This window comes from Pholis gunnellus (genome assembly GCF_910591455.1).
Source record: "Pholis gunnellus genome assembly, chromosome: 8".
NCBI classification, from domain to species: domain Eukaryota; kingdom Metazoa; phylum Chordata; class Actinopteri; order Perciformes; family Pholidae; genus Pholis; species Pholis gunnellus.
Genome location: NC_136534.1, coordinates 26,068,872 through 26,134,653, shown reverse-complemented (window position 1 = coordinate 26,134,653; position 65,782 = coordinate 26,068,872). Strand labels below are relative to the sequence as shown.

The 65,782-nt window shown below is 44.2% G+C and overlaps 6 protein-coding genes across 7 annotated transcripts in view; 4 read left to right on the top strand and 2 right to left on the bottom strand.

The window, feature by feature from the left end:
• Positions 1-3,365, top strand: part of bbs9 (Bardet-Biedl syndrome 9) — a gene marked incomplete at both ends in the record, with an annotated part of 138,445 nt that extends 135,080 nt beyond the window's left edge. Inside the window, one exon of the mRNA XM_079165514.1 lies at positions 2,998-3,365. Coding sequence (XP_079021640.1) covers positions 2,998-3,365 — 368 coding nt within the window. The remainder of the gene's footprint in view (positions 1-2,997) is intronic.
• Positions 3,366-14,758: 11,393 nt separating this feature from the next.
• Positions 14,759-41,545, top strand: bmper (BMP binding endothelial regulator; the record flags this gene model as incomplete). Its single annotated transcript, XM_079165516.1, has 16 exons — positions 14,759-14,864; positions 19,226-19,311; positions 28,149-28,248; positions 30,481-30,563; positions 31,192-31,282; positions 31,552-31,634; positions 32,431-32,530; positions 33,245-33,354; positions 33,503-33,637; positions 33,761-33,865; positions 36,930-36,975; positions 37,945-38,108; positions 38,195-38,396; positions 39,550-39,892; positions 40,921-41,051; positions 41,364-41,545. 16 exons carry the CDS (start codon positions 14,759-14,761, stop codon positions 41,543-41,545), a joined length of 2,067 nt encoding a protein of 688 aa, XP_079021642.1.
• Positions 41,546-43,251: 1,706 nt separating this feature from the next.
• Positions 43,252-47,313, bottom strand: eaf1 (ELL associated factor 1). Its single transcript, XM_079165521.1, is given in 7 exon segments — positions 43,252-45,254; positions 45,432-45,540; positions 45,542-45,657; positions 45,734-45,900; positions 46,182-46,318; positions 46,535-46,629; positions 47,070-47,313. Coding segments are annotated over 7 exon segments (777 nt in total). The 5' UTR covers positions 47,173-47,313; the 3' UTR covers positions 43,252-45,204.
• Positions 46,812-50,330, top strand: mettl6 (methyltransferase 6, methylcytidine). 2 transcript variants are annotated; one of them, XM_079165520.1, is made up of 6 exons: positions 46,812-47,154; positions 48,095-48,308; positions 48,696-48,830; positions 49,040-49,210; positions 49,412-49,553; positions 49,941-50,330. In XM_079165520.1, exons 2-6 carry the CDS (start codon positions 48,186-48,188, stop codon positions 50,093-50,095), a joined length of 726 nt encoding a protein of 241 aa, XP_079021646.1. In that variant the 5' UTR covers positions 46,812-47,154; positions 48,095-48,185; the 3' UTR covers positions 50,096-50,330. The 2 variants fall into 2 exon arrangements, with proteins under 2 accessions (XP_079021646.1, XP_079021645.1); XM_079165519.1 differs by lacking the exon at positions 46,812-47,154 and having other exon boundaries at positions 47,835-48,308.
• A 2,697-nt stretch (positions 50,331-53,027) lies between these two features.
• On the bottom strand, positions 53,028-55,977 carry LOC306700493 (uncharacterized protein). The gene is made up of 3 exons (XM_079165522.1): positions 55,743-55,977; positions 53,374-53,712; positions 53,028-53,217 (listed from the first exon to the last, which is right to left on the bottom strand). Exons 1-3 carry the CDS (start codon positions 55,813-55,815, stop codon positions 53,213-53,215), a joined length of 417 nt encoding a protein of 138 aa, XP_079021648.1. The 5' UTR covers positions 55,816-55,977; the 3' UTR covers positions 53,028-53,212.
• A 2,346-nt stretch (positions 55,978-58,323) lies between these two features.
• Positions 58,324-61,296, top strand: LOC306699385 (uncharacterized protein). Its single transcript, XM_079163984.1, has 2 exons — positions 58,324-58,574; positions 59,913-61,296. Exons 1-2 carry the CDS (start codon positions 58,382-58,384, stop codon positions 61,214-61,216), a joined length of 1,497 nt encoding a protein of 498 aa, XP_079020110.1. The 5' UTR covers positions 58,324-58,381; the 3' UTR covers positions 61,217-61,296.
• The last annotated feature ends 4,486 nt before the right edge of the window (positions 61,297-65,782 follow it).

The window sequence follows — 65,782 nt, the reverse complement described above, 5'->3', positions numbered from 1 at the left end:
TCCACCAGGGGGCGACTCCTCTGGTTGTATAGAAGTCTATGAGAAAATGACTCTACTTCTCTCTTGATTTATTACCTCAGTAAACATTGTAAACATGAGTTTATGGTCTCAATCTCTAGTTTCAAGTCTTCTTCAATACAGCATGATGTTCATTTAGTAAATGATGGTCCATTTAGAGTCAAACAGACCATAAAGCAGGGGATGCTTTAGGGGCGGAGCTACACAGTGATTGACAGGTCTCTACCAGAGACGTATACGCGTCTCTACGTCCTCCTCAATCCAGATGTGGTCACTTCCTGTTCACTGGTTGCATTAAAACAAGATGGCGACAAGATGGAAAAACGCAGAACCAATGGGTGACGTCACAGCGACTACGTCCACTTCTTATATGCAGTCTGTTAGCCTTTTGTTGTAACTGTTGTTTGTCGTGAATACGTCTCACATAGAACGTGAATATTACGTGGCGTAAAAGCGGCTTCATTTGAATTTTTTCGGGTATAAAGGCATCAACCAATCACGTCGTGTGGAACGGACATATTCAAAATGTCCACTATAGTGTGTCTCAGTGGTCCCAACCAAGACAACAAACTTTATTGCTCCTTTCAGCGCAGACACTACTTCTGTTCTTACCTTTCACAATAAAAGCCCGAGACAAAAAAATTGCATTTCGCTAAAAGGAAACTCAATAAAATCTCTTACAGCAGCTTTAATCTATAGCAGCTGACCTCAGACAGGTAGCTAGATTCAAACCTTACATCTCAATTGCTGCAACTGTCACAAATTTGCAATCGCTGCTGATTTAAATAGTTTTATTGGGAAAATATCCACAGCCGAGTATTTCACACGTTTGGTGTTTATTTGTCACGCCCTCGGTGTGTAACGGCCTTTATGGTTTATTTTACAGAATCAAATAAAACCAACCAATTAAGCACTCGCAATTACACACACACACACACACACACACACACACATGCACCATCAACTGCTATTTACTGGCTCAGCTGCTGAGGGGTGGTGTGTGGGTGTGTGTGTGTGTGTGTGTGTGTGTGTGTGTGTGTGTGTGTGTGGTCAGACAGACAGTGAGCGTCCAGACTGTCGCTACAGGATTAACCCCCCACACACACACACACACACACACACACGCGGTCACTACCAGGATAGGATCTTCACTTTCATACACTCACACACACTTTCTGTTCTGTGTCTTTGCTGCGTAGCTGCAGACTCGCCCTCGGGCCGCGGTTCTTTCATGTCTGACTGTTAAAGTTCTGAGGCTGCACTGAGACAGCGTTGGCATGTCAACGTGTGACTTTAGCACTTTTTACGCAGCAGGTTTTGCGGAGGCCTGCGTGTGTTTCTGTGTTTGCTTGCAGACGGATTTGTTCTCTCGTGCAGATCGTTGTGTTTTGAATGAACGGCTGGTTTTTGAGGTCGTGAAGTCATTCTGAGGTATCTGGTGGAGGTGAGCAGACACATTTAATGAGCCTCACATTTACCTCCACAGTATAAGATGATAATCGTCCTCCGTGTTTGTTTTCACTTTCTCTCATGAGTGGAATCATAATTAGACTGAATCACCAGAAACCCTTTGATATTGTTCTTTAGAAGATTAAACTGAACTTTAACCAAATTCTTTTGAAAACGTGTTGTTTTTAGTCCCAGTAAAGACGTGACGGACTCACAGATACAGACAATAATTCAAAATGTCACACGATCAGCTGTGAGCGACATGTCTGAACTTTTAAAGAATTTTATAATCGGCAGCACTTTTCAGTGAGTTTCAAACTGTCGTCTGCCTGCCACACACACACACACACACACACACACACACACACACACACACACACACACACACACACACACACACACACACACACACACACACACTCGATCTCTCTTAAAGCCCTAGACGATGAGCCGTCTGATTAGAGCTCCTCTCTGGAGTCTGTGAACACACACACACACACACACACACACACACACACACACACACACACACACACACACACACACACACACACACACACACACACACACACACACTTCTACAGAGCAGCAGTCTGTAGTCTCCACCAACATGCAAAGACAGATACGTCCACACACGTAAACACATGCAGACACTTTTAGAGGCCGCTGTTGAGCTACAGTCTCCACACACACACACACACACACACACACACACACACAGGGAGATACCAGGCTGTAGTCTCCAGACTCTCGACCCTCTCTGTTCTCATGGAGATAAGAAGTGTGTCTCATTGTTGGCAGACAACGGTCCCGTTATCTTCTTATCAGAGAGCCAGTCCAATCTGGAGGAGGCGGGGCTGCAGAGTGTGTGTGTGTGTGTGTGTGTGTGTTTGACAGGGATTGGGGGGGGGGGGTACTTTGGTTAAGTGGGGGCCCTTTGTCATGCAACAGGTGCTCTTGTCGCTCAATTTGTCTCGGTGCTAAAGAGCTCTGAGGGGCTGCTGTGTGTTTGCATCAGCTGACTGTTCTAACGGTTCATCTCCGTCCTCGCTCGGCCGACGCGCTGACTCACAGAGTGACGACCCGTCTGAGGTCGTGCTTTGTCACAACAACGCGGGGCTCATTAACACTTCGTCCTCTCGTGTCCTGATCCGTTCCATCAAACCGCTGTTTCACCGTTACAGAGCTGTGAGACAACATCTACCCAAACACGCGTTAACCACGGCAGCTGTCCGTAGAGTGTCTCCGCTAGGTGTGTCTGCAACGACCTGAAGTGTTCAATGGAATCAGTACGACCCACAGTTGACCCCCGTCTAGACTGCAAGTACATCAGACATGTTTTGTCCCTCGCACCTCAGTGTCTTCTCAATCGAAGCGGCCGGCTCTGTGCAGGCGAGCATCTCGGCTCAGACACAGAAAGCGAGTTCATTAAACTGTGACTTGTGCTCCTTTAAACGGTGTTGATGATGTAATCGTTGAAAGAAGATATTCGGTCGTATGTGTGTATTAATGATCTATTCTCTCGTTCAGATAAAGAGAAGAAGGAGGCGTCCGGGGAGTCGTCAGAGGCCAGCGTGAAGGAAGAAGTGGGAGGCGCCGAGGAGCCCGCCAAGGAGGCGAAAAAGGAGAAGAAGGAGCCATCCAAGGAGAAGAAGGAGTCGAAGAAGGATTCGAGCAAAGAGCCCAAGGAGGAGGCGAAGAAGGAGCCCAAGAAGGAGTCGTCGTCGTCCTCCTCCTCCTCCAAGGAGAAGAAGGAGTCGTCAAAGGAGAAGAGGGAGAAGGACAAAGACAAGGAAGGGAAGGAGGCCAGCAAGGAGTCAGGGGACAAGAAAGTGTCCAGGAAGTCGTCTGCAAAAGTGAAAGAGAAGAAGAAGGAGCCGGAGGCCGAGGAGGGCTGACGAGGAGCAGCTCCAATACGATCACATGACACACACACACACACACACACACACACACACACACACACACACACACACACACACACACACACACACGCGACATCGTATCCATATAAATATACACACATGTATTTACAGTGTAAACAAGGTATACACTCCAGATAAACGTACATGTAAATACACTCAAGGTCTCACATGTCGGGAGCAAAAAGCAATTTCCTCTCAGATGCAGATTTACATCGTCTAGTAATCCTCACACACACACACACACACACACACACACACACACACACACACACACACACTCCTGTGTCTCTGGGCTGCTGCCACTAGTTTCAGTGTGTGTGTGTGTGTGTGTGTGTGTGTGTGTGTGTGTGTGTGTGTGTGCGAGCTGGGCAGCTGTGGTGAGGTCTGAGAGCGAGGATGAAGGGTGAGCTCCTCCTCCTCCTCAGACATTTCGCTGACTCTCTCCTTCCTCCTCCTCCTCCTCCTCTTTGTCCTCTTCGTCTAGCCTCAGCAGCAGTTCAACCCGCAGCCCTGCGCCTCCCTAATCCCAGAAGCCAGCCCCCCCCCCCCCCCCCCCCCCCCCCATCGCCCACACACACTTCTAGGCGTGACGTCAGCCCCCCCCCCCCTCGCATGGCACCGGGCCTCGCCAGCGTCGCCTCCCCCGCCTCGCCACGAAGAATGAACCGCGTCCAGCCGCCCGGCTTCTTCCGGGTAAATCCAGGCCACATCCTACAGCCACCATCACCTCCTCCTCCTCCTCCTCCTCCTCCTCCTCCTCCTCCTCCTCCTCCTCCTCCTCCTCCTCCTCTGACCGGGTTGTATTTTTATATTTTGAATCTGGGACGCTCAAGGACACGAGGCGGCTGCTGGACACAGACTGGATGCAGCCGGGGTCGAACCCTGAGGCTGTTTTTGTGCGATGGAAACCAAACAGGGCGTTTTCTGAACGAGCCAGCGGGGAAAGTTTAACACCCGCAGCTTCTTCTTCTCGCTCATCTTCCCGAACATCGCGGAAGATTTGAAATCCATCGCGAGGCACACGATCGAGTCTTTCATCAGCAGAATAAAGCGGGTGCAGAGTTTCAGAGCAAACCGCTCAGATGTTCAAAGAACTGTTCGCTGAAATGACAGCAAAGACATTTCTGTTGCTTTCAGTGAAAACCATCAAACGTTCGGTCAGATTTCTAGTCATTGTTGATCTCTGATCCAAATCTAAACGCTGTCATTTAGATCAAGTTGTGTTTTGGCTTCTTAAAACGGTTTTGGGGGGAAAAACAAATCGATGTTTCCTCAGAGAAACATCAAACAGTTCAAACATTCCTCAGATCTTTATTCGAGGGATTCATCGCTGAGATTTCTGCTTCTTCTCCAAAACGATTCAGGTGAATTACATTTTCATTTGTGGCGCTCAAAGCGTTTCACAAGTTTAACGTCGGCGAGTCTTTCCACAAACAGCTTCCGTCCTGGAAACAGACGATGTTTCACGTCCTTCAAACGGGATATCTGAGGAACGCCTGAAGACACCGGTTACATTCAGGTGGTCAGAGGTCTGTGAGGGACGTTTTAGGCCGTAACACAAGAACGAATTAATAATCTGAGGAAAGCCTGGACTAATTAAATCAAAACCATCTGCAGGTTTTGAGGGAAGTGAGACAAATAGAAAGACTTCTTGTTCTTCATTCGTAGATTTACTGTGAAGTTTGAAACGTGTGATCAGATTCATAGTTCTTGTGCAGCAGAGTGATAGAAAAACTAAACGTTTTCTTCAGAGATCCTGTGGACTCTGTGACGTACAAGATAGAGAGTTTAGAAATGTGTTTTTAAATGTAGAAAAGTGAGGCTTTTGACACACACACACACACACACACACACACACACACACACACACACACACACACACACACACTCGCATCGTTTAGGAGCTCTGAGCTGTATTTCTGAGACTTGAAGCTTATCGTCTTCAGCCACGACGCTGTGCCAGTTTAACGTCTTCTGTCCTCCGGGAAACTAATATTCAGCCAAATGCTCGTGTTTTTATCTCGTGTTTTATTTTCAACATTTGGACTTTTAGCGCAGATTAAAAAAAACGTTGCCGAGGAGGCAGAGAAAGATAGAGAAGCCCGTGAAGGGACACAAAGTACCACGTTACTGAATGATTGTGATATAAAGTAGCTTTTTGCACCGTTGTATCAGGTGAACCAGACCACGAGATTCATTATTAAATATTTAGTAATAAAAGTGATCTACTGGAAGGAACCAAAGATGTCAATGAGTGTTTATTGTAACAGTGTGTGTGTTTTAGTTTCTTTGTGTGTCTGTGTGCTTTTATTCTCAGTGATTATTATTATAACTTCCTGCTGATATCCACCACGAGGCGCCGTCTGCTGCTTCCACGGGGAACGTTTCTCGACGTAACAGAACTTTTTAAACGTTTCCCTCACAGCTGGTCTGTGCGATCGTGTTTCCTCTGAGCGGACGCTGAAGCTGTGAGTATCACGAGTGTTTGGATGACGTGTGCCGTTAGAAGCTTTAAAAAGTCTGAGAGCCCGGATAAAACACATCGATACGATAAAAACAAACTGAGAAATAAATAAAATCAAATAATTTAGTGAAATCAACAAATAAAATTAAAGCAGTAAAGCGACGACATCACAAGAAAGTCTGTAAAAATAGGTTTTAAGAAGTGACGAGCGTTAATGTCACGTGTTGCTGCACTTTAGTAGGAAAACACACAAAAAAACAAGTAACTTTTTTGGAAGATATAAGAATCGTTTTGTAGTTTAACACCTTAAATAGACATTTTCTCATATATCTCTCATAGACTTCTACACAACCAGAGGAGTCGCCCCCTGGTGGACATTAGAGAGAATGCAGCTTTAACTCATGAAGCTTTGACTTCACTCTACAGAAGCAGAGTTTATCGCCTAATCTGAGCCTCTCGGTGGCAAAAACAAGTGCTGTTAGTGGAGGCGAATGACGACAGTGAGTTTTAGAGAACACACGCACTGAATGAGATGCAGTTTGGTGTTTAAACTCGCGTGGCTTTGCGTCACGGTAGACGTCGTCACGTTACAGTAGAGACGATATGAGCGGATTCAGGGAGCAGATTTGATAAAAACCCGCTCCGTCTCTGCAGAGTTCATGAAGAGGAGCAGGGTTCTCATGCAGTGTGTGCTGCTCTCATGTCAACACGTCGTCCCCACGTTGCATAAAAACCTCCAAGTTGTGGCTTATTTCCGAATTTCCGACTTTCCGCCGCGTCTCGAACACGCCGCGATTCTTACGTTTCTCCCCCTGAGAGTCGCGTGGACGAAGTGTAGAAAACGAACCCAACACTTGTCGGGTTGACGAACACGACTCGGTCTGACGCCGTTTGAAGTGATTGTTTTTGTATTTTCTCTCTTTCGGGCGGCTGCAGCTCGGGTATCGCTGCGTGTTTAATCTGGCAGCAGCTCTCGTGTGAGCGTGTTCATGTCGGAGCGCCGCAGATAAAGTTACAAAAACTCAGTTTCTCTGTTTGTCTTTCTCCGTCACTCAAGCATTTCCATCTCAGCTCCTGTTTCATCCCCCTCTCCGTTATACTTCATGTCTATTTATCTGTTATCGTTCCCGTCGTCTCTCTATTCAAGTTACTTTTCTCTCCCGCCATCTTCCTGTTGACACCTCTTCCCTCCATCTTCTTGTTGGTCTCTTCCTTCTCTTTGAACTCTTTCTCGTCTCTTTTAATTCGCTTCAAATCTCCCTCATTCCCTTTTTCTATAACTCCTCAATCTCTTTCTTCTGATCTCTCCATCCCTCCGTCCATCAACACTAAACTATCGGCCTCTCTTTGTTGTTTTCTGTCATATTTTAATGCTCCGCCCGTCTCCACCCACGGGAACGTTTCCTTCCTGGAACTGTGGACTTTTTTAAAGAACTTTACCCGCTTTGTCCTCCGGAGAAACATTTTGGTTCCAACTTTAATTTCTTTGACCATATTTCCCTTCGTGAAAAAAAAACGAATCCAAGCCTTAGTGGTGTTGAGTTTAGTTTTGAAATACTTGTTTAGAATAATAAACGTCTCTGATTGATCAAAACGCAGACTTTGAGTGTTACACAACCTCCATCTCTGCACTTCCTGTTCCTTCAGCTCGAGGTCTGCGTGTCTTTGGTTAGACGCCTGAAAGATTTCAACGGTTTGTTCTACGACATAAAATACGAGAAAGGCTGTGAACTTCTCTTCGATCAAATCCAACTTTAGCTCGATTTATTAGAAGTTCCTCCGATATGTTCTTCGTGATCGATTGATGAATTTGCGTCAGTGAGCTTTGGGTTTTTCTTTGACCCGTCCACCTAAACTCCCATCGGCCCTCTATGTCTTTATACTTCCTGCTTCATGATTACGTTGGACGATACGAACGCTGGTTGAGAGCCGCCTGGTGCTGCCGGGAGACAACGAACAAAACAAAAGGAATGCGTCTCATCTCTTTGGCTGAATTCAAACTGTTAATCGAGGCCTTTTTTACAGACGTCAGCTGGTTTCTTGTAGCTTATAGAAGTATATGATGTTTGTAAAAGACGGGATTAACGGAGGCCGGTGCTCTGCTCTCTTCTCTCTTCCATCCTCCGGTTTCTTTGTCATTCCTCTCCTCTTCCTTTCGTCTCCTGCTTTTCTTCCTCTCACCACTCTTCCATCCAGAGCGTCGCCGTCTCCTTCCTTCCAGGTTTGTATTTGTGACTTTTTAAACTGTTTCTTCAGTAACTTCTTCTCTGGTTCTCGCCTCGGCCCCGTAAACGCGCTCTGAAGTGAGGAACCGCCAAAACACGGCTGCACACACCCAACTGGTAAAAACATCAAGCGGCGCGATGCTCGACAACAAACAAAGTGCAGCCGCAGCGGTTTGGAGACGGAGGGTAATAAAAGCTTCAGACGAGCAGCCGGCTCAGTGCGGGTTTTTACTCCGGAGCTTATTTCTGTCTGCCGGGCTTTAAGGCGTAAACAAACTGGATCAGATAATTGCTGAATCATTTGACTCTTTCTGCAGATTGTGAAGCGTCAGCAGCGTTTCACCTCCGCCACGGGGAACTTAAGTGGCTCGGATTTCTTTTCTGTGAGAACAAAACTGATCCCGTGTTGTGATCTCGGGGGAGAGATTACCAGAAATGATATGTTGTTTCCGTGGTAACGCGGCTACATCGTGTTTTCTCTGCTGTGTGGAAAGGTAGAAATATGATGATGTCATATTTATTCATCTACATTCAGACTTTACAGGTTTGGGAGAATTTACCACAAAATACATTTATTGTTTTATTTTGACTTTTTTAATTTACATTTTACAATAAATACATTTCATGAATTTTACATAAATTGAAGTAAAATACCAGAATTACCAGAATAACATTTTAATAAACTTTGATTGTTGGAGATTTAATCGTGGATACAAATGCTGTCACCACCTTTACGCTGATCAGGTGTCCCAGACACATTTATGGTGTACAAATATATAGAAATATACACAAATGTACAACATCAATATTCCTAAAAACGCTGCATCATGTTAAGAGACGTTAGCCGTGTTTCAATTCACATATTTTCAATAAAATTCAATAAAACTTCCTTAATTGTGCAAAAAAGGTTTTTAAGCTTGCGTGAGTTGGTTTATGCATGAAGTGGATTATTATTGAACGCCTTCGCCGAATCATTTCTGACGAACATTTAAACTTCTTCTTCTTCTTCTTCTTCTTCTTCTTCTTCTTCTTCTTCTTCTTCTACTCTGTTTACTGGCAGTTTACAGTCATGCGTAGCTTGTAGCGCCGACGTCTGACCAAACTACGCTTCATGTAGTCGAGTTTATTTGCTCCAAATCAGTTGATGGAAATGCACTTTATTCATATTTATTTTTCTGCAACATTTTACAAAGACGTCTTGAGTTTGACTGAAGCAGTGAGTTGAGTTTGTCTGAAGCAGTGAGTTGAGTTTGACTGAAGCAGTGAGTTGAGTTTGACTGAAGCAGTGAGTTGAGTTTGTCTGAAGCAGTGAGTTGAGTTTGACTGAAGCAGTGAGTTGAGTTTGTCTGAAGCAGTGAGTTGAGTTTGACTGAAGCAGTGAGTTGAGTTTGACTGAAGCAGTGAGTTGAGTTTGACTGAAGCAGTGAGTTGAGTTTGACTGAAGCAGTGAGTTGAGTTTAACTGAAGCAGTGAGTTGAGTTTGACTGAAGCAGTGAGTTGAGTTTGACTGAAGCAGTGAGTTGAGTTTGTCTGAAGCAGTGAGTTGAGTTTGATTTTTTCACCTAAAGCATCTTTTCTCTTCCACCTTTAGAAACATTCACACTGAACACGTCTGCTGTGCTTCTGCCTGCAGGAGGAGGAAGTCTGCTGCTCAGGTTCTGATCCAGAGCAGCAGGTAAAGAGCTGAAACTTCACTGTTTTCCTCGTTCCTACTTCAGCTGAAGTTTACGGAGTCAATTATGTGCGGAGTGAGTTTCACGAGGCCCTCAGAAAAGCGTTCCTTTCTGAAAATCAGACTTTCTGCAGATATTTGTCCGACAACAGCGAAACACGAGAGATTAACTCGCCCGTCTTCCCCGTGAGAAGCTTGTAAAACCAGGGGAGCACTGAGCGTGATGGAGCCCAGACCCCCCCCCCCCCCCCCCCCCTCATTCTGCTGCTCTCCCAACAAAACAGAGACGTGTAAAATAAAAACACTTTGCTTCTTTACATCCTGAAACACACACAGCATCACTGTGTTTCCAGGGCGTTCATTTTGTCGTGAAAAAGTACGTAAATCGTTCATAAAAACCTCCATAAACCTCTGAAATATCTGCTGTTTATGTCCTTACAAGGATGTAAAAATACTTTCATGCAATTACAAAGTCACAATTAGTGTGTTTATGGTGTTCCAGCCTCTTCAGCAGCGACGGATTGTGAATATATTGTGATGTCGTGTAGTTGTTGAGCATCTGAGTTTCCTGTGAAGACAGAAGTTCATTTTGAAAAGACTATTTATGTAACGAGCCACGTGTGGCTGGACACGAAAAAAAAGATTCATTTTTTGTAGGATAATAATAATAATAATACAAACCGTCGGAAGAGGAAACGTTGGATATAATCAGATTTGGACCGTATGTCAGAGGTTTAACTCAAACCCAAGAAACCGTATTCTTTTGTGCAGCATCTTTAAATCCCATGTTTTAGATGTCCTGTTCACTATTTTACACACATTTCACAATTAACAGCTGTACATAAATTGGAGCAGAATTCAGCCACACTTTTACGTTTCCATTTTAAAAGTGAAAACAATCTCTCGTCCACACGCGTGTTCCGGCGCCCGTTTTCTAAATGATTTTCGTCCACACAAAACGAACCTCACATGAACATTCACGTACACTGGACATGCGGGTGCAGAGTATTATAGTACTATTTATTTAATCATAAAAGGTCGTGCTTGACACTAGACTACACTCGTTTCCTCGGTTTCGTTGTTCGTTTACCCTTTTTGTTCCTTTACAGTTTCTTTGTGGACTTCTCAATAGTTGTGCAGAGTAAAAAAAAAGCATGCTCGCAAACCGCTCCAATAAAGGCGTGCGATAATCAGGGTCGTTGTTTGTTTTCTTCTGGCGCCGTGACGAATCCGGGAAGGACACGTCGTGACTGCTACGACCCAATCAACTTCACCGACTTCACTAAGTCTGTTTCTGCCCGTCCACGCTACGAGTCTTCAATCTAACTCGGCGTCGGGAGCGTTTTCAAACTCCTCCGTCTTTGGGGATCTAAAAAACTCCGGAGTAGTGTGGACGCAACGCGTAAACGTAGTACTAATACTATCCGTTAGTGTTCGACCACTAAGTGACGGAGAGTTTTTGGAGCAGAGGAACTAATGCAAAGGAGCCGAATGTAAATGCTGGTTTCTCCAGAAACACGGATAAGGTTCCTGAACTTCTAAACAAAAAGAGAAGAAGGAAGTCCTGGGTTCCTGGAGAGTTTCTTTCGGTTGAAACAGGCTGTTAGTGTTGGTGTGTCCTGACTCAGACAGCTGTGTCTAACCCCCCCCCCCCCCCCCATAGCCTCTCAGAGCCAGACCTGCCGGCTGCAGGGGGCTTTGACCTCCGGGCCGTCGCCGGGGGTCCCTCCTCCCGTCTGCAGCCGGTCTGAAGGCAGGAGGACGCTCAGACGAACATCTGAGGACGTCGATCACTCTCAGGGTCAATCTCCTCAACCCAGTTCCACCTTTCTCCTCCTCGTTTCAAATCCACCTCCGACAGACCAACGTCTTCCTTCAAAACAAACCGTTTCATTTGACATTTGACATTTGCTCGTCTGTAGATTCTGATTTCGTCCTTTGCTCGTATCTGTTCCACTCTCAGATTATCCTTTGAGTGGTTACAGGAACATTGTTGCATCACTAAAACTAAAACCTTTGGGTCTAAATGTCTCGTTGGATGTCGTTGAACAAAGAGTGTAAATATAATTCTCACCTCTTCCTCTTGTGTCACGGCTGGTAAAGACTTTGATGCAGATGCTGTTATAGAGAGGAGCTCAGTATCTCGTCGGGACATTTATTAAATCACTGCATCGTTTAGTCTCCTCGTTTATGGAGATTTTTACTAAAATACCGGAGGAAAAAAGTCGTGACTGTAAATTTAGATTTCATGCTCTGATCTCTGCTTCCATCGTTAAAACACTTCAAATTCATAATTAACTGAGACAATCGGCAAACCAGCACAATTACTTAAAGATTGACTAAAATCTATGTTTAAATATGCAAATGAGGCGTTATGTCATGGTGACTTTTGGTGAATTTAGGAGAAATCTACAGACGTAAACAGACAAAGTATCAAATAAATGTTTTCTCTCCTCTAGTAGAAGAAGTGTTTTGGAAGAGAAATAGATCAAAATCTCAAAGTTAACCAGAGCGTTAAAATCATTTCTTTTTGTTGCCGTTAGTGTTTCTCCTCAAACCTGCAGCTCCAACGTTTACTCCTGAACAAGACTCCTCTCCTCACTCCTCTCAGCTCCTCTGAGGTGTGTGTGTGTGTGTGTGTGTGTGTGTGTGTGTGTGCGTGCGTGTGTGTGTCTGTGTGCGTGTGCGGTCAGACCAGGTCACACACCTTCCTCTCTCTCTGTTGCCATCTAGTGGTTAATATTACCTAAATCCAACCTCACACACACACACACACTCTTCCTCTCTGATAGAACACCTTTTTATAACATTTTGATGTTATGATCTTTCACACACACACACACACACTTTAATGTTGTGCTTTTCTTTCTGATACACACTTTCTCTTTGAACCACACACTCTTTCATGCGCTCCTTCTCTTTGAAACACACACTCCTTTTCTCTTTTTGACAAACTTGCTTCCTCTTTTTTTTTTTTTTTAAACACACTCAAACTTTCTCTCTTCGACACACACACACACACACACACACACACACACACACACACACACACACACACACCTGGGCCGTGCCTGGCTGGTGTGTGTTTCCAGCATGCAGCGACTCACAGGTCGAGCGGCGGCTGACGCTCAGTTAAAAGCTGCTGGGTGGGTCCTAATTATTTCTTTGAAGACTCACTTTTCCTCCCCGTCTGAGCTTCACTTTAAAGAGGCTAGACACACACACACACACACACACACACACACACACGAGAGAGATACCGTCATGCAACCCGTCTCATCTGTCACGTGAGGCTTTAATGTCGACTCCAGACTTCAGATTTATGGGATCATAACGCTGAAACGTGGAGGAGTTTCTCTGCTGGAGGAGCTTGTTTTTTTAGTTTCGAGACGTTTCATCCAAAACATTCATTTGATTCGTTCAATCGTCGTTCGTTACAGTTGAGATTTCCATTTCAAGTCTTTCCCACGGAGGAATAGTTTGACTCTTTCTTGACTGACTTTGGGCTTCTGTCAGCGTCTGATCAGTGTCCCCAGAGGTTCCCCCCCAACACCCCGGTTTGGGAACCTTTGACCCTTTCAAGAGCCCCCAAATGGGCCTTTGACAACCATAAGGACTGATTCATTTTGCTCAGGAGTGAGGGAGTTAATACTGAGAGCAGTGCAGGACGTTCAGTTCACAGTAAACATAAACAGAGCGGACCACGTGGTCAAAGGTGTGAACACATACAGATCATTAATGTGCAGCTCTAACAGCCTCCAGACTTCACACCAGAGCATCAGTGAGGTCCAACACAACGTCACACTGTGTCAAATATCATGTGTGTGTGTGTGTGTGTGTGTGAGAAATATTCAGAATCAGAAAAAGAAAGGAAAGAAGGAAACTTCTGTGCATCTAAAGTTAAAGAAGAGATGAATTGTGCATGTTTTTATTTTTGGAAAATTATTTATTACTAATTTGTTGAAATTTTGGGAACAAATTCTGTAATTGACTTCAGTTCCTCCTTCTGCTAGAACACTTCCATTTACAACACAGAGACACGCAGCACACGTGTAGCCCCCCCCCCCCCCCCCCCCTCAGTAGCAGCAGAGACGCTGTGATTATTAAAAACTTAGAATAACAAAAGGAGGGCTGGAGGAGGAGGAGGAGGCGGAGGAGGACTGGGGAAAGTCTGCAGGAGACCTGGGAGCAGAGGACCAGAGCGGGTCTTGGAGGAGGTTTTTCTGAAAGGTCTGGAGGCAGGAGGAGGTCCCGGGTTTCACAGAGGAGGCAGGACTCTCTGGCTCCGTGGTGCGCTCCGAACACCACAGGTCCGCTTTTAATACCAGAGAAGGAGGAGGAGAGGCCGGTCACGAGAGAGAGCGCGAGAGAGAGAGAGACTGCAGTCCACTCCTTCACTTCGGACAGTCGGCATCGAGCATCCATGCGCCAAACGGACTCCTGGATTCGGAGCGCAGAGTCTACTTTAAGACACTTCACTGACTGACTTCACTGAGGGACTCGGATCCGGTTTGAAACTCTCCATTTGTTGTAAATCAGCTGTGAGAGTTGATCGGAGCTCAAATCCACCTCAGGACACTTCGGTTCGGACTCTTCTGACTGCCGGAGTCCGACCCTCAAACCTCCCGGGTCCCCCTCCACGTCTGCGGGATTTTGGGGACTGCTTTTAATACTCGTGATGTTTTCATCCACGGACTCCCGTTTTCCGCGCACGACGTGAGCAGAGCCCCGCTGTCTCCAGCCCGTCGGCGCGTCTTTTGTCATTTTAATGTCGGTGTGATCTCCGCGCGCACGGCTGATTGCCGCTTTGCATTTCAGCGCAAACAGACAAACTGAGGAGGTGTTAATTCTTCTTCTTCTACTTCTTCTTCTTCTTCTCCTTCTTCTTCTTCTCCTTGCTGGAATAAAGACGAAAACACTCTGCGGGGGAGAACCGTGGATCTGCTTCACTTGTCTTCTTTTGGATTGTTTTTTTATTTATTCCTCGTTTTCTCCAAACCCGAGGATGTTGCTCCGCCGGTTGAATCCTCCCTCCTGGTCCACCTGTAGGTTTTTCTTCTGCTTCGTGTTGCTGCTCCAAGCGCCCCGGTCCTCCTCTCCGCTAATTACAGGTAAGATTAAAGGCATCATAATAACACATCACAACACCCGCCGTGCGTAAAATCTACCCAAACCCCCGGTTATTTAGTCTGCCGCGTCCCCGGGAATCTCCTCGGGTCTGTTTCTACTCTGCCGGGGAGAGCGCACCGAAATCGAAGTCACCTCATCTTTATTTGTTATATCTGGTCATGTGGTGGTCAGCTACAAGGTCCGCGAACCAGGCAATACAACCGCTTAGTTCATGATCACAAGGAAGCAAACAAATCAACAGAACACGGAAAAAAAATCAATGAAGTTTCCCCCAAAAACACAACTTCCCGTTGTTATTTAGCATCAGGCTGTTCATTATGTTTTAAGTGTATTTTTACAAAGAAAAGGTTTTTTTTAAAGCTTCTTATTCAGTCCGGGGTCCAGAGCGCTGCAGGCTCAAACACAGACTCGGGGTTTCACTGCAGCCCGGGTCCCGGGGTATCCTCTCGGTACCTCCCTGCGAGTAATTGGTCCGCTTCTTCCACCGGAGACAGAGAACACCACCAACAACCCAGCCTCGCGCTGAGCTTGTTATTTGCAGAGGTAGTATTAGACATAAATCACGATGACATAATTCAAAGTCATTTATATCAAACTTTTTTATTTAATCATGCAAAGATTTAGATCTTTAGGATAAAAGGTCTGCAGGAAATTATACGAGATCTTTACTTAAATTGTTGTTTGTGTCACTGGAGGTTATAATTAACCCACTTCTTTATTTTTAGTTAAAAGCCGGCTGAGAGGTGTAAATCACTTTCCCTTTTAACCAGCACGTCTCTGTTCTGATCGGCCTCTCTCTCTCTCTCTCTCTCTCTCTCTCTCTCTCTCTCTCTCTCTCTCTCTCTCTCTCTCTCTCTCTCTCTCTCTCTGGGCCCCCCCCCTACTTTTTCTTTGACAGCCGCATTGCATCATAGGATATTGTCTGTTTGTCTTGCAGCGCATGTTAACAAAATGTGGAATAATGGAAACGCAGTGATGTGGTGGTCACCGCTGCCGGCGGCAAAGTGTGTGTGTGTGTGTGTGTGTGTGTGTGTGTGTGTGTGTGTGTGTGTGTGTGTGTGTGTATAGATTAAATGCATTTGATTATGCTTATTATTCATTTGGCTTCTGTTCCTTTCGAGGGGGGGGGGGGGGGGAATCCTAAAAGGGTTTCCATGAGGTCAGCGTAGTTGAATTTCCTGATAATGTCGTTAACAGAAGATCTGATTCAGATCAGAGGCTTTAACGTCAACGCATAGACAACAAGGAGCTGCTGCACATCGCTTCAGCTCCGATCAGCAGGGTTCCCCGTCTGTTCCCGAAGCTAACACGGTGATGGGGATCAGATTGGGGGGCTGGTGCAGAATCCTGTACCAGATGGGTCTCTGCGGATCTGTTTGACATGAAAAACCCTCTGAGAAACCATCCACCTCTCTCTCTCTCTCTCTCTCTCTCTCTCTCTCTCTCTCTCTCTCTCTCTCTCTCTCTCTCTCTCTCTCTCTCTCTCTCTCTCTGTGTATCAGCTGAGCACCATTGTGATCCCCGATGGGGATCGGATTCCTCCACCTGGCATCCCAAACATGCACCGTCATTGTCTGCTCTGGACCACAGACCGGAGGGGGTTCTGGGCGGGTTGAGGTCTTATAGTGGGGACGGTTTGAGCGCGTCGGTGCAGAGGTCACCCTGTCGGGTTTAAATCTGGTTCCAGGACTCTTGTCGATAACACTTCATACGATAATATAACAGAACAGGAGGTTTCATTCTGCGTGCTTTCAATTTGTATACTTTAAGTACATTTTCTTAATATTATATTGAATTATTCTACTTTTATTTAAATAAAGAATCTCAATTCTTTCTCTGTGCTGGGAGCAGAAGATGCAGCTAAATAGAAACTTTCTAAAGTGGTTTATAGAACAGTTCATCAGACTAAATGTTTTACTGCATTAAGTAGACGAGACTCTCAGAGACCGATTGACCTTCAAAGTCAGAGAGACAGAGTGACCTTTAACTGAAGAAAGGTCGTAGTATTGAGCCCCCCCCCCGCTGTCCTTTGAGCTCCTTTAACGACGCCCTGCGCTGCTCTCAGATATGTTTCCGTCTGACTTCTGCTCGCCGTAGTTTCAGGTAAAACACTGATGAGGGTTCATCAGGTCTGGAGGTATCAGGACAGATTAAACACAGCAGCTGACTCACAGAAGAGGAAGGTATTTTGTCAGACTGAGGACGAGGCCTCAGAGACCCTTCACCCCCCCCCACACACACACACCCCTTCACCCCCCACCCCCCCACCCACCACTTACAGCACTGCCGGTTTAATTACACTCGAAGGCTGTAAATTTTACAGCGGCGGTGGAGTCGGCAGGGCTCGTCTGCTCTGCCAGACTCCACAGGCCGGTCTTCATGCTGAACTCAAAGACAAACAGACGACTCGCCGCCGTCACGATCTATTGTTGTGGAGATTTAGACCTGAACGGTTCAGATCTGAGACACTTTCACATGCACACACAATGCAGTGGCAGATTTAACATCTAATTCTTAATCATTAACAGCAGGTCTGTGATTTCAGAACAACGTCCCAAACTTCTAGCCGGCGTCGATCTCGATCGACTTCAGCGGCTGAAATGAACATCTGTTTAATCAGCTGGAGCTTAAATAAGCTGCTGGTTGGTTTAAAATGTTGTCTTTGTAAATGCTGAAGCTGGTAAAACGAGGATCTTGTAAATACGCACTTGATGTCACACCGTCTCACTGCAGTTTGTGAAATAGTCACGAGATGAAATCTGTTGGTTTGGTGTTTTCTTTCGGGGCGATGTTACGTTACAAAAGGAAAGTTAGAGTTTTAAGCAACAAAACCACTTCCTTAGGTTTCTGAAGAACACCGTGGTCGGGCTCCAAATAACTGCGTCCAGTCAGGTTTAGGAAACACATCTGTGAAGTTAGGTGTCCTGTGTTTGTTGGACCCATGCACCTCCACTGCTCTAAAAATCTGGTCTTTTTAGATGTTTATAAAGGGATTCTAATTGATCCATCGTTACTGTTTTGGTGCTGACGACACGACTAACGACAGACTTTTCACGTCCCGGTACACGAAACCAACAGACGGCATTTCATGACTATTTCCCGACCCGCCACGGTAACTGGGCTGCACGTTGTGCTCTTTCACATTTGATTGTGGAAAGCCGTGCACGGCACGTTCTCTCAGGCGGTTAATTCATCCAAATCCTAAAATCATCAACATTACAACAAACCAACCGGTCAGCAGGTCAGAAGTCAGAGGTGACCAAACGCGGCTCAAACAAAAGGTCGTGTAGGATCTTGATTCGACAGGTTTTTTGGGTGAAACATTAGATGAGATAACCCGTAAACAGATGAACTGAGACAAGATAAGGATCAATAAACAGGTTTAGATGAAGCAGCAGCGATGTAGTGGCTCCGTTCACAATGGTTTGTAAAAAGTAAATAAACTGCTGGAAGATATTCTTCCCCTCAGAGAGATAAAGATCAGCCGGAGGAAACAGGAAGTAGTCGGAGGTGAGGATTAACCCTGGTTCAACTCTCGGCTCATGACAATAACTTCCTACAGGGAAGGAAGTTATCATTTCAGAGCGTCAAAACAAACCTGGCACATGAACAAACAGCGGAGGATCGGTCCGGACGCGGCGTCTTTCTCTCTCCGAAAGCAGGAGAAATCTGTCTGCTTCTACCCATAAACCCTTGTGTTTGGGGTCGTTTCCTGCCGTTGGTTCGGATTACATTTGCACTCGTAACAAACTGACTGACTCACATATTTCTTTTAAGACCTCAGTTTAAATGTCTTTGCTTCTATACCTGCACAGACAAACACCACACAACGACGAGCTCTCCTCCAGAACATGAAAACCAAACAAAAGAAAGAGTTAAAGCAGCAATAGCTTATATTCGACGACGCTCACTTCCTGGTTGTCCTAAAATACGTCTTCCCTGCAGCTCTCTCTTCCCTCTCCTTTGAGCTGGGTTTACGGTTCTCCTGCAACTCCTAAATTTAAAATATTCTGGCACTTTAGTAGCTCGATGCTTCGCTATATTCACCAGCTACTTGATGAAGTTCATGAGAGCGCTGAGACCGAAAGCTTGTCGGCCATGAAACCCCAAACCGGGGAGCTCAAAGACGCTGAAGAGCGAACGCTGAGCTGCAGTCGGTGACAGTAAACACGTACCGTGCAGCTTTGAACGACCTTTGTGGATCCTCGAGACGTCACTCGCAGTTTATTCACGGCGTCCCGAACAGCTGACGGCGCAGCATCAGGACCGATCAGTTTGTCAGAGTCACATTTTTCTTTCGCTCTCAGCCTTCAATCTCACCTTTTCTTTGTCTCCTTCACAGGTACCGAGGCCAGCTGTGAGAACGAGGGAGAAGTCCTCCACATCCCCAACATCACCGACAACCCCTGCATCACCTGCGTGTGTCTGGTAAGAACCAACCCGTTTCCCTTCCCGGTGCATTCAAACATGTCCCGGAGCTTTGCCGGCTGCAGCGTCGGCTTCTTCCCGCCGCGGGGCTGACAGGATGAAATGACCTCTTCAAGCGCTGATAGTGATATTTGTGAAAGCTGATTGTTGAGCTTTGTGCGGCGCTTCTTATCAGAAAGGTTGTGAAAGATTTGTCTAAACTGCGACTAAACAGGACTTTGAAACGCAGGTCGTTCCGGGCAGACGTGCGGTCGTGGAACGTTTCGTGAAAGCAGTTGTTTTAAGTATTTACCAAAAGCTTTTCACTAAGACGGTAATGAGGTTATAAAGTTCTTATCAATACGACGCAAGGTTTCTGTTTTAACGGCTCAGTGATTTGCAGGAAAAGCATTTTATTCTGCAGGATTTACAACAAACGTTTGAGTGAAACGTGAAGTGATTGTTTGTTTTAACGGACAGGCTGTCGTCACGCTGTCCTGACTCGGCCCGGCAGTTAAAACCAGCCTACAAAACGTTAGGGGACGACTCTTTCCTGGAACATGTGCTCTTTGACCCCTGACCCCTGATTACTGCTGTAGATTCTTTGTTTTAGGGGATGAGAACGGACCAACAAAGCTTTCTGTGTCACTGACACGGCGGCTGAAGGAGAGCTTTGGGTTTTTAGTTCACAGGAAGCGCGCGGGCGTGAACTTGAGGGCTGCATGTTGTTGATCATCAGTTTATATACTTTACAGACCGCACCGTTACCTGATAGAGTTATCTGCAGCATTGAACAGGCTTCTTCACTGACTCGTCCGGTCCTCGTTCTGAATCACTGCTGTTATTAAACCGCACGATTCTTTAACTATTAAACATTTTAAATCTCTGTGGAGAGTTTAGTTTTATCTGGTGCTGGGACGAGAACTCAATATGCTAATTTATTGTTCCTTTCAATGGAATCATGTCGGGATGAAATGAACAACTCGCACAAGTCAGTTCTTAATAAAATGAGAAAATACGTTTTCATTTCTCAAGTATTTAATTCACAAAGGAGAACACAAAACATATGATATGTACCAGTGTTGAGATAATAATGTTTCTATATCAGGATAGAAGATTTTGCCCATATAAGCCCAAAATATATCAAAGTATAACATGATGCCCAAGACTTTCTAGAATATCTCCAGCTCTGATTCTTACTTTAGACTGACGTTGAGGAAGTCATGGTTATTCAGCTCCTCCTCCTCCTCCTCCTCCTCCTCCTCCTCCTCCTCCTCTTCCTCCGCTGTGATTCTCTGAAGTCGTGACTCTTCACATCACCTTGTACATGTACAGTTTAAACATATACTTGTTCGGGGCAAATATAACTTTCGATTTCCCAAAAACCCCGGCTCCTGATTGGCTGCCGGGCGGCTCCCCTCGGCCTGCAGCCTGACTGAGCCGTCCTCTGTGTTATCAGGCAGACATCAGCCAAAGCCCTGCTGAATGCTATCAGTCATCAGCAGGCAATGGCCGGCCTTTCATCTCTACTTTAACCCCCCTCCTACACACACACACACACACACACACACACACACACACACACACACACACACACACACACACACACACACAGACACAGACATACTCATAAAACTGAATTTGGCCTTTGTTTATCTCCTAAAAGCGTTTTAAACTCCAGATTCACGGCTTATTTTTTGGCCTTCATGCACAAACAGTCAGATATCAGTTTCTCTTCTCCTCGGTCACCAAAGGTTAAATCTGTCTAAGTCATTAATACTAATACTAATTCTGCACTTTACACACACTTTACCTGTGATTACTAATGAATCGTTTGTTGAAATATGAGAGAAGCTTGTATTTCATAGTTAAAAACCAGCTGAAAATCTGATTAAAAATGCAAATAAATCAGATTTAAAAGTGTTTTTAGCTGCAGAAACATCTCAAAGTTTGACTGTTTACTGTTTAATATCATAATTAATTGTTTCTTTGCTTTCCTCGCGTTGCAAGAGGAAACGCTTTGCAACACCACATCACGGTTAAACACAACCTTTTTGCAAAAAACTTGATATTTTTCAACGACCGCACTTCCTTCATCCCCCCAAAAAGACGGACTCTCCGTGTCGCCCGGCTGTCTTTAGGGGGTTGGGGAGCCATCGGGGCTCCAGTGTCACTCATACTTTGAGGTGGGGGGGAGGGGGGGGGGGGCTCTCCAGTTGGTCCAGAGTACCTGCTAATGGCTCTGTAGGCAGACACACACACAGACACACACACACACAGACACACACACACACACACAGACACACACACACAGAAGAGCCATTGTGCGGGTCGGGGTGAGGCCGGGCGCTGTGACGGGCCGGAGTGGACGCGGCTGACAGACTGACTGACAGGCCGGTCGCCATGGCGATCCTTTATCTCGCAGGGAGTCGGTCCGTCTCTCCGTCACGCTCTTCATCGCCCGTCGTCTTATCTGTCTGTTCATCGCCGTGTCTTTTTTCCGCTCTCTCGTCGGCTCTTCCTCCCCTCCGCTCTCCGTAAAACACAGAACCGGATGAGCTGTCGGCTGTAGTTCTGCGGGAGGACGTCCCGCGCTGATCTTTGTCAGTGAAAATATGAAATACAGACAATCTTCATACCGTGTGACCGGGCGCAACTCGCTCCGGTGTAAACGGGTCGAACAAACACAGGACCTTCACCCAGGAGACGGACGTTCGCGTCGCGTTTAGGGGCGTCTATTGGCAGACATGGAATATAATATTATTAAGTATGTTTTCTTTAGAGTATAAATCACCTTAAATATAAGAATTGTTGTTTTTTTCGTCACCTTAGAATGAGACGTTTGTATCTACATACGTCCTCTTGAATGGATCCGGTATGTTTCTACGGTAGCCTAGAACGGACAAACTAAACACTGATCTATGTAGTTTTCTGCACGTCTTGACACACGGGGAGAAGTTTCAGTTGGTTGCAGTCTGCTGCCTCGCCACTAGATGGCACCAGATCCTCCACACTGCACCCGTGACTCACGCCAGTTACGTCCTTTCCTGAAAGCTAACCTCGTAGTTTCGTTGTATGTAAACCTAAAACATGAAGTAAGCCAACACTGGAAGTTTATTTTGAAAGAGACGTCTTCCCAAAGAAGGATGATTCGTTTTATAGAGTTCAAACTAATTCTAGATAAAAAACACTCCGCTATGAAGTCATGTTAGTTTTAGTTTCTGTGAACACAGAAGGGAAAAGAAGAACCTCTCTCCCCCCCCCCCCCCCCCCCCCCACACACACACACACACACATTTAATCTGCTGCTCGTCCTGATTTAATATCAGTTTATTATCAGAACATTTCCAACGTTACAGGCAGCAGTGAGGAGGTCAGAGGTCGCAGCAGTCCATCAAACAAACATTCCACTCCGGAGCTGCTTCCTGTCTGCGCCTCAACTCAAACAGGAGCTGATCGATAGCGGAGGTTCACCTGATAACAGACATACCAGAGTCATGTGTCACGTTTGAATAAATAGACTAAAGTACACATGAGACCTGTGTTTACATTCTATCTTTACCTTTCCGGTCTAACGCAGGAGTATAATAAAATCATCTAAACAAGTCTTTAAGAGAGAAACAAAAACGACATTTTATGAGAATGTTTTGCAGAAAAACACTTTAAAGGCTTTTGATGTCTTTTTGTTTCCCGCTGAAGATTCTTTATCAGCAGAAAGAGAATCGATTCATCAGCGTTTAGCAGAGAAATACGACAGATATTCACCTCATCGACGTGAGAATTAGTTTAGTTATAGATGAACTTTTTCAGTCGTCTGTCTGCAGGAACGTGTTCAGGATTTCTGACTCTGAAACACTTTCTAGCGTAACTACATAGAAATATATATATAATCATGTTATTCATCATCAAAATCATAGACTAATGAATCAACAATGAAAGTAATCGTTGCCCGCAGCCCTTCACTTCATGTCATGTGTTCACGTTCTTTATTTGTGAACCACTCGCATGTCGAAGCTAAATATCGTGGAAGTGTTTGCTGACGTTCCTCCGTCTTCTTGTATCGAGTGTAGTTTCTGTGGACATCAGTTGATATTTGATCTGTTGGTGGAGACGTCACAGGTCGGCTGTTTGTTTGCTTTACAGACAAAACTTTGTGGCTCGAAATTTCCCAACAAACACCGTTTTCATCAGGCTGAACTCTGGAGCGATGTGTAAACTGAACGCACGAGACAGATGGAGTCTAGAGTTTTAATATCGTAGCTTCAATGAAGAGCAGATTCAGAATACGCTGTTTTAAAGGTCTGGAATACGTGTTTTTAATAACCTTAAAGCTTCTTAAGAAACTGGATTTTTTGGGACCAAATTGTATTTTGTTTGCTGCTCAGAGTAAACGGTTGTGTGTGATCGGTCTCAGACGTCATGACTTTGCTTCAGAGAGGACGTCGGTAGACGATGATCTTCTCCTGCAGGAACATTTTGAATCCTTCAAACTGGTTTTTTTGGGGTGAACCGGTTCCCCCGTCGGCGTCTCCCTCCGCCCGTCTCGTCCCTAAGCTACTGTGGCTCCTGCTCTCTGGCGAGGGGTCACGACCTGTTTGTTTTGGAGGAAGGGTGAAAGGTGGAAGGTCACGGGGGGGGGGGGGGGGGCAAGGGGGGGCGATGTCCGAGGGCTTACGTGGGCCTTTAAGTTGAGAGGTCCTCTCCAGCGCTGACAGACCCGCACTGATCTCTCTATCCGTCACCAGGACGGAGGGAGAGAGAGAGAGAGAGAGAGAGAGAGAGAGAGAGCATGAAAGAAACATTATTACGTTGGAGAGAAAGATGGAAAAACAAAGTGTGAAGGAGAACAGCGGACGTTGGTCATAATTATGCCAGAGCAGCTACATTTAGATTCTAAATGGAAACAAATGATCAGAAGTGATCACATGTGGAGGAAGAGAAAGTGATGGATCATGGGGGGGGAGGAGGAGGAGGAGGAGGAGGAGGAGGAGGAAGGAAACGATGAGGGGAAATAGTGAGCGACGTCGCCCCCTAGTGGCAGAACAGACCAACTGTCACTCAAACAGGGACTTTGTTTTCATCAATGCAAGAAGAAGAAAACTCATTTCATGTTAAAGTTGATCATTGAAGCTCTTGTTCATGACGTGTCTTTGCAGTTTGTATCCAAGAGAATTATGAGTTATAAATATTCTAAATTTATTCTTTTTTTAACATTCAAACATCAATAAAACACATCTGTAAAATCCCTCCATGTTAATAACGTACAAACATAAACGACAAAAAAAGTTAGTTTACAAAGTAGATATAATAGTGAGTTGATGCTCTAAAGCTATTTCATCCATATTATTATTAAACCTTTCTCCACAGTGAACCTTCTTAAAGATGTCGCAGCTCTTTTCTGTTTTATCTGCACATTTCCTGGAGGTTTATGGATTATTTTAAATTGACTGTAAAACCTTCAGATATATGATGCGTAGCGCACACGAACGCGCTGCAACCTCAACCTTCACTACAAACCTTCAAAAGATATATGATGCGTACACCGGTTAGGAATGATTGAATTCAACTGATTGAATTTAAAACGCTGCGTACAGAATCAGATTCTTGTCTGAAACCTCGAGTCTCCGTGAAGTTCGGACTTCAACGTCAACTTCAACCTGAAGCTCTGAAGAGATTCTGAAGGGAAGCCGCTGCTTTTACTCCCGGTGCTTCAAATAAAGACATTAAAAAGAACACACGAAGAAGAAATATATTCAAGTTGTAGCTTCATACTTTGTATCTTCATACAGTAGCATGTTTACACACACACACACACACTTTCCCTTTCTCTGACACACACACACACACACTTACGCGCATTCCAACGCTTCATCCCACTGTGTGTGTGTGTGTGTGTGTGTGTGTGTGTGTGTGTGTGTGTGTGTGTGTGTGTGTGTGTGTGACAGACGGTCGTCCAGTCGACCGGCCTTGGTGCCGCAGTGGTATGTCGAGTGTTTTAAGGCGTGGTGACCCATTGTGACCTTTGACCCCCGAGACAAGAAGGGTGAGAGTGAAGAGGGGGAGGAGAGGGGGGGGGGGGGGGGGGGGGGGGTCACATGTACGAACACCACTTTGTGCTAATGGATCACAGGAGGAAGAGAGTAAAGGACATGACATTGACCACCGAGTCGCCCACATTAAAGGAGCGTTAAATACAAATCACGTGTTCTGTGCGTCGCAGACATTTAGTGAACAACGCTGCTGCTTTGTTCTCCGGACTCTGATGTCAGACAGACACGTTACTCTACATTCATCTCTGTAAGTCAGTGGACTCCAGTAAATCTGCTTTATTACGTCGTGATGAGGTAATGAAGCAGTCGAGACTTTCACAAAGCAGTTTGCAGGAAACACTGATGCAGCAGATGTGCTTTTATATTTGACTCTGTTTAAACTCGTACTGAATAGAAGAAGTTGATGTCGTCGTTGTGACGTCTCTCGTTGATTCGTGGACTGATATTATGAAGCCTCGAGTTCAACGTTTTGGCCGTCGCCATCTTGGTTTTTTGCAACCAGTGAACAGGAAGTGACCATATCTGGACTGAGGAGGACGTAGAAACGCCGTATACGTCTCTGGTAGACACCTGTCAATCACGGTGTAGCCCCGCCCCTAAAGCATCCCCTGCTTTATGGTCTGTGTGACTCTAAATGGACCATCATTTACTAAATGAACATCATGCTGTATTGAAGAAGACTTGAAACTAGAGATTGAGACCATAAACTCATGTTTACAATGTTTACTGAGGTAATAAATCAAGAGAGAAGTAGAGTCATTTTCTCATAGACTTCTATACAACCAGAGGAGTCGCCCCCTGGTGGACATTAGAGAGAATGCAGCTTTAACACATGAAGCTTTGGCTTCTCTCTTCAGAACCGGAGGTTGCCGCCTGACTTCCGCGCCTGTTGCTCAAAGACAAAATGCAGTTGGTCATTTGTTGCTGATCTTGTTGTTGACCAACTTCTCTACTGCTGCTGTTTGACAACGTGTTGCTGCTCTCACCTCTGTGGTCCGGACTCCTTTATTTATAAAGTGAGATGGATACCGGTGCTGCGGTCAGACGATCCTGTGGCCGGTAATACGGTTGGACGGAATAACATATGGACTGAGAATAGCTCGATGCAGCGTCTCCCTCTGTAATGCCAGATTAACATTTCCAGAACATTGACTCTGGCTCGTGTTCACATGGAGCGTTTCCAGGAGATTTCCTGGTGAAGCGTGAAGTGTGCAAAAGGAGAAATGTATTTTTCTTTATCTAAATTATTTTCCCTCCTGGTTGTTTAAACGTTCCCCTCCTCCTCCTCCTCCTCCTCCTCCTCCTCCTCCTCCTCCTCTATGACATCATCTGTCCTCAGTGTGGTTGGGGTTTCAGTTGCTGCAGCTATATTAAAACCACCCCCGATTTATTTTCGCCCCGTCCTTTGATCCGTCCTCGTTAGAGCCGCCTGCCGCAGTGCCACGGGGCCACGGGGCCACGGGGCCACGGGGCCACTTTATAAACCCGCACAGTGTGTAAAATAACACACACACACACACACACACACACACACACAGCATGTGGATAAAATCGGCAATAAAAAGCCGGGTGTGAAAAGTGGAGCGGATGAAACGAGCGCGGTCCCACGGTGCAGCGCGGCGGTGACGACGTCTGACCTGCTGTGAAACAGCTCGAGCTGAAGATTGAGTCACTTTTCTTTTTACTTTAGAGACTCAAGCATATAAACCTCCAGCCTGTGATGGAGCACAGAGGTGAAAACATTACACGTCTAGTTTCTCACTGAGTGAGTGATGAAGTTACACCTTTGTGTCAGCAGAGCTGCAGCGATGACGTACGTTTCTTTTGTCATTCTTCCCGTAAAAAGCTCCGGGGCCACAAACGCTCAGTGAGCTCTGAAATATCGCAATATCTGGTGCTCTTTTCTGCATAAATGTAGAGAGAGAGAGAGAGAGAGAGAGAGAGAGAGAGAGAGAGAGAGAGAGACAGAGAGAGAGAGAGAGAGAGAGAGAGAGAGAGAGAGAGAGAGAGATGATGTGATGAGATAAGAGAAGAGATGAAGATGAAGATGTTGAGCGACGGTAGACGTATAGTTCCAGCTTGAGTCTGTGAATAAATGTGCTGATGTTGGTAAATTGTCTGTAATGCAAACCATCGTCTTTTACTCAAACGTGGCTTCACACGTCATGTGATCTGTAACTTCAGTGAACTTCAGGAACAAATATTATTGGAATAATGCAGATGAGCCTCCAGGACTTCACGTCATTGATGAACTGTCGTCATGTTGGTGATCCTCAGACTTTTCATCACCATCGAGTCAAACAATGTGTCCGATGCTTTGGTTTGTGACCAAACACCTGAACAGAAATCTGCTTTTGTTTTTGCCTTTTAAATGTTAATGAAATGTGAGTGAACCACACAGCTCATTAGCATATCAGACTGTTCATGAATAATAAGCAGAGATTCATCTTATATACAGTCAGAGAACGTTTTCATTTAGAAAAGCAATGATGTCATTTCCTCTTTTCTTCAAGAAACCAGAAACACTTATTGTCTCTGTTCATAATTACAAAAACACAATAGATAATAATACAAGTGTGTGTGTGTGTGTGTGTGTGTGTGTGTGTGTGTGTGTGTGTGTGTGTGTGTGTCTTTGTATAATATGTGGAATGGATGAGAAATAAAAGGACGGAGAAAATATGAATTTGGAACGAGGTGAAAAGAAAAGAGTTAAAAAATGACTTAAAGTATGATGGAAAATATACTGATCACCTCCCTCTGTCTCTCCCTCTGTCTCTCCCTCTGTCTCTCCCTCTGTCTCCCCCTCAGGAGGGGAAGGCGGACTGTAAGCAGGAGAAGTGTCCGCTGGTGTCTGAGGACTGTGCTCTGGTGGTGAAACAGACCGGAGCCTGCTGTGAGATGTGTAAAGGTAAGACTTCCTCTCCTCCCTCTGATCCTCCAAATGTGACTCTAAGGGAGGAAATGATCTCTTTGTTTTGTGTTCTTTGTGTGTTTTTTTTCACCATGATGTTGCGATAAACCATCAGCGATGATAACACCGACCCTGAGACGGTTTATTACTGGACTCCAGTACCTGCAGCTGCTCTGCACTAATAAGAGGCTGTAATAACACATAGAGATGCTAAGCAGAGCCTCCACACACACACACACACACACACACACACACACACACACACACACAGGTTCACCGTTGGGTTTACAGGCCGAAATATTAAATTCAGTTGCTTTTATGAGCCAGAAACTCCTCAATGTACCTTCATCTCTTCATCTCCTTCACACAGACTGGACTCACAGGTTTAGGTTCATATATACAGTATATATATATATATATATATATGTATATATATATATATATACTGTATATATGTGTGTCTGTACCAATGAACATCAAGTGAACATTTTGCATTTGCCCCAAATTGATGATATCTTCGATAAAGAATGATTCTGATTATTCGGCGGTTGTTTAAATATCTTCTTCATGAAACAATACTTGAAAGTGAAAGTGAAGCTTTTTAGACTGTTTCTTGTTGAGAAAATGTTTTCTCATGAAATACTATTTCTAGTTCTTTGCTTCCTCTTGAGTAGTTCTAAAGCAGCCTGAAGAGGAGCAGCACCTTCGTCTCTCAGACTCAAACGCTGAATAAACTCCTTAAAGAGGAACTTTGGTGTTTTTCAACCATGTGAAGAAGAAACGCTGCAGAGAAACTCGACCTTTAGCTTCATCCGGTCTGTCTGCCGTCACACCAACACACCGGACTCTCTCACGTTTCCACTGTTTCACCGGATGAACGTTTGAAGAGTCGTCCGATACGACGACATCACAGCGCCTTCAGCACTGCCGCGTCAAAAAAGATTCTCCCCATGAGTCACTTAGACACAAAAACAAGAGAAAATAAAGATATTAGAGAAGTATTAAAGATTGAAAAATACCTAAATTACCCTCCAAACAAAGTCCTCACTTTGGAGGATGTTCCTGCTTTAACTTATGAAACTTATGTGGCTCTACACACACACACACACACACACACACACACACACAGCATCAGGGGCGAGGACCCTTTTTTGTTTGTGGTTTTTTTAACGACGCAGCACTTGGTGAAGAGGTGGAAACGAACTCGTCGACGTTCTGTGTTGGTTTGCGGTCGGACTCAGTTCGGAACGTTCATGAAATCACACACGCCGTTAAAAAACAGACCGGATCACTTAATTGGGAGCAATTGACTTTATTGCTGCCTTTATTAACCAGCTGATGTGTCAGAGAGTGAGTTCTTGGCTTGAAATGTGAACTCAAGATGAACAATAAAAGAACATATATTATATAAATATTGTCGACCCTGCGTGTAAAGAATTAGAACGTTATAACATGCACGAGTGTACGATGAGGGACGAGTCTCTGTGGGATCTATTCTCCTCCTTTGTATAATACCGTGTCCGTCCTCCTCTGCAGCGACGCCGTATCAATCAATGGCAGTGATCAGGTTTCACTGTGTGGAAGGTTAAGCATTGATCTGAGGCCACTTACTGTAAATGAAGAGGCGTTTCATTTAGTGCTGAGTGGACGAGTCGCTGGGCAGCTCCTCTACAGTCCTCACAGAGATGAATGAACTTAAATCTGACTTAAATCTGACTTAAATCTGACTTAAATCTGACTTAAATCTGACTTAAATCTGACTTAAATCTGACTTAAATCTGATTTAAATCTGACTGAGCATGGCAGCTCGTCCCTCCAAAGCCACGCCCCCTAAAATGATCCTTAAGAACGTAAACAACCAACATGGCCGCTGTCAGTTCAACAAACAATCAGAAGCAGAAACGGTTTTATTTACGAAGTGCGTTACACATACGAGGGATTGTGCTTCGTGATCGGTGCGTGACAATAATCATCAGCGAGGAACGAACTGCTGAAGATCAGCTCCCGCCTGCACGTGTGCTTCTACCGTCTTCATACGTTTCTGTTCATGATTACGTACGAAATAGCTTCGTGGGATAACTACGAATTATTGTTTTTGCAGATTATTTTTGCAGCATGGACTTGACTGTGTGTGTGTATTATGTTCATATTAAGAAAACTAAATATTAATGACCGCGTCTCTCTCTCTCTCCCTCCCCCCCCCCCCCTCCCTCTCTCTCTCTCTCTCAGGCTGCATGTTGGATGGGAGATCTTATAACAGCTCACTTTCCTGGACCAGCTCCACCAAACCCTGCATAACCAGACGCTGTCAGGTGTGTAGAGCTGTGTGTGTGTGTGTGTGTGTGTGTGTGTGTGTGTGTGTGTGTGTGTGTGTGTGTGTGTGTGTGTGTGTGTGTGTGTGTGTGTGTGTGTGTGTGTGTGTGTGTGTGTTGGAAACAACACAAACATGCCGCTGTCAGAGGAAGGTAGAGATTACAGGAGGAGGGAGGACAAAGGGAAGGAAGGAAATGAAGGAAGGAAGGAACTAAAGGGGAAGGAAAGAGAGGGACAGCAAACATGGAGGGAAGGAAAGGAGGAAGTGAACTTGGGGGATATGATAGAAAAGGTACAAAGGAAAAGAAGGAAGGTGGCCAGAAGGAAAACCAGAAGGAGAGATGATGGCTGAAGAGAAGAAATAAAGAAGGAAAGAAATATGGCTGAGGAGAAAGACTTTAAGGAAGGAGTTGAGGTGAGAATCTTTAGGATACAGCGAGGAGCAGTAGGGAGTGATGATGGAGGAGGAAATAAAAGAGACACGGAGGAACAAAATGGCGTCGGATGAGGAGAGAAATGGACGGAAGGAAGCCAAGAAAACACGGAGGACGGATCAAAAGTCACGTCAACGACTCCACAAAATGTAGAAGGTGAAGAAATGATTGATTTCCCTGCTGGTTGTGACAGGAAGGTGTCGTCACCGAGGCGGACGTCCAGTGTGTCGTCCACTGCAAGAACCCCAAAATCCACCCCAAGAAGTGCTGCCCCACCTGCCCCAGTGAGTACCGCCTCCAGGTCCAGCGGGTCACATGAAGTCATGTGATCCTGATGAAGACCCATTAAATACATGTTGCCAAGTAAATTAAATGCATTTTAATGTTGCACAAACCCAACAGTGAACCAATACATGAAAGTATTTGATCGTTCGCTGCCTGTAAACTTCACAGGATTCACTTCGTCCAGTTTGATGATCTTTGTCATTTGTAAAAACGCAGAATAATTTGAGAGCAAAACGAACGACAGTGAGTGATGAGTTTCCTCCTGCAGGTTGCATCTTTGAGGGTCGCCTGTACAAAGAGAAGGAGGAGTTCAGTCCTGAAGGCAAACTCTGCATCAAGTGCACCTGCACTGTGAGTACACACACACACACACACACACACACACACACACACACACACTTGTGTTTACAGTCTGACCGGAGTGTTTGTGAGCGGGGCCTCTGTCCTCTAAATAAGTCCGTTTTGGAGTCTCCTGGGAGTAACAAACTTTTGGTTGGATCAACATCCTCCTTCTAACTTTTCTCCCCCCCCCCCTCCCTCCCTCCCTCCCTCCCTCCCTCCTCCCCCCATTAGACAAACAAACCCTGCATGTACGTCCATAAACAACATTACAGCATTAATGTGCTTGCACCTAGTTTGGCCGACCTGCAGGCTCGTTAACACGAATAAACACGGAGGTGTGACAGTTTGGCCTCGCTGACACAGAATTATTCTTTAAACACTTACTTGTGTGCAGAAATGTGTTATTTTGTTCTTAGTTTTCTCTGAAATAACATCTTTTAGTCCATGCACATTGAAGCTGACCAACTGGTGACACTCTTTATTACATGTTTAATGTATTTACATAATGTTTAATGTATTTACACTAAAAAGCTCTAATCTTTCGGTGTTAATGTTTCACGTGAAGCAGAACCGTGGGATGAACTGGCTGCAGAGGTTTTAATACGAACAAACAGTTGCACTTTAAAGTGAAACGTCTGCGTGTGGAGCCTCTTATTTCTGGTGGTTATAAGATTTCCACAAACAAGCTTCACAAATCTGAACCACAGTCCAACATAACGCGGATCATCAGCAGATACGTGTTAATATAGAAGAGCGACGAAGCGCATGTTAGTGAAATATTGTGTTGTTGTTGTTGTTGTTCCAGGGAGGACGGACTCTCTGCATGAGGGAGGTGTGTCCCGTCCTTTCCTGCCCCGCCCACCTCAGCCACACCCCGCCGGGACAATGTTGTCCCCGATGTCTCGGTAAAGACCAGTAAACCGTCTCTGTGACCTCTGACCTCCACTGCTCTGACGCTACAACAGGAAGTTTAACTGCTGCACTTTAGCTTCTTCCTGTTTTCTCAGAGGTGGAACGTTACTAATTAACTACTTCAGTATATATTTGAGGTACTTTTACTCCATTTACTCCTTTTCAGAGGGACATGTTGTACTTTTTACTTCACTACATTTGTCCGACAGCGTCAGTGACTTACAGACTAAACTAAACGTATAAATAGCTTGTAAGAGAAAAACTAACAATTGGCAACTTTTTTTTTGTTAATTTTTTGCCATTTTTCAGGATTTGCAGCTTTAAATTTTAATTTATTTTAATAATTGTTGAGGTTTGTACTGATGTTTTTGTCACTTTTGGGCTCTGAGTGATTGTGACGACATTTCTGACTATTTTAAGATTTTTTTACAAAACAATCAGTCAATTAATAATCAGAAGATGAATCCATAATGAAAACAATAACGAGTTAATAGTCTAACTCCTGCATTAATGAGAAACAACAACAGTAACAGCGGACGTTTCTTCTGCTTTAGTACTTTTCATTCATTACATTTTCCTGATTATACTTCCATACATATACGACCATAAACATGATTCAGAATGTTTATGAATGCACAACATGAGTTGTGTGTCTCTGTTTCTTACCTCCTCCTCCTCCTCCTCCTCCTCCTCCTCCTCCTCCTCAGGTCAGAGGAAGGTGTTTGATCTGTCTTTAGGAAGCTGTCTGTTCCACAGCGAGGTTTACGAGAACGACACGTCCTTCATACACGACAACTGCACCACCTGCACCTGCAAGGTACCGACCCGGCTCTCCTCCTCACTAACACAAAGAGCCTGAGTTCTGTTTGATCCGAGGTTCACTCCACAACCTCATTACTGGATGAATCCTGTGAATGATGGATCTGATCCTTTTTATTTTATTTGATTTATTTGTATTCTTCCAGGATTCCACGGTCGTGTGCAAGACGCGGTGCTCACAGCCGGGGGTTTGCCACAGCGACCAGTGCTGTGAGGAGTGTCTGTCCTACGTGAAGGTGGAGGAGGTGAAGTACTGCAGAGTCCGGAACAAGATCTACAGGGTGAGAGGGAGGAGGAGAGGGAGGAGGAGAGGGGGGGGGGGTGGACAGATGGATGAATGGATGAATGGATGAATGGATGATGTCTGGATGTATTCTGATCTCTGTGTCTCCTCTGTCCTTCAGGAAGGAGACATGTGGTCGTCGGTTAACTGCACCCTCTGCGCCTGCGTCAAAGGAAGCATCGAGTGTCGGCCCAAACACTGTGTACCAATCACCAGCTGCCCCTCGGTGAGTGGCCAGCTGACGTCCCGTTTGCATTAGTTTACACCACAAACTCAGAGTTGTTGTTTTCGCCTGTCGCTCCACCTTTATCTGCTTCTTTCTCCGTCTCCTCCGTCCCACACTCAAGACTTTACAGCCGTGACTAACTCCATCGTTTTCACTTCACACGCGTGACTCTTTAAAAAGCAGCATCACTCCTCTGATTTACTAGCGGAGCGGCCATAACTTGTTTTTTTTTATTCAAGTTTCATCTCTTTCTTGTGCAGTTTGATACTTGTTATTCGGAGACGTGACGGATTTATCTAATGCGTTTATGGCAGATTTACGATAGAAGTTAGATCCAGGTTCCAGCGGGGGATCGATGTCTTGCTTAAAGACACACAGTCGGCCTTTGAACCCGTCACGTGTCCTTTTAGCACATTTGGTGATCTCACCGGCAGCTGGAGCGTGGCGTTGGCTGTCAAACGCTCTGGGAACTTCTGGCAAGAAGGAGGAGATTTCTTTTTTTTTGCGCTGCGTTCACCTGTCGCAGAGATCGCCCGGAGGGGGTCGTCTGTCGGCCCGGCGGGTGATGGAGTGGATTCCTCGCATACCCGCCGGCCGCTGGCGGTCACGCAGTCAAAGCCGGCGTCAGGCGTAAAGTCCCAAGTTCACACGCTTTCCAGCGGTTACAACAAGCCCTCACCTGTTGTTTGTGGTCGGACCGGGCGGCTGGCTGATGTCGGCGGTCTGTCTCCAGAGGAAGAGAGGAAACTGATTTAGTGTCTTGAGAAGACCTCTCAGCAGCCTGCTCGTTTCCTTCGGATCATTCTCACATTTTGGGGAACATCACTCTGCATTTATCATTTTTTTTTTTTTATATTTAAGTGATGTTTAAGTGCGGAGGGGATCAGGGTTTTTTTGTGGCAATTAGGAATACACTTTTTTACAATGACGTAGCAGCTGCCGTTTAATGGTGCGTTCGTGTCATGGTGATAAAGTGGGAGAACAGGAAGGCATGCTGGAGTCGCTAACGTCGATGTTAGATTTTAAGCGTTCAAATAATTTCCTTTTCCTTTTTTGCAAGTTCCTATTTGCATGTTTTAATACTTCTTACATCTTACACTCATTTCGTTAAGTTCACAAGTAAATTATGTTCACGGTAAATAAGTTGAACACAGCATCACTTCTCCTTAACGGAACAGCGGGTAGAATTTAGTAGGATCTATTGAAAAGGAATATAATATATTGAAAGTATGTTTTACAAGGACGGAGGATGTCTTATGTTAGATTGTAAAGCCCTCTGAGGCAAATGTTGTGAAATTGGGCTAAACAAATCAAATAGAATAGAATAGAATAGAAATGGCACATTTATGTGTTGGTCATCATCGTTCACCCGGGAGAAGTTTCAGTTAGTTGCAATCTGCAACCTCACCACTAGATGTCATCAAGTCCTAAACGCTGCACCTTTAATTAGCATTTTCGTTGTGACGGACAAAAATATTGAGGAAGACATTTTCGTAGCGTCACGCAACCATATGTATAGATTGTAAACACAAGTCAAAAACTGGACACTGTTTCATTGATGCGTTGCGGCAACGTGTTGGCATACAAACACACACACACACCTGTCCCAAGTTATCACACACACACACACACACACACACACTCTCCCATGCCGTCATCCTGCGGTCAGCGGCAGGTCGGCAGAGTGTGTGCGTCCCTTTTAGAGACAGCGTGTCTCCGAACAGCCTTTTGTCCGTGTGACGTTTGAGTGACAGCAAAGAAGTGGTTCCCTATATTTAGGCCCCTGAAAACCAATCTCTGTCACTGTGTGTGTGAGTGTGTGTGTGTGTGCGTGTGTGTGTGTGTGTCGTTTGTCAAAAGGCAGCGCTCTTCAAAGAGAGAGATTGCCCTTTGTGCAGAGGTTAGGACTCTGGAGTTTGTATTGAGTGTAGAGAGAACGTCTGTATGTGATGACAGACGTGTGTGTGTGTGTGTGTGTGTGTGTGTGTGTGTGTGTGTGTGTGTGTGTGTGTGTGTGTGTGTGTGTGTGTGTGTGTGTGTGTGTGTGTGTGTGTGTGTGTGTGTGTGAGTGAGTGTGAGACAGGGAAAAAAAAGAGTGTGTGTTTGTGCGAATGAAGGGCTTCCCTGAGGCAACAAAAACTAAGTGTGTGAAAGAGTCCTCTGATCTGCACTTCTGATGGAAGTTGAAACATACTGTACACACACACACACACACACACAGACACACACACACACACGCAGAGTTTCCTGTTACACAGACAGAGTTCAGCGGTTGAAGTTGGAGTATCGGTGTCTCTGTGGTCGTCCTGGTTTGACTGTGAACTTTTTCTTCCGTTTGAATCTTTCGTTTCATTTTTTTTGTTGCACCTGTTTGAAACGACGGCACGAGAACAGAAGCGTCACTTTTGTTACACAACGTGGAAAAAGGTCGAATCGGTTTGTCGGTTTGTCCGTTTGTTACCAAGGCAAACAGACTGCTGAGCTCCTCGCTGTCATTTTGAATTGTTGGGTTCATTTGCTGCTGGAAAAAAACCTGGAAAACTCAGTTTCACTTTCCGTTGCGTCATTTCTTTCCGTCAGTAAATCAAACCTGAAGAAGAAAAAAAAATGAAGTTGAGTGTAAATCTTTGTAAATTAGAGGATCGTTCGGCTTTCAAGTAGATTTGCGAACAACTTTTTTAGCATATTTATTTTTCCTGCATCTCAATATTCTGAGTTGTGTCGTAGTTGCTCTCTTTGCGTCGCACAATCTCAAATTCAAAAGATGTGAAAGTGTGTGAATCCAAACGGCTGATAACACGACTCAGAGAGCAACAAACACAGACAATGGAACATTGATCATAAGATGTATGAAATGCACATTCTTCTACATGCTGATGTCCCACGAAGGTGTTCGGCCTCCACAGGTTCATACATATTTCAGTATTGTTTTTTTTAAACAGTGCAAAGGTTTCTTCAGATCTTTTCCGTCTCTGCGTTGTTTCTCACTGTCGGTCTGCATTCTGTCTGAACATCGTTCCTGCATGTTGTCTCATCCTCTGGGTCTGTGCCTCGTCTCTTGCAGAATAAGATCCTGAACAGGACCGGCTGCTGTCCGGTTTGCACTGAAAGTGAGTAAGTCCTTCTCAACCCTCCAGAGTATTCACACACATCCTCAAATAACCAAAGATGAGGCCTTAAAAGAACATCATGTTTGTAGTTAAAGTTGAGTTCTGGTTATTGGTGTTTCATATTGACTGATAATCAGTAAAGTAATCAAAGTAAAGTCAAGTCTATGATTCGTCTTAAAGGGAATCTGTAGCTTCAGCTGAAGCGTTTCCCAGGAACTTCAGTCCAGACGGCGGTTTTGCTCTCGGCTCATTTCACTTTGGGTTTTTTTGGCAGAAATGTCTGTAAATGCACCATTTGAGGACTACAAAGACTCCGTAAACCTGAGTTCTTCATACCGTTGAGTTGAGTTCAGACTGGAGCTGGTTTAACCACTTGGACGACGAATGTAGCGCGAACCTGACTTCTCCTGGTGAAACCAAAAGCAAACAGGTTCCACGTGGAGTCTGTGTTCTGACGCACCATTAAAGGAATACTTCACTCACTAAATGATAATTTTTTAATATGAATTATTCATCCCGTGTCTTGAATTCTTTCCCGCACGCCTCCACGCTGAACTGAGAATGAATGATGAATTGAAGTAAACATTTACTTCATCAAGACTTCTCTCAGTTTGTAGCTGCTGCGTGGAGGCGTGCGGGAAAAAGAACTATTTATTCCAGTAATCAATGCGAGTAACTGACATACAAATGATCACTTTGTGGGTGGAATATTGCCATAAAGCAAACGTTTACAAGTGAGAAACTGGATGGTGTTGATGCTACAAACACAGATGGACTTCTGAGTGAGTCACATTAGTGCCTCGTATTTCACCGTTTATCATAAATGATCTTCTGGCTGCTGGCTGTCAGTCACTGTGGCGTTCCACTGATGCTACTCTTACGTTTAAATGACAGCTGCTTATTTTCTTTTGGTCGTTCTTCTTCCGTCTTTAACTGTTTTTGGTCTTTTCCCCCTCTGTCCCTCTGCAGAGCCGGGGGTGTGCACGGTGTTTGGCGACCCTCACTACAACACCTTCGACGGCAGGACCTTTAACTTCCAGGGAACCTGTCAGTACGTGCTGACTCGCGACTGCGGCACCGTCCCGTCCGGAGGACCAGGAAACAACGTCAACGGCCCGGACTCCAGCTTCATGGTAGGAGACCGGTATCAATGCTCCCGCCAGACTCCGTGTCAATCAACACGTTTAAAGAATTTGACGGAGCTCCGTTCGTCTGCTAGGTGTTGGTGAAGAACGACGCCCGGCGAACTCGTTCCTTCTCCTGGACTCAGTCCGTTGAGGTGAGACTCGGGGGTTTGATCCTCGGCCTCCACCAGCACCTGACGGTCCGGAGGAACGGGACCCGCATCGCCCTGCCCTACCACGGCCCCGGGGTCCACATCGACCTGGACGGGTACCTGCTCAAGCTCACCACCATCGCAGGTCAGCAGACGTCATGAGCGACGTTCCCCTCTTTAACATCATGCAGACGTGCTCTCAATATCTGTTTCTATTCAGCACAGCTGTCTTGTATTTCTTCTTTCTTTATATTTTAACTTTTTTAATCTGTTGTTGTAATTTAATTTTTCTATTTTAGTTGAATTATTTACTATATTTACTTTACTCTTACTGGTGTCATTATTACTTCTTATACACTTTTTTTATTCCATTGTTTTTTCTAATAAGAATAAACTTTATTTATCCTGAAGGAAATTCTTGTGCCAGAGTTTCATTAAAGACAAAAGAATAAAAATATAAACATATATGAACAATAGAATAACAATCATTAAGTGTAAATAAATAATACTGACACCAGTGCAAAATAGAACACAGTAGCAATAAGAGTAAAGTAAATAAATAATGTAGAAAAATTCAACTAAAATAGAAAAAGATTAAATACAAGAGTAAAAGAATAAAGCGTTTACGATTATTCTTCTGTTCTTTAATCAATTTCTGGCTCCAGAATTTATTTTGGGATTAATAAAGTTCTAACTTATCTTAACACTCCAGACAAGACTCTTAGTTTAATTTCTTTAGAATAAAGCCTCACAACTACCTACAACTAATGTTAACTTAAAAAAGACTCAAACTGCCAATGAGATAACTTCTAATCAATATATTGATTTGTAAAAGCCATCATGTGTCCCTCATATTATTATTTATATCCGTACCGTCCTCGTGAACTCAATAATTGATATACTAATTGTAAATAATTATAAATAAAACTAAATAGCTTTTCTTTGAGTTTTTATGAGCTACATTTCAATGCTAATTTAATTAATTATTTGTAATTGCTTTTGTAAGTTTATCAATGTATGAATTTATTTTGAAATGATGACTCAAACCACAGTTGTCATTATGAAATGTTTTTACTGAACCTTTTGCTGTTTGACAGATAGGTTGAAAGCTCTGGCTGAAGCTCCTAAATAGACCTTGAGTTCGGATTATCTTGCAGACCACAAAGTTTCACGCTCAATCTCTAGAATATATATTTCTAAAAGACTGGCGCTGCTGCCTCTGTTTGGTTTGTTGGGTAGAGAAGTGAGAAGTCTGAAGGGTCGATCATGAAGTCTTTGTCTGTCCCCCCCCCCTGCAGGTCTGGAGATCACGTGGGACGGCGACAGTTTCGTGGAGGTGGTGGCCGCCCCCCACCTGCGCGGACGCCTCTGCGGACTGTGCGGCAACTACAACGGCCACAAGCGCGACGACACCATGGGAGGCGACGGCCAGTTCAAGTTCGACGTGGACGAGTTCGCCGAGTCGTGGCGCGTGGAGGGAAACGAGGTTTGCTCCCAGCAGCCTCAGCCCCGCCGCCCGACCTCCTTCCTGTGCCCCGGCAGCGTCAAAGTCAAGTTCCGCGCCCACCGGGAGTGCCAGAAGATCAAGTCGTGGGAGTTTCAGAAGTGCCACCGTGTGGTTGACTTCGCCCCTTTCTACAGGTCAGAGGACAGACTCCCGCTCAGAGGCCGGAATGATAATGTCGCAGAGCTGGAAGAGGAGTAGAAAAGACCATTCCCATTAAAGTCAACGTAGTTTGATGTTCACAGCGACGGCCATTTTTTGTTTACTGTTGCAACCGTTGTAGCAGGCTAATCTCCGTATAAAGTAAACCTCACTGAGCGGAAGGTTTTCGACTAAAACGAGTAGTGGAGGAGTAATGTTATAAAACGTAGAGAGACAGATTAAATCTACACGCTTGTCACTTGTAGAAAGCACATTGCTAACGCCACATGAGTGACAACTTTGTTCGGCTAATTCTCTGTGGAATTAGCTCGCTAGCTAACTAGCGGACGCTGGTACTGCTATTCGGCTCATTTTCTGTAACGAGAGTAGCATTAAAGCTATCAACCTAGCTAGCTAACTAGCAGACGCTGGTACTGCTATTCGGCTCATTTTCTTTAACGAGAGTAGCATTAAAGCTATCAACCTAACTAGCGGATGCTGGTACTGCTATTCGGCTCATTTTCTGTAACGAGAGTAGCATTAAAGCTATCAACCTAGCTAGCTAACTAGCAGACGCTGGTACTGCTATTCGGCTCATTTTCTGTAACGAGAGTAGCATTAAAGCTATCAACCTAGCTAGCTAACTAGCGGACAGCTGGATGGTTAGCTAGCTTGCCAGCAGCAGCAGTGCTGCGTCTTAACAGTCGCTCCGTTTCACTCCCTGTCGGAGAAGGACAAGCTAACTAACTACCTGACTAAAGCAAGCCATCCGTCTCTGGAGCTGTGTCAACATTTTAAGGCCCCACTGACTGAAAAATCGCCTTTTTTTTTTTCTTTACTCGTCAAATGACCACTGAAAACAGTTCAATGTCCGTTCTACTCCTGTTCTATTGCCATGAATAATGCCAATAAATGTTCTGAATATGTTCATTATTTACTGTTCTATGCATGAACCTGAAGGAAATGCAGATACAACCCACCCGTGTTGAACAAGGTGTATTATTTATCACCCTGCTCTCTGCAGGTCGTGTGTGACGGACATGTGTGAGTGTCCGGTCCATAAGAACTGCTACTGTGAGTCCTTCATCGCCTACAGCCGAGCCTGCGAGAGGGAGGGAGTGCCCGTCCTCTGGAAGGCCGACACCGCCTGTATGGGTGAGTGACGGCGCTCCTGACCTGACATGACTCGTGGTGTCACACATTCACATAATATCATTTAAAGTTACCTCACTGAGGTTTAGTCACAGACTTCTATAGGAAGTGGACGTAGTCGTCGTGACGTCACTCATTGGTTTGTGGACCGATGTTTTGAAAAGAGTTTACAGTTAATTACAATCCGTCCTCTGCATTAAAGAAGTTGGTTTTCGGGTTACACTCGTTGCCTTCTTGCTTCTTCACGGTTCCCTTTGTTCGTACGCCCTCTGGCGTTTTAGAGAATAATGTTTTCCTTCTCTCTCCTCCCTCCAGCGACTCAGTGTAAACACGGCGCCGTGTACGACACCTGCGGACCGGGCTGCACCAAAACCTGCGACAACTGGAACGAGATCGGACCGTGCCACAAGCCCTGCGTGGCCGGCTGCCACTGCCCCGCCAACCTGGTGCTGTTCCAGGGACGCTGCATCAAACCCACAGCCTGCCCCGGCCGGTGACCCTTGTGACCCAGGTGGGAGGGGGAGGTCGGGGGGAGGGGTGGGAGGAAGGGAGGGTGCTAGTTTAGGTAGGGACGGTCGGTTATAGTATCACAATCAGGGGGCCAAACAAGGACACCAAAGGGTCTGGAGTCGACAGATCGGATGCGATAAGGTACTCAGGGTCCAGATCTGTCTGACAGACGTTTGAGGCGCGCGTGACGGGGAGGCTGATCCTCGCTGTCGCGCGACACCAGTCGCCGCCACCGGAGGCGCTAATTCCGGTCTTGTAGAGGAAGGACTGAACTCCCAAGAGGAAACTCAGGTGGCCCCATATATTTGGAGATGTTTTCGTCTCCACCCTCTGAGGAACCCGCTGCTGTGGACCCTCAGGGAACGGTTTGAGTCCCGGTGGACTCCTGCTCGAGCCAACGCGGCGCCAAACATTTCTCCCACAAACTAAAGTCTTCAAGAGGGAAACGGAGCTTCTGACTTTTGGAATGAAGGAGATCGAAAGCTTGAAGTCGAACTGCCCTCGTGATCTCTGTTCCATCATTTCATACTGTAAGCTATTCAGATTTATATGAAAGACAGACGGCTTTTATATTATTATTGTTCTAATTATTATTATTATTATTATTATTATTATTTGTTGTTGATGTTGTTAATTTATATATCGGTCGAATGACGTGTCGTAGCAAGAGCCAGAATCATGAACAGAATTGCGTTATAATGATTTAAAGGGAAACAAAAGCTATTTATGTATTTGTTGTGTACTTTGTGTGACTGTTCGAAGAGAAATGTGATTCAGTTGTTGCACCGTCGCAGGGAAACGTACTGTATTGTAAAATATCTCCGTGGAGGTTGTCGTGGTTCGTATCAAACTGAAGGTGTTCATCTAAGCATATCTTTCACTTGACGATAGTTATTTAAGACCAGCAATATAATCTTTTATCGAAGTTCACCTCTGACTGCTGTCTTTACTTTCCTCGGTGTTTTAAACTGTTCGGATTTGTAGGAGACCCAGAGGTTGATGGTTCAAATCCCTGAAGGAGCTGGAGACTTCTGGAGCTGGAAGACTGGAGGAACTCTTTTCATTTGATGAAGAGGGAAAAAAAGGAAACAACTAAATTATGTTTATTTTTCAGGCTTTTCTCAAACCGCAGCTTCTTTCTCGTGAAGTACTGTTTTTCCCGTTTCAGGCCTCTAAAGAGGAAACGTATTAAAAAGTCTGAACATCGACTCACCTGCTCACCGCCTACAGAAGTCCAGCCTCTAAATATAGATTCATGTTAAGAGTTAAAGGAAAAAGAAAAGGTTGGAAACCACCAACCCGAAGTTTAAAGGAGCAGTTTGTGTAAATGTTGAGTGTTGAAGACTGTAGGAGCAAACACAGTTTACAGGGAACCTACAATCCATCACTAAATCACCGTTTCCTTGAATTCTTGTAGAAAACATCTTCTGTTTAGTCTTGATTATTATCAGTAATGTAGAGAAGAACTTTATCCAAACATCCGTTATATAATAGTGGGAAGATGAACGAGACTTGGGATGTTTGAACGTAGTTTTGCTGTTAATAAAGCAGCTTTTCATTCACTTCAGTTCATAAAGACTTTACTCAAATTCAAAGTAGTAACAGAAGGAGAGCTGAAGAACAAACGTCATCTTCAGTTATCAGCACGAATCCCCTCAATGCAGAACAAACATCCACGCTCAACACATTTAAAGGTTTTTAATACACCATTTGTACAAACATCTCTCACATAAACGCAGCGCTGAAACACAAACAGGACGGAACACGAGACGTCTTCCCAGCAGGAGCGTTTCAGAGGAACATCGGAGCGGTGAAGACCAACCTCGTCTGAAGACTCGTTGGAGAAACACGACTAACAACAGTTATGATCACATTTAACGTGTGATTGAAGAGTTTCATTCCAAAATGCTTCATGTGAGGTAAAGAAAACACTTCAGTGTGTTTTAAACTGCGAGTGTTGATGTAGAAGTTCTCCGGACGACGTTTATGACAAACGTACCAACAGCAGAAGTCATTATTGTTATGAAATGATCGTTTAGCTTTCACTGAATCTGAATACTGGCTCCGTTAGCTTTCACTGATTCATTAATCATATAAATAATACATTCTGTTCACGTTCAAGAACAAAGAGTTGAGAAGAGGCCAAATTAAAAGTGAAATCAGTGAAAACACTTTGATAACGTTAATAATACTAATATAATAATAATAAACTAAAGACTCCTGAGTTGATCATCTAACAGATATGCTGTTGAATGAATAAGAAACAAACATCTCTTTGAATTTGACATTTTGTAACAATGAATGTTTTCCAACAGATGTTTAAATGTGTCGGGATGAGAAAACAAACAGAAGTTCTATTGTTGAAATGTGAACTGAGACGAAGTCTTCTGCGTTCATCGATGCAGCTCTTTGTGTCTGTGACTGTTGATTAACGAAGAAACGCTGTAAACCAGCTCATGAGCGCATCACTGAACTGACCTCAGAGCAGGAAGAGATGCACCGGAGGAGGAGGCGGAGCTCCGCTCTTTGGCTTTTCTTTCAGGAAATCACACATTCACCTTTAAGCATGAAATGCTCCTTTAATATTAATATGAGTAATATATGAACACTCTGTTCAGCTGAGGAATTAAACAGGAAACTAAAGCTCCTTTTTACACATTTAATAATAGAATTACTTGTTTTCTATTAATTTATGTTAAATTTGATAACGGCAGACTTTTACCTCTGATGAACTTGAACAGATCAACGACTGTCATCAGTGCTTCTCTGTGAAGCGACTGTGATACTGTAACTGGTTAACGTGGGATTTATTGAGCAAGAAGAGAATAATTAAAAGGAATTAATGACAAACCTACAGACAGCTGAGAAAAACATGTTTGATGTAATTCATCTACACTCAACGTCATCAGCTGATTCACGTCAGGCCTTTTCTGCCCCCTGGTGGTTTAAAAGAGAATCACAGAATGCAACTTATTCAGTTATTAACAAATATGTATTTAAATGTGATTTATTTTATTTATTGCGGCTTGTTAGCGAATGCTTTTGTCGACGCCTGGTTTAAAAAAACAAAAGTGGCAAAATTCTATATTGAAAGACTTTTATTCTTTGCTAATAAATAAAGGTGAACAGTTGAAAAGTGTTAAAGCTGAGATCTGAACACACTGAAGACGCAGACGGATGTTCTTTGATTTGATGCTCCGGCTGATCAGATGTATTAATATTAAAACAAACGACGTGAAGAAGCTTCCTGCGACCGGACGAGATGATACAAAACCAAACGTTGATAAAAGTAGCTGCTCTAAGTACAGAAAATATGTATGTGCACTCTAATATATATATATATATATATATATATGTATATATATAATCATCCCAAAACCTCTCAAGTAAACGTCTCACTATACAAAAACAAAATATACGTCTAATAAAAAATACACTCTTAAAGTTCCAGAATGGAAGGAAAAAATAATCAAATCATAAAGTACGAACAGAACAAGATGGACAGCTGGAGAGAGAGGAGGAGAGGGAGGAGGAGGAGGAGGAGGAGGAGGAGGAGGAGGAGGAGAGGGAGGAGGAGGAGGAGGAGGAGGAGGAGGAGGAGGAGGAGGAGGAGGAGGAGGAGGAGGAGATCAGACCAGCAGAGAGGTCAGTCGTCATCACTGTCGCTGCCCGACTCACTGAGCTGAAGGTCGTTTCCTGTGAAGATAACTGAGGTCAGAACATGTTTGTTTTATTCTAACAGAACTGAAGATGAATCTCAACGGAGCCGCGTTCACGTGTTCAACACGTGAGAGAGAGAAACGTGACCGGAGCACGAAGCCTGTGGAGTCTCACCGCATCGCGTAAAGAGGAGCAGAGCTCGGAGGTACTCACGGAGCGTGTTCATGAGCTGGTTGTTGCCCGGCTGCCGGTCGGCTCCCCCGTTGAACGCCGGTTGGCGGTTGGGGGACGTCTGGCTGAGCGGCCGGGGGGGGGGCGGCGGCGGCGGCGTCCCGCTCGCCGTCGCTGCTGCTGTCGTCTCCGCTCCCCGAGGCGCTGCCCGAGTTCGAGGAGCTGCTGCTGCTCATCTGCTCGATCACCTCCACCTCCGCTCGCAGCTCTGCTGGCAGCAACGGCATTAGTATAAAGTATTATCTAATAAACTATGAGTCCTCTTCACGTCTGGACCTCCGTACCTCTCTTGATGTCATCGAGCTGAGGCTCCGGCGAGGGGTCGTCTTTAGAGGGAGACGGGGAGGCCTTGGCCCCGGGCTTAGTGGGGGCCCGGAACTGAGAGCTGGGCTGACTGGACCGGACCGACTGCTGCTCGATCCGCGCCTGGATCTTACTGCTGCCCTCCGCCCTGAGACACACACACACACCACACACCACACACCACACACACACACACACACACACACACACACACACACACACATACACACACACACACACACACACACACACACAGTTAGTCCTCTCTGAACAGCAGATCTTCATGTTTCTGGATCTTAACTGCAGGAATATCTTTTACACACAAATGTCATATTCTCAGTAGGTGTGAATAGAATTATGGTGAAAAAACACATAATTGGTTTGAGATCAATAAAGTATTTGTTCCCCGTGAGACCTCTGACCTCTCACCTGGTTTTCTTCACTTGGATGCTGCTGCTCAGCTTCTCCAGCACGAACTCCCCGGTGTCGTGGTTGATGATGAGCACGCAGTCCTTCTGGTACGGCCGCTTGTTTCCTTTGAACACCGTCATGGGAGGAGTGGAGCCCTGCAGGAGCAACCGTCACCTGAGTATCTTATGTCTGTTACGTTCTTAAATTCACAAAACACACAGAACCACAGAGCGTCTGATACAGAACACGAGGAGAACCACAGAGAGTCTGATACAGAACCAGAGGAGAACCACAGGGCGTCTGATACAGAACCCGAGGAGAACCACAGAGAGTCTGATAGAGAACCAGAGGAGAACCACAGAGCGTCTGACCGGAATGTGAGGTAACGTGATGGTGACTTCGTCTCCTTTCCCGACCTGCAGCTCTCCCTCACAGCTCGTGTCGATGGACGCTGGTTTGAAGTCATCTGAAAAAACAAAGGACACAAGACGGAAGTCTATACGTTTATTGTAACTTTTTGTGTGCAGCAAGCGTGAGACCTTTCTTCATTTTCTGTAAGAATGAAACTAACTCACAAACAACTGAGGACTGAGGATGAGGAGGAAGAGGAGTGTGGAGGAGGAGGAGGAGGAAGAAGAGGAGTGTGGAGGAGGAGGAAGAAGAGGAGTGTGGAGGAGGAGTTATTTTAATAAATAACAGATAGCTTGTTCCAATGGATGCTGTGATGGATGAGACGGACCAGTAGGTGTAACGATGGTCTTTATGCAAATGAGTACATTTAAGGCGACCACATAATTGGCTGAGATATTTAAAGAGAGCAGCCTCTCCGTCCACGTGAGCGAGCTAATCCCACACAGCAGTCAACACGACACTCTTCGCGTATTGCTCTAATGATGTCACACTCACATCGGATTGTGTGAAAGGAAGATTTCGGCCTCTTCTCAAAGCTCTCTCCGAGCTTCAGGACGTGCTCCTCTTTGTCCAGCAGCGGGTTCGTACTCCCGTTCATGTCTCGGTTTGAAAAAATGTTGAAAAAGATTCACATTTGTGTTAAAATGTTCAGAAGAGCCGTCACTTCAGAGTTGGGTTAAGAGTAAGAAGCGAACTGTAAGACAAAGTTAGCTTACTGTGGCTACACGTTAGCAAAACATCCCTTTCGTCACTAGGCCAAGCCTCTTCCGGCTTTGGTCCGGCTATCAAATGTCACCGAAAACACGTAAAGTTGGAGTCTCTACTTTTTTCAGTCAAATATATATTTCCCAAAAACCGTTGAGAGATTAATTACATGTCGAATTATATAATTGCTTGAAAATTTGCATCGCAGTTTTATTAATTAGAAAACGAGCGGAACCCTTTGAAAGCAAAAGGAATTAAATTCTAAATGCTACACGGAAGAATCTAACTAACGGACAAGATGGACGTCAACTGTCAAGTCCGGCTATCAAATATCACTGAAAACACGTAAAGTTTTCTACATTTTCCAGTAAAATATATATATATATATATATATATATATATATTTCAAAAAGTTAACAGATAATTACACGTCACATTATATAATTGCTTGATGATGTGCATCGTACAGTTGTAATTAGCGGAACCCCCTGAAAGCAAGGGGATTCTAACTCCAAATGCTACACGGAACAATTTAACTAACGGACAAGATGGACGTCAACTGTGGAAAAGTGCAATTAGACGATAGATTTTTACAACTAAATTAGATTTTTAGCACATCTATCATCAAAATAAGTTATATAACATTTGTTCTACCGATTAATTAATGATTAAATAGTAACTTTACTGACATAAACTGGAGGGAAACAAAGTCTGAGGCTTTCTAAAAGCATCATGGCTCTGTCGAAAAATGAAATTGTTGCCGGTGATATTAAAACAACACATCCTGAAGAAGAAGTGTCTCCGTGTGTCTCCAGGCAGACCAAAACCTCCACCGCCAGACTTTTATCCCGGGAGGAGCTGGACAGACTCGGCGGTGAGCGGGCTCTGGTGTCCGACTTCAAACTGATGAAGTTGGAGAAAGAAGCTCAGAAAAACTGGGACTTGTTCTACAAAAGAAACACGACGAATTTCTTCAAGGACCGACACTGGACCACCAGAGAGTTTGAAGAGCTGAAGACATGCAGAGAGGTGAGGAAGAGAGGAACACCGGCTGCTACATGTACACGTAACATAACAGGAACACATCTCAAGAAGAGAACGTGTGTCCTCTTAAACCCCTCTTGTTGATATTTACCAATAGAAGTATTTTAGGTAATAAGTTATAACAAACATTACTTCTTGTGGGTTAAAATAGCCCCACAGCATATTGGGTTTCATGTCATCTCACCAAACTTCATTTTAAAAAAGGTGAGAGGTGTGAAGATGTGTGGGAATATTGGGCAAAACGTCTCCCGTAAGAAGAGAAATACCTGAAGAGTCAGTCATTACCTCGTCATTGTCAGCCGTGCAGGATTCTAACATGGATGAAATGCTAAACGGATATTCTTGGCCATCTGTGTCCGGCCTGGTTTGCAGTTTGAGTCCCAGAGGCTGGTGTTGCTGGAGGCCGGCTGCGGCGTGGGAAACTGCCTCTTCCCTCTGCTGCAGGACGACCGCGACATCTTTGTTTACGCCTGTGACTTCTCACCGCGAGCTGTTGAATTTGTGAAAGTAAGATGTCCATCCATCCATCAAATCTATATCTGTGTGCACCGTACGCTCAGAATGACACGTTTACTCCCGCTGAGCTGACCAGTACAAACTCAGTCTGACACTGCAGGCTGGTGACCAGTGCTGCCGTACGATTCGATGGCTTAATAATGACACAATACCTCAATAACAACACGAATAAAACCTCTTTATCTGCCTTCTGTCGACAGCTAAACCCTCTGTACTGCCCCGAGCGCTGCTGTGCCTTCCAGTGTGACTTGACTAAAGATGATCTGAGGGGAAACGTGCCGGAGGGCAGCGTGGACGTCGTCACTCTGATCTTCGTCCTGTCGGCAGTCCACCCTGACAAGATGAAGCTGGCTTTGCAGAACATCAGCAGGGTGAGAGCAGAGACAGCCATATACACACACACCTAGTAAATGCACACTCCACTGTGTGTACAAATAAATAGTACCAAGAATAATTGTAATTAGGTCTTTTTCATGTGCTGCGTGTGTCTGACGGTACCTTCCCAGCCTGTTGTTGGAGCCCAAATACAAGCTGGTTGAAACGGTGTAATTTTCGATGTATGTGGCTTGAAGGTGCTGAAGCCCGGGGGCATCGTCCTGTTCAGGGACTACGGCCTGTACGACCACGCCATGCTCCGCTTTAAAGCCGGCAGCAAGCTGGGGGAGAACTTCTACGTGCGCCAAGACGGAACCAGATCCTACTTCTTCTCTAAAGGTCTGGAAAGTCCTGTTTGTTTGTGTCACTGAGACTGTTCTAGATGGATGTTTTCACTCTCCTTACTGTGCCATGGATCCTTTTCATAGATTTATTTTGGTCCACAACAAAAGCAGCTAAAACGTTTAGCGACTACAGTAACTATTGTACGAGTTCAACACTCGAGGTACGTTTTGTCGGCTGCCCCTTCATGGTGTTTGTATGACGATAGTATAAAGTTCTTCATTTAACTATTCAACAGTTCAGCCGTTTATTACGTGAATCAAACGGCTGTTTGTACTCGGACAGGACACAGTGACCTTTCCTGACTCCTTCAGAAAACCCTTCAATCTTCCTTTTGTTTGCTCCTCCTGAAGCCTCAGTCCGCTCTGTTCCGTCTGCTTTCAGAGTTCCTGGCTGAGCTGTGCACCGACGCCGGCCTCCAGTCCGTCTCTAACGACTACGTCCTGAGAGAGACGGTCAACAAGAAGGAGGGGCTCTGTGTCCCCAGAGTGTTTCTGCAGAGCAAATTCACCAAGCCCGGCCAATCAGAGAGCTCCTGAGGCCACCTGGAACTGTGGCTGTCGCCTCAATACACAAACATCTGCTGGTTGACATTCCCTTCACTGGGACTCTTACAGGTGGAAACACCTGGAACTATGTGAAGGTGAAGCACAAAAGATAAAGAGGGAATCCCAGTGAACAGGATTCAGTGGATCAGATCAGATCAGGTACTTTGAACATCATCGTCTCTGCTCCGTATTCCCCCTGATGTTAACGTTAAAGGGATCATTTTGGGATGAGGTGAGCTCATTTTGTGTGAATTAATTTGAATGTTTTTCAACATCTTCATAAAAAAAAAAAAAAGTCTTCGACTCCATTGTGTCAGTTCACACTTTGGTCCTATTTTTGCAAACCACAGAGTCAGATAATGATCTCACGCACGCACGCACGCACGCACACACACGCACACACGCACACACGCACACACACACACACACACACACACACACACACACACACACACACACACACACACACACACACACACACACACACACACACACACGAGAGGTGGTTTCCAAGAGTGTTAAACCATCAGACGGTTGTCAGATCTAATCTCCAGCTCGTCCTCTTCTTGACAAACCTTCAAATAAATCCACTTTTTATAGTTTACAGTTTAAAATGTCGTGTGGTCCGCAGCACTAACGTCACATTTTCTACAGGTAGTTAAAGGTGGAGCAGACGGTTTGTAGCTAACGATCAGCTGATGCTGTTACACTTACTGTTTGAGCAAAATCTTAGTTCGTAAGAGAGCAAAATATTCAGCAGACAATGAAACCGTCCCGAACGTGTCTCTTCTTCTCTGGTTTGACGTTACACGAGTCGTCCAGAGGAGTGCGCTGTTGTCTTCATGTTCAGCTGGTGAGGCAGCAGCAGAGAGTCATCAGTTAGGACCTGATAGTCTGTCACTACCGGTGACTCATGATGGTTATTCTTCATAAACGCCCTGTGACGTGTGTGGACTCACAGAGACCTGCTGCGCCCAAAATACAGTAACCGTGTTGTTTTCAGAGCGCAACACAGAATAAATTCTAACGCAGACATTTTCTGTCCGCTTGTAGGCGGAGATGTTGTCCGTCGGTTGAACTTCCAGCGTTGATGTGGATTACATCGTTCCTTCACTCGTTCACATCTTCTCTGTCGGTGCTGAACATTAGTTTTCCTGCAGTAACGAAGGATTCAATGATTTCCTTGAACCATAAAAATTACAAAACAAGAGTTAGATTTGATTTATTGGAAGAGACGTCCAGCTGTTAGACTTTCTAAATGCTCGGGCACTAAGGTAACATCTGTAAACGTTTCCCACTCCAGCAGGATCCAATGTGGAGCAAATCATATGACGGGAATGTAAAGCTCTCATGTGGCTTCCTGTTCAGAGAGCGTCGCTCTCTTTGACCTCCGGGGCGAAACGTTCAGCAGTGAAATACAAGAAAGAAAAGGTGTGAAGGTACGTCAGAGAGGGAGAAACACCTCGACCTGTGTTTACCGTGAAACAAACCAACAGCAACGTTTAAAGCAAACCGTCTCATTCAGCGCTCAGATAAAATGTAAAAAAGTGTTGTTTTATAAATGGCTGTAAAATCTAACGCAAGTCAACAGAATCGAATTAGAATTTACACGTTACAATATAATGCAATCTAACAACATGCATCACTAAAATCATTAGGATGCATAGTCTGGGAAACGTGTGTGTGTGTGTGTGTGTGTGTGTGTGTGTGTGTGTGTGTGTGTGTGTGTGGGGAGATATATGTGTGTTTGTTTGAATTCATCCAGATGATGTTGAAATTGTCAAACTGTTGAAATGTAGCACAGTGGACGTGTGTTGTGTACTGAATGTGTACTTTACTTTAAACATGGTTTCGAAACATGGAAGCTGCACCGATGCAGTTTCCTGTCCTGTGGTTTGGCTTCTACAGCCGGCTCTACTGTAGTAACATCAAGAACATCAATGTGTTGAAGAGGAATCACATCTGCAAGTTCGTCGTTCGTTTGGCTTTTTAACTCGTGCGTGTTGAATGATTTGTACGGAGAATAGAAGACCGTTGAACGAGAGGACGATCAGAGCTTCTGGTTCTTAGTTCATGATAAAAAAAAAAACATGCAAATACGGACGGATCGACGTCGTTTGAAGTGTCAGACTCTGTGGCGTCGTGCTCTAGTTGGGGGTTGTCGGCCGTCAGACTGCTCGGCTGCTAACAGGTCGCAGCCTTGATGCTGTTGAACAGTCACGGTGGCTTTTTCCAAATTCACACAATCAGCGATTGTGCTTCTGATCAGCAGGTACTTCGAGGTTCCGTTGCTGCAGAAGTTCTCCACACTGACACAGAAACGCGGTTCCTTTACTTTATAAGTGTGTGCAGGGCTTTCTCCCCCAAAACAGAACATCTGCATATTATTATTATTGTTATTATTATTATTATTATTATTATTATTATTATAATAATTCTTTAAGCACAGAACCAAATGATTTTGACTCTCCGGTCTCTGCCTCGATGTAAATTAGGGGTTGAGCATATGGATCCAATCCTGTATTATTCTGATATATGTTTTCTAAAAATCAATAATTTGTAAATTCATGAATGGGTATCAAACACAGGAATGTCTGTTTTTTTTAGCTAATTCAGCAAATTAAGTTCCTTACAAAGCAAAGTACTTCATTACATTCATGTGAAATCATACAAAAGTTCCAATATTCACAGAACATACAACCTGATGATACAACCTGGATGAGTTTATATTGTTTCATAATGTTTCATCTCGTCCTCTCCTGATATATATGTTCACACCGTTCATCATTAGTCACAGTGTAACAGTAAGAAGCTCTGCTTTCAGCATGTCTCTGTTATTAATATGAAATCATTTCAGGACCAGATGTTTCTTCCCTGTTTTTAATACAAATGTTAGTATTCAGCAGATGTGATGTTAAATAAAGTAATACCTTCACTGTCTTTAAGCATCTTTAATCTGCTGAGCAAAAGGCAACTAAAGCGGTGACGATAGATGAGGAAACATAAGAAAGTCAGAAACAAATGTTGCTTTGGAATAAAACTTGTGTGGAACACAGCCTGGTGCACTCAACTGGAAGATTTGAATCCTTTGTGAGCGGAGTCAGCTGATCAGCCTGGAAGAGACAAAACACAGCGGAACACGGGTCAGTGTGCGTCTTATTGCCTGCAGGCCAATCTGTAGCAATTTCCATCATGATGTCACAACATGGTTCTACTTAGATCCAAAGTAATGAGAGTTCATGTCATTGTCCTCCTCGTGATGAAAATACCTGTGACAGTGATGGAGATGTAATGTCCCATTCCTGTAGCTCCAGTCTCGCACTCCGCCATGCATTGAAATTGTCCGTCGTCCTTCTCCGGCGTCAGGTCGAGAATCTCCGTCACGACCTGCCTGCGTCTCGCGTCGTCGTCCGTCTCGTTCACCGTGGTGAAGTACTTGCCGGGGTCGGTCAGCTCGGTCAGCTCATCTCTCTGCGTGGTCAGGCTGTACCACGCGACTCGCAGCAGGCCGCAGAGCTTGACGTCGTAAATTGCGTCGCAGGACAGTTTGACCGACGAGCCTCTGGCCGGAGTGATGCTTCTCTGTGGGTACCGGACCTCTAAGGTATCTGCAGCGCAAAGGAAGAGAATAAAAGCTAGAATTAGCACCTCGTTGTCATGTAGAACATGTCGTTACGTTACGTTTCTGTGACGTCACAGTGACCTGAGATATCTCCTCCACAGTGAGACGCCCCAGCACCCTTAACCACCAAGGATCTAATCCGCTCTCCCTGGAGTCTCCATGTTTCACGAGAATGGACCGGAAAAAAATAATACCCACAGACACGTCTGTGAAAAACGGTTGTTGGGCAGATTTCACCTTCTTTCAGTGTTTTATACTCATTGATTTACTTTAAATAGCTTAAAGGACGTGTTCAACATTATAGGTAAAACATCTATTTACCCTCTTGAAGAGAGTTAAATGAGAAGATTAATATTACTCTCGTCTATTTACGTCTGCAGCCAGAAGCTAGTTCTCTTCGGTTCGTAAGGAAACTGCGGGAAACAGCCGGCCTTGCTCCGTCCAGAGGTAACCAAATCCACCTCGAAAGCACCTCTGAAGGTTACTAATCAACCTGTTGTGTCTTGTTTGTGTGCAGCTTTCTCTGGAGCTTGTGCCCCAAACCTGTTCTTGGCCATGAGCGTAAAACTGTTGCTGTCAGGACAAAATGGTAAGTCAGTGTGATTTGCAAAGCTGCTTTGGGTATCAGAACTGTTGCTGTACGCTGCTGGAGAGCCGTATCTGCCTCCTGAAAACTGAGCTGAACCGTGTTTTCTGGAAGGGAATCAACTTTCCCACACACTCGTCTCGTAAACGAGTGTGCTAGTTGGGCTGTGTCAGAGGCTCAGGATCAACTGCAGCACATTATCAGTGAGGAATGGCTGAAGATCTCACTAAGAGTGAGGGAAGTAGATGTTTTACTGCCACAACCAAAGCCCTCGACCGGGGGAGGAATTTCTACAATATTCCTGTGAACTCACGCTGGATCCAAACACGGCTAACGTGGGACTGCTGTTGTCTGAAGGGAACAGGAAAGCGACCGTAATGAGAGAAAAGCAACTGTATTCCAGTCGCCCTGACAGATTCACTGACTGGCTTCAGGTCCTCAGGAGAGAGTCTGACTGGACGGTGCTACTGGGAGGTGGAGAGAAGCAGTGGAGGAGTCCTTCTACAGCACCTCTGACACCATGACCACCAGACCACCTTCACTCAGCCGCTCTCTGCTGGATTCTGGGTTCATCGGGTCGCAGACACTGCTGAGTTGTGTGAGCTAAACTAGACGGGAGCTATTGAAAGAGCCAATAGGGTTCTTAGAATAGCTTTGCCTGATGTTTCACTGAGTGTTTTGTTGCTGTGGACTTTCTAAAGACCTCCTGTCACTCAGACGAGGTGGGCCGGTGGACTGTGATGTCTTCTTGCTTGAGTCATAACCACTGTTCAGCAGGAAACGCTCGTGATCGTCGCACGTTAACATGTTTGCTGTAATATTTCATTTTGTTCCCGTTGCTTCTACGACCAATTTAAAAACACAACAGATCTGTAATAATGAATGAATGAATTAAGCGAATGTGAACGCTTGAATGGTAAAGAAGCAAATATTTGATGTGAGTTCACAGAAATGTTTGAAACGCATTTAAACGTGCATTTGTTTCTTGTTTATTTTTATGATTATATTAGTTTAATTATATATATTAGCAGCTGATTTATACCGCAGCAACGTAATATTCAGCTGTAGTCCTACTATATTATCCTATATTCCTTATTTTATGTATAGTTTTATGTGTATGTTTATGTATATACACATATGTATATTATATAGATATACGTATATATATGGAGTAAAGAACTTCCCTTCAGCCAGTGTTTATGAACAAACGATTGATATTCAGAAGCTAAACCAGTTCAGGTGAAACTGTATATTAGGACTTATTACTTGTGTCTTCTAAAAATACCCGAAGAGGTATCAGCACCTTCAATCAAGAAAACAAAGAATGTGTGACGAAGTCCACATTTATATATATCTATCTATATATATATATATATATATATATATCTCTATCTATATATATAAATATATACATAAAGCTGTTTACTGACCGCTGTCCTCCTGAGCCGACGACGCACACAAAGCCACCAGCAGCAGCACCGTAGCTGCAGTGAGCCCACTCATTCTCCACCAACACAGACTAGAAGCTCACTGTAGAGATGAACACGAGGACCGCAGAGCAGCTTCAGGTGAAAGTCTCACGAGCTGCCTGATGCGAGTGTGTGTGTCTGCTGTTGTGTGGGTGGAGTGTTTCCTTTCCCTCTGACCAACAGAAACTGTACTCTGATCTGTGACAGCTATCCTTTCCATTGCTATGTCATTTTAGACATCGCATGCTAGCGTGTGTGTGTGTGTGTGTGTTGTTTCCTAATGTGTGACTATGGGTTAATCGAAGCACTTTGAGATGCACAACTCAGTGAAAGCAAGGGGCCTTGAAAGCAAATCTGACCTAGAGAGAGAGAGAGAGAGAGAGAGAGAGAGAGAGAGAGAGAGAGAGAGAGAGAGAGAGAGAGAGAGAGAGAGAGAGAGAGAGAGAGAGAGAGAGAGAGAGAGAGAGAGAGAGAGAGAGAGAGAGAGAGAGAGAGAGAGAGAGAGAGAGAGAGAGAGAGAGAGAGAGAGAGAGAGAGAGACCAAATAATAAAATCTAAGACACGACAATAAAACATAAGATAACAATAAAGAAAATCCTTATTTTGCAGGAATGAAGTGGTACAAAGTCGTTGAAGTCAACTGGAATCATGCAACCCAAACAGCCGTGGATCGCAGAAGTGTAAAATTAGGGCCTTGCGATAAAACACATACTTTTTAAATACTTTTAATGCAGGATGTGAAATCATAAGGGAAGTGTAATAGCGTGACGCTGTGTTGTTGAGTGGTGGATGCTTGTTCTGTGAATCTCATTACAGTGTTTACAGAAAGAACTCTGCTCAAGAGTTCAACAAACAGCTTCCAGTCTCTGATCTCGAGGCTGACGCTTCATTGAGCGAATGTATTTTTGGAGTAACGAAGTCTTCCTTTTGTTAAAAAAAGTTTTCTTTTTAATTTCCCGCCATGATGTCACCAAGCAGTGAGCAGACGGCTCCCCTCTGTGGAGGACTAGAGGTATGAGTCTCAGCTGGTTTTAAAGGTAAAAGTATTTTAGAACTCATTTCAGTGTTGAAAATTTGAGAAAAAAGACAGACATTTGTTGTTGTTTAACAGGACACATTTGTAATACATTAACATATATCTTAAATTAGTTTTGAAGGTATTTAGTCTTAAAACCCAAGTATTGATCTGATGATGAGTCAGTGGATCATTAAAGTTATTACAATCCATCCTGAGGGGAAAATGAAAGTTTGTACCTAATTTCATTCCATCCAACACGTTTGACTAAAAACCAGTGAATTGCCAACCTGGTATTGGTTGGGCTGGTGTTAACGCCTCGGCTCCATCAGGTGGAGATCAGTCTCATTTGATTAGTGACCACGTGTGTCGTTCGATGTGGGAGCTCGCTGCATCATCTTTTCTCCGGAATTTTCTGTGAGTCAACCTGCTGATGCTAAAAAACAAGCTCTTCTTTCTTCGTCTGATTCTTAATAAACCAGACACTAAAATAGACTTCCTGTATTATTATTATTAGTTTTTCCAGAGTGTTTTAGAACAAATAAAGGTAAACACTTCACTTAGTGACAGAAGGTTTGTTTGGAGGCGGAGTTAATTGTTAATTATTTTATACCAAGGACTCGATTGGTTTAGTCAATACTGTCTTTTGTGTTGTCGGGGTTTTTTTATGGACACCTTTTTTTTTGTTAGCTGTGGTTGGTGACACAACTGGTGTTGTAGCATGACATCATAATCAGTCATAAATAGGGAATGAACAGCAATATATAGGACAACACGGTGCTTCACTAACTGTTGGTTCAACTGTCACTGCAAGAAGAATGGAGAGAAGACAATATGTCAACTCACCAGCTGCTGAAAGAGGAACATAGAGGAGCGACGAGAAAATCATTCACAACAACATATCTTCAGTAAGTTGAAGTATTTCTTACATTACATTACATTACATTATTATCAGCCACATCATTGCACAAAATGAGACTAATAGCCAACAATCTACCGTTAAGTATGACAGTTACACAGAAAATTAGGATTTTCTACTTAAGGTGTTGTTTGTTCTCAATCTAAGAGTCAATCAGCTCTTTGATCCGAGGAGCTGATTGGCTCCCATCATGCCCTGGGGTCACGCAGTCGGTGGAGAGCAACTGCAGCGCCTGGCTCTAAAGTCTGCAGCCACCCAGCTCTCGTGAGGTTATCGTTGCTCACGTGTTCAAGACGTCAGCGCAAATCCCATCATGCCCTGGGGTCATGCAGTCGGTGGAGTGCAATTCTGCAGCGCCTCGCTCACGTGAAATCATCGTTACGCACGTTTTCATGACGTCAGAGGACGTGGGACGCAAATCTACCCGGCATGCATTGTGCGCCGATCGTCGGTGATCGATTCTGCGCACGTCTGGCTTATGTCGAACAAGCCTACTTTTAAGTGCCGGCTGACGTCACTGAGGCTGCGCGGATGACGTCGCACGTCACCGCACGGGTCCGACCGAGCTAATGAAGTTAGCATGCTAGCAGGAAAGTCAGCGTGATTAATTAAACCGTTTGTAACAGTTAGTTTGTCTGGAGGAGAAGTTTCTGTGGTTTAGTGAGAATGTCTAAAGTCCAAATGCTGAGACGTTTAGTCAACCAGCGACTAACTGCGGCCGCGGAGGAGATCTGCGGTCTGTTTGAAAGAACCATAGCGGAGTACGAGGAGGAACTTTCTCGATCAAAAGAGCAGAACGAGCGACAACGGAGACAACTGCGCGGTGTTCTCACCCCTCAGCTCCGGCTACACAGAGCAGGTCGGTTCATATTAAGGTCCTTGACGGTATGACTGTTGGTAGTTTGTAAATGGTTTATTACAAAAATGCCGAATTGTAATAGTGTGGCTACTCGTTTTTATCAAGCTAAGCTAATGTAAGCTAACGTCAGTTGGCACTTGTTGCCATGGCAAAACCGGGGTGAATGAACTTCATTACACAATGGATTTATAAACAGAAGCGCTCATTAAAGGTGAACTCCCTCTTATGGACAAACGGGTTAATGATGCTGCTCTTCAATGTGTGTTTCACTGTTTATCTCTGAGTGCAGTCACTATTGTGTGAACTACAACATGAACAATACATATTTGGGCAACCAGTACACAGTATAGTTCATGCCATGGAGCTTTAATGAGATGAAATAAAATAACATATTTGTTAAGCTGGCTTCTTGCCATTAACTTTAAACTTCTTGTCCTAACATATACATTTGACTATCGAATTTTGAATATCGTCGTAGTATATAACTGTATAATAAGCATTTTATTATGTCATGTTTTGTGTTCTGACTGGTCAATGTTGAATTGATATTGATAATTATGATTTCTTGTGATATAGCAGTGAGGACAGCGTTTTAATGGTTTAACAGTTCCAGAATGTTCATGCCATTTTCAAATTCAATAACACATATTTAAATCATTATGGCGTTTATGTGTTTATGTCTTATGTAAAACAGGACATGATAATGTGTAATAGTAGAGGTTTTTGTCCAAAACCGAATGTTGTAAAACTTAAAGAATACACTCTCCCTGCTCTCTGAAACAGTTATTAAGGATTAATTACACATGTATTAATGAGACATTCTAAATAGATCTGTAGTTTAGGTAGAGACACGATGAGGGAAGTCTGGGTCTGGGTCAAAATTCACCCGAACCGTACTGTGAAGGCATTAAATATGAACGGTATGTACGGGTACGTGTGTTCTCTTTGATAACACCACGTGGATTTTGCAGCTTGTTGAATTCTAAAATGGTTCATATGTTCATGGTCACATAAGAGTTCATTCAGTGTGGCTTTGTGGCACAAAGGCAGCAGAACTGTAATCCTGCGGGCTTAATCATACTAATAATATTTATCCAGAAAAGTTTGCGAAATTTTCTTGTTAAAATATATCTGTTTCCATTGCTACACTGGAAAGGGATTTCTTTTATTGATGACCTCATTGGTGCGTTGTGTCTTTACATTTTGTGTCGGCATGTGTGTTTGGTAACTGCACGGTGTCAGAGGGAACGATGGCAGGAAGACAAGTCTACGTACAAGAGACTATTTGCTCGATACTAACATGTCTTTGTAACGTCTCTGTGTGTGTGTTTCCTGCAGACATCCAGCAGCTGTTGGTGGTTAAAGAAGAGGTTCCCCCTGAGCAGCAGGAGTTCAGTCTGGACCAGGAGGACCCAGAGCCCCCACACATTGAAGAGGACCAGGAGGACCCAGAACCCCCACGCATTAAAGAGGATCCAGAGCCCCCACACATTAAAGAGGAACAGGAGGACCCAGAGCCCCCACACATTGAAGAGGACCAGGAGGACCCAGAGCCCCCACACATTGAAGAGGACCAGGAGGACCCAGAGCCCCCACACATTAAAGAGGAACAGGAGGACCCAGAACCCCCACACATTAAAGAGGATCCAGAGCCCCCACACATTAAAGAAGAACAGGAGGACCTCCAGACCAGTCAGGAGGGAGAGCAGTTTCAAGATCTGGAGGAAGCTGATGTCAAGCCCTCATTCACTCCTGTGAAGAGTGAAGATGATGAAGAGGAAGCTCAGTCCTCACAGCTTCATCAAAGACAAACTGACCAGATGGAAACAGAAGCTGATGGAGAGGACTGTGGAGGACCAGAACCAAGCAGGAACTCAGATCCAGATTCATCCAGATCACCAGATTCTGATGAGAAGACTGGAGACTCTTCTGGCACTGACGACAGTGATGATTGGAAGGAGACCAGAGAACCTCGGTCAGGTTTAAACTCTGTGAAACCTGATGAAGTCCTCGTCAGTGATTCAAGACGTAGCGCTGGTGAGAAACTATTTAGCTGCTCTGAGTGTGAGAAGACATTTAGAAGAAATGGAAATCTGAAGACGCACATGAGAACCCACACAGGAGAGAAACCTTACAGCTGCTCTGAGTGTGAGAAGACATTTAGAAGAAATGGAAATCTGAAGACACACATGAGAACCCACACAGGAGAGAAACCGTACAGCTGCTCAGTCTGTAAAACATCTTTTAAACACAATTCATATTTAAAGACGCACATGAGAATCCACACAGGAGAGAAACCTTACAGCTGCTCAGTTTGTGAGAAATCTTTTAACCAGAGTTCAAATTTAATGACTCACATGATACTCCACACAGGAGAGACACCTTTAAGCTGCTCAGTCTGTGAGACATCTTTTAACCACAGTTTAACTTTAATGACTCACATGAGAATCCACACACGAGAGAAACCGTACACCTGCTCAGTCTGTGAGACATCTTTTAACCACAGTTTAACTTTAAAGACTCACATGAGAACCCACAGAGGAGAGAAACCGTACAGCTGCTCAGTCTGTGAGAAATCTTTTAACAAGTGTTCAAATTTAGAGAGACACATGAGAATCCACACAGGAAAGAAACCCTTTTAGCTGTTCTGGTTGAAGTAAAGCTTCCATTTGTGATGAGATTGCATCTCGTGACTATTTTACAAGCTGTGTTGGAATCTGATATGAAAGTACATGGTTACATTTTGTTTGTTTTACTGATGGAAGGAAGTCTCTTGTTTTGTTAGTATTTAACATGTGTATATTTGTGTTTTCAAATACCTCAAAAAATGATGTTCTGAAATAATAATAATAGTGTCACAGCTTCCTCATTCAGTGTCTGTTTACACCCACCTTTAAAATCTGCTATACTCTTGTCTTCAACGTTCGTGTCCTGTTGTCAGGTTGTTGGGACCTCTGAGCTCCTTAATTTGCCGAATCAGTAAAGCAGAGCTCAACCTCACGTTGCTCTCCCAGTTCCTCGTTCCCTCGCCGTCAGGAAGCAGAGAGGAAGTCAAAAGAGACGGGAACAGGGAGGTCAGGTGTCCGGCCTGGCATCAAGGTCTCCCTGGTGAGCGTCGGCCTCCGTGCTGTTCACACAGCCGCCTCATTGATGTACAATCTATGGTACACGCTGCTCAATATCTCATCTCACACCCGTGTTAGAAGATTTGGAGTACCCTCTGCAGTACACTGAGCTGCACCTCATTTTAATCTCTAGGATGTGTTTAGCCTAGCTTAGCACAAATACTGGAAGCAGGGGAGATGCTAGCCCAGCTCCATCACAAATAAATGTGTATATATATCAGTGGCGGGCCGTCAGGGCCTGTAAGGCCTTCTCTGCTGGCCTAAACAGAATCACAAAGTTATAGCTATTTTATAAGTTAATATTTTTTCTTAAATACATTTAATTTTTTTCTTATATGTATTATAATTTATGAAATTATTATTATCTTCTCATTGCACAGCTACTGTGCTTCAGTGCAGCTTGTGTTAAGTAGAGCTTTTATCCAATCAGATGTCACCTCTGTGTCTCTAGGTAGAAGAGAGGCCAGAGGCCTGCAGACTGTATTTTCTGTTTCGGTGCGATCTCCAGACGACTGTAAGCAAACCACAAATGTGCAACACATCACTGAAGCTGCAGCTCAGTGTTTCTCCTGCAAAGGTCGACCAGCAGGTAGCAAACTGAATCCTGAAGCATGTGTTATTCAAATGAAAATGAAGGCGCATAAGTCTTCATTATGCTCCCACAGCATAACCCAAATCTATTTCCCATACATCAATGCCAATTACCTTTCTGAAGACAGATCGTCCTATTTATCCTGATGACAGTAAACTAGTCCGTGAGCCAGAGGGTTGTGACCGAGGTTTAGGAGCAGCGAGAGGACACTGCAGTCGGTTTCTTCCCCCTTAAAAAAAAAAAAAACACAGTTTGACACTTCCTGTTATTCAGACAAATCACCAGCAGCCGGAGGAGACGCAGAACATGCTGAGGTGATCCTGGATGTCCTTCAGGTCAGCGGGTGTGTCGGGAGAAGTAAAGGTCCCACAAGAGGAGACGTGTGTCAGCAGACCTGCACCTCTGAATGACTGATTCTATATCTGAACTTATTAACATACAATATCGGTAAAATAGTTTCTTCGGGTACATCTTTAAGGAATGAGGATGAAATCAAGAGAAGGCGTTCGGCTGGATATTCCTTTGGTTGATTGGCTGTGTCTCATGGAAGTACACGTGATTGGTTGACCTTGTTAGTTCCCACCCAGAGATGTTTTTGGGTTATGATCTGCTCTTTCCAGTTTCAGACATAAACTGTGTGTAAGAAGTGAACGTAGTCATCGTGACGTCACTCGTTGGTTTGTGGACTGATGTTGTGAAGCTTTAAGTTCGGCGATTTTGCCGTCGTCATCTTGGCGCAACCGATAAAACGGAAGTGACCATATCTGGACTGAGGAGGAGTGACGTAGAGACGCCGTATACGTCTCTGGTAGAGACCTGTCAATCACGGTAAGCCCCGCCCTAAAGCATCCCCTGCTTTATGGTCTGTGTGACTCTAAATGGACCATCATTTACTAAATGAACATCATGCTGTATTGAAGAAGACTTGAAACTAGAGATTGAGACCATAAACTCATGTTTACAATGTTTACTGAGGTAATAAATCAAGAGAGAAGTAGAGTCATTTTCTCATAGACTTCTATACAACCAGAGGAGTCGCCCCCTGGTGGACATTAGAGAGAATGCAGCTTTAAGACATGAATCTATGGCTTCACTCGGCAGAACTGGAGGTTGTTGTCTGGTTTCAGCTCTTTCTCTTGTTTAAAGAAAGTCTGACATCCCAGCATGCAACGCTGCAAGAGCAGGTTTAAATCTCTGAAATGAGAATGTTGAATCTATTAATATAAATGTAAAGGTTTTTTTTTTACTTTGCAGACACGAGTACGAAGCAGTGTTGCTCTCTTTGAAAACTTTCAAATCATTCGTTTCAACTTTTCAGAGACAGTTTGAGAGATACTTTCCTGTCAAAGCTTTTTTAAATTGTTATTGTTTTTTACAATTGTTTAGTTTCATCTAACATAAAAAACTGCACGCTATCAGGGTCACAGTTCTTTTTCTTCAATATTATCATTTATTTTCTCTTTATATTTATTTATATTTTGTCTTCGATGTTTGTTTCAATGTTGCTGAATGGTGAAATAGTGTGTTGTATACGGTGTGTTGGTTGTTTAAAAGTGCATACTGTTTATTATGTAAGATAATAACTTTGACGATCATGATAAACATGTTTATTCTATTTCTCACGGAGATACTCTTCTCCTCATGTGCTCTTTGAGGGAATAAGATAAATAAATGTTCTTCCTCTGCTGCTAAAAATGCATTTAAATGCTCGAGGTAAGCACATTGTGCAGGTTACGCAACCTGTGTCACGTCACCTCGGGCCTCTTGTCTTCTTCAATCTCTGTGCTTTTTCGCTGCCTTCTGCTCCGGTTGAGCAGGAGGAATGAAAACACAGAGATGTAGACGGGCGATGCCAGCGTACGCAGATAGAAAGAGTGCAGAAAACCCCCCACACGGCTGAAATACTGTAAGGGTGATACGAGTGGTTTTTGTGCTCCACGTTTACAGCAGAAGAGGGCGCCAATATATTCACTTGGGAGATAAATGTGCTGTGTGATATTGTGCAGGATGCAAATTCCAGCATTCACTGTAGCTGGAGGTCAACATCACAAGGTCAGAGAGTTTTCATTTTGAGTCCTTTAAGTTGAATCTAAAAACCTCACGATGAAGTTTCTAGAACTGCCTTAAAACAGTCTCATAATAGTATGATTTAAGCTCGGATGTGGATGTTTTTTTGTTAACAAAAACTGATGAATATATTCATAGTTTTATAATACAAAAACAGTGCAGGGTTCATTGGGGACCTTCAGTTCAGAGAAAGAGAAAACTGACATTTCAAAGCATTTTGAGGCCAACAGGCGAGCTTTTGTTTAACTACAAATTCTTCTTTAAATTAGAGCATTAACGGAGGCAAGAGAGAAAATTCCTGATGTTAATCTGACAGAAATTAATGGATTAGTAACATCACATGCCATTAAATGAAAGCATACTTTAAAGCGCAGAACTGTGTGATGTGAGGCTCCAGATCTAACTGAGAAAGCAGTAAATCATGGTCCATAATTATATTACATGTTTCATAGTCTGTTTTTCTAACTTGATAAAATTGTTTTTTACGCAACTTGTTGACGGCTGCTGTCCTAGTAAACAGCTCTGGCAGTATTTCCTATATTAATCTTGTTAATTCAGAAAAACAGGGAAATAATTCCTCTTAAGTGAATGCATTATGCTATGGGGTCAGATCAGTCTCAATAATTGCAAATGCACACAGAAAGACTCACAAATACATTCCAATGCACATAAATAAATTACGATTTATATAAATGTAAAAAAAAAAATCACAAATATATTTTTGCATTTGTATGTATTTATTTGTGGATCGCACTGCATTTATTTGTAAATCGCTTCACATTTGTTTGTGGGTTTTATGAGACTGTTCTGCCATCGCTGGATTCGCAAATGCGTTTTTTTCAACATGGACCTGTCTGTAGCCAATCAGATGTCAGCCTCATTTTCAACCAATCACATGAGCGCAGCTCCCCCCTCCCCTCCCCACGAGACCACCAGCTTTTTTGAATCAGGAAATAAATATTGTAGCCGTCTATGTTCACCCAGAGCTCTACGACACCTCATATCAGTAGAGACCGGACCAAACGATGTGTATAAATGCGTGTGCAATTTTAAATATGTAATAAACAACATAATCAAGTTATCCTTGACAATGTAACTATAACATAATGATTTTTTCTTTCACCTTTATGTAATCTGGCTTGATTATATTTTTCAAATGTAATCTGATTACATAGCTCCTGACTTCATGTAATCCGTTACTACCCAACCCTGATACAAGTACCTCAAATATGTACTTCAGTGTAGTAAATGGCAAGCGTGGATTGAAATGTCAACATGTCGGCATATGGTTACGGTTGAAAAAAACATTGTTTGTGGTGTAGATGTAGTAATAAATATTTAATAAATACTCCTGATCGGTTTCACCCACAGACTGTATATAAGAAGTGGACGTAGACATCGTGACGTCACCCATTGAAGCCGTT

Excerpts from the sequence above, each read along its gene's own strand:
- LOC306699385 (XM_079163984.1), top strand. The coding sequence starts at position 58,382 with ATGTCTAAAGTCCAAATGCTGAGACGTTTAGTCAACCAGCGACTAACT. Across the intron at positions 58,575-59,912 it reads GCTCCGGCTACACAGAGCAG|ACATCCAGCAGCTGTTGGTG; the intron begins GTCGGTTCATAT and ends TGTTTCCTGCAG.
- LOC306700493 (XM_079165522.1), bottom strand. The coding sequence starts at position 55,815 with ATGAGTGGGCTCACTGCAGCTACGGTGCTGCTGCTGGTGGCTTTGTGT. Across the intron at positions 53,713-55,742 it reads GTCGGCTCAGGAGGACAGCG|ATACCTTAGAGGTCCGGTAC; the intron begins GTCAGTAAACAG and ends TTTGCGCTGCAG.
- mettl6 (XM_079165519.1), top strand. The coding sequence starts at position 48,012 with ATGGCTCTGTCGAAAAATGAAATTGTTGCCGGTGATATTAAAACAACA. Across the intron at positions 48,831-49,039 it reads GAGCTGTTGAATTTGTGAAA|CTAAACCCTCTGTACTGCCC; the intron begins GTAAGATGTCCA and ends TTCTGTCGACAG. Across the intron at positions 49,554-49,940 it reads ATCCTACTTCTTCTCTAAAG|AGTTCCTGGCTGAGCTGTGC; the intron begins GTCTGGAAAGTC and ends GTCTGCTTTCAG.